The 60267-nt window shown below is 46.3% G+C and overlaps 1 protein-coding gene across 1 annotated transcript; it reads left to right on the top strand.

The window, feature by feature from the left end:
* Positions 1-27601: 27601 nt before the first annotated feature.
* Positions 27602-59122, top strand: LOC126526253 (uncharacterized). Its single transcript, XM_050174165.3, has 5 exons — positions 27602-27772; positions 29609-29695; positions 34590-34673; positions 36708-36752; positions 58948-59122. The coding sequence occupies exons 1-5, from the start codon at positions 27721-27723 to the stop codon at positions 59082-59084; spliced, it is 405 nt and encodes a 134-aa protein (XP_050030122.2). The 5' UTR covers positions 27602-27720; the 3' UTR covers positions 59085-59122.
* Positions 59123-60267: the final 1145 nt, after the last annotated feature.

The raw sequence follows: 60267 nt of genomic DNA, 5'->3' as shown, positions 1-60267 counted from the left end.
ACCGTTTTCAGCATGCTTAAAGTCAACGACTACATCTTCACTGCACATCGAAAAATTCTGATAAAAAAATGTGACGCGGTATTTTCCGCGTCAGCGCTTCACGATTAGACACTCTGACCGGTAAGTTTTCGATTGCATGAAAAAAAAAAATTGGTACCAAGAAAATTTATTGTCATTCACTCTATGATTAGCGCTGCACACCGAAGATGGCGTAGCCAACACTAGCGCATGTCGGGTAAGAACGGTACAGTCGGGTGTCGGCAATCTGACTGCGATTCCTTTTGTTTTTCTCACAAATAGCCACCTTAATGCTTAATTATGCATAAGCATTGAGGAAAGTATGTGTTAACTCACTACCAAGCGGAAACATTAGGCGAGTGCAGGCTTACGGGAGTCACGGCTTGCTAGATTCCGCACGTGTGCGCCAATTTTCTCCAATATGGTTGGGGTTTAGGGCTGTGTGAAATGATTGGTATGAGTATAATAACTTACCGCAAGCACGTTTGTCCTGGAGCATCCTTACTTTCAGTCGCTACTTTGGCGCAGTGTTCCTGTGTGCATATTGGGCTTGGTTTGGGTACGACCGTACCAGTGAATTTGCTTCTCAAGTTCCAGCACGTTCTGCGCAGTTGAAAGAACTCGGATAACGTGTGGTCACTTTGATGTAAGCGTCAATGCAGAACACAATTGAAAAAAGTGGGGCCTTCCGCAGCTCAAGTGACGATCCAGGGAGTGTATATTCACGGCAGCACAATGATTTTATACGTGTTACTTCAGCTAATGAGATCGCGCACAAAGCTGTAATGCGAGAGCATAAGCACATTTAGTTTGTTAATAAAGAGAAAATCAGACATCCACCCGTTCGTAGCAATTGCTACAAAGGCTACAATTGCTACATATTGCTACAATTGCTACAATTGCTACTACTACGTCATTTAATTTGTTATTACTCGTGTTTGATAGCAGTTGCAGCATTTGGCGTGCGTGTGAGCCGTGCAGTCGTTTGCGACCAAATGATGTCGTTCTCGCTGCTCTGTGGGCAAGAAATTTCTTTGGTAGGTTCAATTACGCATCATTCCTCGTAAAGCTCGTGGTGCTGTTTCACTGTGCGGTGGTTTGTGTGAATACAAAACAGCTTCGCACCGGCAATGCTGATTTTAGAAAACCCGTCGGCCTGACAGGACGGGGTTCTCATTCTTTATTACACTGGTGCTCTAGGTCTCAAAGCGCAAGGCTGAATCTCTTCGCAAACTGCATGCGTAGTAACTGTTCGAAATAGCGGATGCCTCATTTTTTTCTGGGTTCGAATTCAATTCATTGTCCAGTGTAGTTTGTTTCTTGAAATTAAATGAGCTTTTGTAGTGGTTAGTGCTCTTAGAATATCCAGGTTGTTTTATCTGCGCTTTTTTCTCCTCTGTTTGCGTTGTTTATGCTAATCTGCTACTTTTTCCCTCCTGCTATACCGTACAACAAGGCTGCAGTATAAATAAATAACTAAATAGAAATAAACAATCTTAAAAATTCACCTTGCCTAATATTTTAACTAAAAAATGCATCGTTACTATTAACAGCGCAGCCACTCGTTTGTATAAAATAAGTGTGAAATTAGTAATGTACTGGATATATCCGCTCCAATACTGTGAGCGCGCACTTTTACTCAAAGACAAACAAAATACAACCCCACACCGTCCAAACTAACGCAAAGTGATGTGACATCGGCGGGACAACCATGCGGTCGAAAAGCTTCTAGTATGCTCTGAGATTTTGGAGCTTCCTTCTTGCCCCTCAAGACACACACATGTCCGTTTGTAAAACATCATGCGGTCAGTCGGGCTCACCCGAATCTTTTTTTCGCTAAGCGCATCCTTGTCCGGAGTGCAAAACAGACGTTTGCTTTTGTTGAACCATTTCCTACTAGCGTGTGTACGGTAGCTCTTCACGGACAGCAGGAGCCCACCGGAGGCGTTTCGTTATGGGCGGAACGTTCACGATAGGGACGCCCCGTATGGCGCGCGCCGACGCGTACGCACGCTGTTGCAACGAAAATGGCGCCGGCGAGCCTTTTAATCGCGGAGTTTTGTAGAACTGCCCAAAGCGCGTGCTTTTATTCCGAGCGAATAACGAATAAACGAAAAGCGCTCGGTCTCCCGTGACTCCGCTAGACCAATGGAAAGGAGGACGCACGCAACTGGCGACGCAGGGAATGGACAACGGCGCAGAGCCGGCGAGTTGGCGGAAACGTTCTAAGGATGGCGCTACTTTTGATTCATTGCGAGACTTCACACCGAGCAGGTTAAAACAATCTGTAGTAAAGGATAGGAGGCTGAAGCTCGGCGCAGTTGTTCGCAACGTTTCGGACATTTCGCTCTTGCTGCATCGCGATCCGCCATTGTTTGCAGCCACATCTACACCGTGACTGATGCGTCGCCTTCTAGTTCGTGATAAACGCAACATGCCGTTATTGTTCGCAGTGTTTCTGGCAGTGTATCGGAAAGGCTTTTGTTCGTCTAGGTTCGACGCTGAATTCCGATGCACAGACGCACGAAATGTCTCGATGACGGTGCACCAGCGGAAATAATCGCTTTAGAATCTCGCCCCTGACTACAAGTTAACTTTGTTTTTCCTTGCGCTATCATGGTTCATCTTAAAACTCTAGCGACTTGGCGTCACCAGAATTCGTCACTTTTGCTGGCAATGTACACATAAAGATGCCTACTATATCCAGGTTCACGGCGGTTCTATTGCTTGGGCCTATCTCATTTGTGGCGTGGAATGAAAGTGTTTCGCCGAAGCCGAAAGCGCTCTGCCTACCTATTACCTTGATTGGATTGGTCTCAAGGATTTCAGCGAAAATACCGCGGAAATCGTTTCGCTGAGCGTCCAAACGTCCTGCCTGCCTAGCGAGCCTGATCAGTTTTTTTAAACACAAAAGAGGCTTTCAAACAAGCCGGTAGTTAAAAAGCGGAAGTGTTCATACGTAGCGGGCCTCTTCAATGTCCAAGCACTTGTTCACAGCGTTGCTACACCGCTACAGGTACAATACTTCCTTGTTTTCGACCTTCTTAGGCAACTCCGCAGTGTTTCTCGTGTTGCAGTACTGTATATCGCGTAGCATCCCACAACATACGGGCAATAACGTCTGTCGTGCTCTCAGAAGCTAAATTCGGATACTGTGAACTGATATAACGAGGATCAATGCTTTCAATTTAGCTGGTCAGTGTGTCTTGAAATAAAAACTAATCAGGGTTCCGTTTGTCAGTCCGCGTGCACTTTCTAGTTAGGCGATCCTTGTAATCATGTAGTCTAGGTCTGATAATTGCCGTCGGTTCATGCTCAGAGTACACGGTGTTCGATGTGGGGTCCAGGCTTGGAAAGACAGCATACACCAGCCGCCCGTAGGAATTCTGAATCCCCGGTGAAATGTGAGAAGTAAATAACCAATCGGACAAAGTAGCATTTCCTCCAATAGGTTTCCAAAATCTAGCACAGGTTTTATTTTGAGGAATAACACTTGTATTAGTTTAAATGCATGATTTCGAAACAAGTCGAATCAGTTGTAATATAATTATGGTATGTGCACAGTGTCCGAAAGCAAACATAGCGGTGATCTGGCCAGGCACAATGCTACAGACCTGAAATGAGCGCTGTTTGCAGTTGCGACTAAATTTTTTGCGGACAAACAAACTGACAACTCACCGCGCTGAATGAGAAAGCTGTCTCTTCGGCTTATAACGGGAAATTAAAGCTTGTTATCACAACGGTATATCGCCTCGCATCATAATATGCCCTGATCCACTTCAGACCTTCCGAGCTAGTTACCAATGCCTGAGGACATTAGTGCAAATTTTTCTGCGGCCTAACGCATTAGTAACACTAATGCTGGGGTAGAAAACTAAGATAACCAAACCTAATGAAGCTTAATGATACATCAGCAATTTATTAAAGCAATTGCCTAAATAAAGTACACCCCGCCATTTGAAGCGCCAGAAACATATTTAAAATATATGAAAAGAAAGCACTGGTCTACTGACGGGACATTAAGTAGCCTTCCTGAGTGAAGTGTTTCGGACCAACCAGCATAGTTTGAGTGATGTTTTTCGCAGTCAGCAAATTTCTTATCCATGTCCACCCCGTTGCGCATCATCTGCTAGTTTCGGGAAACGATGAAGTGATGAATTGCTACTTTCCACCTCGATAACACAACATAGTGATACATACCAAAATTCTTTCGACATCCGTTCTTCTTTTTTTCGTGCTTGTGCGTGGCGGCATCAGCACGATTTGAGAACTACGAGGCAACGTTGCAGAGCACGCTATAATGTGAGAACCGGCGGCTGCACCTAGGTCGGCTGGTTCTTGGCGCGGTCGCTAAAGAGAAACATTTAGTTGGAGTTGCGAATAGCAAAACCACAAAGCACGTCTCGAGACGTTCGGACCCCAGCAGCTCGGCGCGCGTTAGCATCTATTGCTCCATAGATTCGCGTAGATGTCAAGTAAAGTTTCATTGCCGTAGCAATGAATATTTATTTAGGAAGGAAAGTTTATTTCATCGCGTTAGCATTAGGAATGTGCGAGCGAAACCAGCGTATGTGCGTGAAGTGTGGGAAGGCGGGCTCATATATATATATATATATATATATATATATATATATATATATATATATATATATATATATATATATATATATATATATATATATATATATGTGTACTGCAACAAATGTGTTCGTCTCAGTAACGTGGGCTGGAAAAGGGCCGCTAACACAAGGCTGCCACAGCCAGAAAAACTGACAGAGCAAGACACACACGAACGTCAACTTCTTTATCGTGCAGCACGCAAGCGAAGCAGCGCGGCTCAGTGGAGCCCTGGACTAGGGGCCCAACCCTGCTAAGAAGGTCAAGCGTCTGCAGCGATGAAGACGAAGACCGAACGCTAAACCCTTAATGGACCAATTAAAGTTTTCTCTCTCTCTCTCTGTGCTGGCACAGAACTGGCGCCGAAGTGCTCTGGTACTCCCCGGGTATAGAGGAGCCAACCTGGCGACCTAGGCAGAAGACAGCACAGGCGGGTCGTAGCACGGTTTAAGCCGTGCGACATGAACTGTTTCGCGCCCTCGAAAACGATTGTCGGGACCTGGCTCGACCGGCTCAGTGACATAGTTCACGGGCGATGTTTGATCTAGGACTCTGTAAGGACCATGTTATTTGGACAAGAGCTTGGCAGAAAGGCCGAGAGTGGCGGATGGAACCCATAGCAAAACCCGCGTTACGGAGGAACAGTGGGTGCATCTCGCTATGACGCAGAGGCGTCATGGCGAGCTTTTTGACGACACTGGTTTTGCCTGGTAAACGAACGCGCCTGTTGGCGGCATTCTTCTGCATAAGCAGCCGCTTCAGAAATAGGTTTCGCTGCAGTAACGCCAGGTCGGTATGGCAGAATTGCGCTGTCAGGATTGGGGGCTCAATCCGATCGCTCGAGATCCGTTGCCAAGATTGGAGTCCGGCATGAATTCGAAGGTAGCTGGCCCATGCCGTCGTCCAACTTAAACACGCTGAGGACGTTGATGAAGGGAAGAACTGCTTCTCATCGAGAACGAGGAAAATGGGTTTATTTACAGAAATTAAATCAGTCTAACACGACTGCTTAAGAAAAAGAGTGTCAGTCCAACATGACTGCTCCAGAGAAAGTGTGTCAGTCCAACCTGACTGCACGAGAGAAGTGTGTCGAGCCTCCGCCCAACAGCCGTTTTTTAAACACTCGGTCCTCCGGCGATACAAAGCAGCGAATGTTCGTTTCGTCATCGCAAAACTAGCCGCCTCCCGCGACAAGGTGACGCACACACACACGCAAACACACAGGTGCGAAGGACTGGAGCCGACGACAGAGGGGAGTCGTTCCGCAGTATCGTTTACGCCCACACACACGCAAACACACAGGTGCGGAGGACTGGAGCCGCCGACAGAGGGGAGTCGTTCCGGGAAGCTCGCAGACATTCTGGGTAGCTCGTTGTCCCGCCGCGGCTTGCTCATGCGTAGCGAAATCAGGTTCGCGCTGGGGACCTCGGGCACAATAGTTCGTCCGTCGAACCCGTTTCGTCCCAATGGAGATGGGGCTCGTGGATGGAGGCGGTTTTCAGCACAAAGCCCGCTTCTTCGAACGCAGTCTAGCTGCAGTGACGGAGAGTGCGGGATGCGCGCCTTGTCCCCCAGTCGTAATTGGGTGGCAATTTTTCCTTGCAGCTCGCCATTCTTAACAGCGCCTCCATGGCCCGAAATATCTCGACTGTCTAGCGCTGACAACCGCTAGGCAGGAAGAGAACGGCAGGTGGTCAGGGGGGGATGGATGTCTTGGCTCGCAGCGACCACTTGTGTATTGATGTCACCGCCCCAAAATATCCAACAAGGACAGGCAACTGCAAAATGAACCCGACAACACGGCTCTGCGCCGAGATGACGTGCATTGGCTCTCACTTTAGACTCGCTAGGCTTCAAAAAAAAAAACAACAGAAGTGCAGAAACAAAAAATGCTGCATTTCGCTATGCCAATTTCTGAAGCAAATTCCTGCTGACGAATTCAGCAATCATGGAGGGAATGCTGCTAAATGAGAGGGGATCTTCTTCGCTTAATAAAATTAGCACTAGTAACCCTAAAATTTAGGCGGGACCCTCAAACGCAGAATTCAAATTAGCCTGCTCAAACCATCCGCATTGCTATGCAACTTTCCCTTCTTATATCTAACGGAGAAGTTGTACTCTTGGAGAGTGAGGCTCCATCGGAGTAAGCGGCCATTTTTGTGTGACATTTGATTGAGCCACGTCAGAGGACAGTGGTCGGTCTCGAAGATGAACTTCGCTCCGTACAAGTAACACGACAACTTCTGTGCGGCCCAAACTAAACAAGCACATTCCTTCTCTGAAGCGCTGTAGGCTTCCTCTCTTACATTTAGTTTACGGCTGGCATAGAGGATAGGATGCTCCTCGTTATCGTCGCCGACCTGACTAAGTACCACGCCCATACCTCTGTCGCTTGCGTCGCATTGAACTATGAATTCCTTTGTGTAGTCTGGCGCGCGAAGCACAGGGCGAGAAACCAATAGCGTTTTCAAACTTTGGAAAGCGTTCTCCTTGTCCTTATCTCAGTGTACGTTACTCGGTGCTCCCTTTCGGAGGGCGTCTGTTAATGGACTTGCCATTTGCGAGTAATTCGGAATGTACCGTTGATAGTACCCCACAAGTCCCAAAAATGAACGAATGTCCGTTTTCGTGCGCGGCTGAGAAAATCCTCCAATCGTAGCTATTTTCAGCTCCGCCGGCCGTCTCATGCCCTGACCGACAACATGGCCCAGATAAGTAACCTGCGAACAACCAAACCTACACTTTCCCGCTTTCATCGTCAAGCCGGCTTCCCTCAACCGTGAGAACACCTGTTTGAGGTGCGATACGTGTTGTTCCCAGCTGTCCGAAAAAATTGCCACATCATCAAGATAGGGCCAGGCGAACTCCTGCAAGTCTTTTAGGACAATACCCATTAACTTAGAGAAGCTAAACGGCGCGTTCTTCAGCCCGAAGCTGAGTGCGAGAGGGCGAAAAGTGCCTACAGGCGAGATGAATGCTTCATAGCGGCTGGCACTTTCTGAAAGGGGAACTTGCCAGTACCCCCGCACGAGATCTATAGTTGAAATGTATTTAGCAGCGCTAACTCTTTCAATTCGTTCCTCAATGTTGGGTATCGGGTACAGCTGATCTCTAGTGATGGCATTTAACTTCCTGTAGTCTACACACGGACGAGGGTCCTTGTTAGGGGTTTCTACCAGTATTAGCGGTGATGTGTAGTCACTCTCAGCGGGCTCAATAACTCCCAACTCTAGCATGCGCTGTATCTCTGCCTCCATAATCTCTCTCTGTCTTGGAGACACCCTGTAAGGCTTTGATCTTACTGGTTCGGTTGATGTCAGCTCAATTTCATGCGTTATCAGTTCGGTTCTACCCGGCCGATCGCTGAATCTGTCGAGATATTCCCCTAACACCTCTTTTAGCTCATCTAGCTGCTCGGGTCTTAGAGCGTGCGAGCTTACCGAGTGCTCGACTACTTCTTCTAGGCCGATTTCAGAGTTGGAGGTCGCCCTATACTCCTTAAACTTGGTACTAATGCCATCCGGCTCTTTGATGGTATAGTTAACGACTCCGCTCCGCTCTACATACGGCTTCATCAAATTACAGTGATATATCCTCACTTCCTTCCTGTGACCGGGCATTCTCAAAGCATAGTTAGTGTCTGAAAGTTTGTGCAACACTTTAACGGGCCCGTCCCAGTGAACTTCAAGCTTGTTCTTTCTTGAAGGTTTGAGGATCATTACCTGGTCTCCGGCGTTAAACGTACGAAGCCTCGCATTCTTGTCGTAATAGAATTTGGCGTTCTTTTGAGCTACTCCCATGTTATTTCCGACTAGTTCTTGGGTTGCGCTTAGCCGTTCCAGTAAATTTAGCACGTATTCAACCACTGTTGGACTCTCACCTCTTTCCTCCCACATCTCTCTTAACATTCTCAGTGGAGAACGGAGTGTCCTCCCACACACTAGTTCTGCTGTTGAGAACCCTGTCGCTTCATGTGGAACCGTTCGCAAAGCAAACAAAGTTGCCGGCAGACAGTTCTCCCAGTCCTCCTTATGCTCGTAACAGAGCGCACGCAAAACTCGCTTAAGCACCGAATGCCACCTCTCTACTCTGTTTCACTGAGGGTGATAGACAGAACTGTGTATTAACTTTAACCCGCACTTTTGCAAGAATGTGGAAGTCAGTGCGCTCGTGAATACTGACCCTTGATCTGCCTGAATTTCGGCTGGAAACCCAACTCGTGCAAACACTTTTAAAAGCGCGTCTACTACTTCGGTGGAACTGAGCTCTTTCAAAGGGATTGCTTCTGGAAACTTGGTAGCCGGACACAGCATGGTAAACAAGTACCTGTAGCCCGATTTTGTTTTAGGAAGGGGCCCTACCGTGTCTATTACAAGTCGTCTGAAAGGCTCTGTTATTAAGGGCACTACCTTCAGTGGAGCTTTCCATGTCTCTCCTGGTTTACCAGAACGCTGGCAGGCGTCGCATGATCTTACAAAGTTTTCTACGTCTTTGAAACAGCCAGGCCAGTAGTATTCCATAAGCAATCTTTCCTTTGATTTGTTTTTGCCTAGGTGGCCGGACCACCCATTTCCATGACAGAGACTCAAAAGGTCCTCCCTATACTTAGTAGGTACGACTAACTGATCTAAAATCCTACCCTTTCGATCTCTGTAGTGCCGATACAACAAACCTCCTCTCTCATGTATCGTCACATTGCGCCTAGCAATGCCTTCTTTAGCTGTGTCATGTAATTTAGCTAAGCTCTCATCATTCTTTTGCTCAGCTGCCAGTGACTCTTTATCCACACGTAAGAGCTGATCAAAGTTCTTTGAGGCCGGTGATAATAACGACCCTGTCTCGCTTGTGAGTGCGTCAGCTTGCTCTTCCTGCAGGCTAGAACTTTGACACTCAAGTGCTACGCTCTCCTTGAGCTGGTCAGCTGGCAGGCTCTCCTCAACTGTTCTTTTGTCCCTCGGGCCTAGCTCGGATTCGGGTATTGAAGTTATCTCCTTTTCTGCTTCCGCTGGAGGAGCTTGAGCATTTTCAGCCGAAAGCGCCGCGATCTTACGAGCTTGGCCTCGGGTCAATGCTTGTACTATGCCCTCTCCCAGTTTGAGCCCTTTGTCACACAGTAACTGATTCGAACGATTCGAAAAGATGTAGGGATACTGCAGTGACAAAAATTTGGAAACTGCAGCCTCAGTCTCTAGCTCCCCGAATGGTCCATTGATTTTGACTTTGGCCATGGGCAGACACACGCTGTGTTCTTGTACAACCTGTTTTATCCATGCTACTTCTCCGGTGAAGTCATCTACCGTCACGTAAGACGGATGGACAATGTCCATCGTGGCGGCACTGTCTCTTAGCACTCGGCATGGTTTTCCATTAACTTGCAGGTCGTGAAGATATGGACTTAAAAGTTCCATATTCTCATCCTTTTCCTCCACGTAGGAGAAAACTACGCTAGACTTCTCGCAGTTTACAGCTATATGTCCCAGTTTGTGGCATTTGTAACAGCGCATTGGTCTAAAAGATTCAAATTTTCTTTTCTGTTCTTTTTGTGCGGTTTCTCCGTTAAGTTTCTCCTCGCTCTTTTCTGCGGGCTTTTCCGCCATGTCTATAGGCTCCGATCGTCTAGTCTGCGCACCCTTTTTGAACGGAAATGGTTTCCGCGGTCCATTTCGACCGTCCCAGTTTCCCTCCTCGGCGTTCAACTTTCTACGGGTTGCGTACTCTTCGGCTAATTCAGCCGCCCTTTCCACAGTGTTTACATTACCTCTGTCTTGCACCCACAGTTTCACAGCTTGGGGGATGGTTTTGTAAAACTGTTCTAGACACATGCATTCAATGATCATGTCTCTGCTGTCGTACGCTTCCGCGCTTTTAAGCCACTCGACTAGGTTGGCCTTTAAGCTATATGCAAACTCCGGATATCCCTCGCTATCTTTCTTGCCTGTGCTCCTAAACCTTTGCCGAAAAGCTTAGGCTGAAAGGCGGTATTTCTTCAGGAGACTAGCCTTAACTTTTGCATAATCATATGCATCCTGTGCACTCAGTCTGGCGATTACTTCCGCCGCCTCACACGGCAACATAGACAGCATCCGCTGTGGCCATGTATTCGGTCCGAAGTTCATCTTTTCGCAAGTCCTTTCAAAATTGCTTAGGAACAAGCCTATGTCGGTCCCGACCTCAAATGGCTTTAATAGCCGGTCCATGCGGTACGATTCTGCATCACTTGATCGTCCCAGAGCGCCTTCACTTCCTTGAGAGAACTCCAAACGTTTGCTTTCAAGTTCAAGTTGCATTTTTCTTAACTCGCGATCTTTATCGCATTCTTCTCTTTCCCGTTCTTCTCTTTCTCTTTCCCGTTCTGCTCTTTCTCTTTCCCGTTTCTCTCTCTTTTTGAGAAGTTCCAATCCGATTTGAATATCTTCCTCACTGGCCTGTTCGGAAATGATATGCAATAATTCTGATCTTAGCATTTCCTCGCGTACATCTAGGCCCAGTTCCTCACCAACAATCAACAACTCGTCTCTCAGCAGTGTCCTTAACCCCATGACTGCTGCTTTACTGCCTTGATTCTGCTCTCTAAATCTAGCTAGGAAAACACAACCTAGCTAACGCACAACAATCTAGCTTCCCTACAGTTCTAAATAGAACAACCACAAAATGAAGCCTAGAGAGTCAAAGCAAGAATCAAGCACTCACCGCAGATACAGCACCACGTCGCAAAGTTCATCTCACCGCTGTCAGCCAGTTGTCAGGATTGGGGGCTCAATCCCATCGCTCGAGATCCGTTGCCAAGATTGGAGTCCGGCATGAATTCGAAGGTAGCTGGCCCATGCCGTCGTCCAACCTAAACACGCTGAGGACGTTGATGAAGGGAAGAACTGCTTCTCATCGAGAACGAGGAAAATGGGTTTATTTACAGAAATTAAATCAGTCTAACATGACTGCTTAAGAAAAAGAGTGTCAGTCCAACATGACTGCCCCAGAGAAAGTGTGTCAGTCCAACCTTACTGCACGAGAGAAGTGTGTCGAGCCTCCGCCCAACAGCCGTTTTTTAAACACTCGGTCCTCCGGCGATACAAAGCAGCGAATGTTCGTTTCGTCATCGCAAAACTAGCCGCCTCCCGCGACAAGGTGACGCACACACACACGCAAACACACAGGTGCGAAGGACTGGAGCCGACGACAGAGGGGAGTCGTTCCGCAGTATCGTTTACGCCCACACACACGCAAACACACAGATGCGAAGGACTGGAGCCGCCGACAGAGGGGAGTCGTTTCGGGAAGCTCGGAGACATTCTGGGTAGCTCGTTGTCCCGCCGCGGCTTGCTCATGCGTAGCGAAATCAGGTTCGCGCTGGGGACCTCGGGCACAATAGTTCGTCCGTCGAACCCGTTTCGTCCCAACGGAGATGGGGCTCGTGGATGGAGGCGGTTTTCAGCACAAAGCCCGCTTCTTGGAACGCAGTCTAGCTGCAGCGACGGAGAGTGGGGGATGCGCGCCTTGTCCCCCAGTCGTAATTGGGTGGCAATTTTTCCTTGCAGCTCGCCATTCTTAACAGTGCCTATGGAGTGTAATGGCTCACGCCCATAGAGAAGAAAGAAAGGTGAGAAACCAGTGGTCGCTTGGGCCAAAGAGTTATACGCGTAGGTTAAAAATGGAAGTCTTCATCATCATCAGCCAATATTATGTCCACTGCAAGACGAAGACCTCTGCCTGCGCTCTCCAGTTACCCCTGCTCTGCGCCAACCGATTCCAACTAGCACCCGCAAATCTCTTCATTTCGTCGCACCACTTAGTTTTCTGCCGTCCACTACTGTGCTTCTCTTCTCTTGGTACCCATGCTGCCACCCTACTGGTCCAACGGTTATCGAATCTGCACATTACATGACCTGCCCAGCGCTATTTCTTTCTCTTAATGTCAATTAGAATATCGTCTATACCTGTTCGCTCTCTGATCCAAACCCCTCTCTTTCTCTCTCTTAAATTTATGCCTAGCATTCTTCATTTCATCGCTCTTTGCGTGGTCCTTAACTTGTTCTGAAGATTCTTTGTCAGTCTCCAAGTCTCTGCGTTATATGTCAGCACAGGTAAAATGCACTGACTGTATACCTTCCTTTTCAATGATAATGGTAAGCTCCCAATCAGGAGCTCACGATGTCTGCCGTATGTGATCGAACGCATTTTTATTCTGTGAATTTCCTTCTAATGGTCAGGGCTCCCTGTGATTAGTTGACGTAGGTAAACGTACTCCTTTACCGACTCTAGAGGCTGACTTGCAATCCTGAACTCTTGTTCCCTTGCCCGGTTGTTCATCATTATCTTTGTTTTATGCATACTACTCTACAGCCCGACTCTTACACTCTCTCTGTTAAGGTCCTCAATCATTTGTTGTAACTCGTCTGCAGTGTTGCTGAATAGAACAATGTCATCGGCAAACCGAAGGTTGCTGAGGTATTCGCCGGCGATCCTTACTCTGAAACCTTCCCAGTTTAATAGCTTGACTATTTCTTCCAAGCACGCAGTGAACAGCATTGGAGAGATTGTGTCTCCTTGTCTGACCCCTTTCTTTATAGGCATCTTCCTACTTTTCTTCTGTAGTATTAAGGTGGCTGTGGAATCTCTGTAGACATTTTCCAGGGTATTTACGTAAGCGGTCTGCACTCCTTGGTGACCCAATGCCTCTATGATTGCTGGTATCTCTACTGAATCAAATACTTTTTCGTAATCTATGAAAGCCATATATAGAGGCTTATTGCACTCTGTGGATTTCTCGATAACCTGGTTAATGATATGCATGTGAACCATCGAAGTACCCGGTCCCAATTGTGTGATCGTCGGCACGTACACCGGCAGCACGTCGGCAAAGGTTAGATTGAAAGATTCCGTCATGCCGTTAGTTTGAGGATGGTAGGCTTAGACGGTGTGATGTACAGGTGCTCCCAGAATAATTCGGAACGCCGGACACGCAGCTGCTCGTCGGCGGAGCGCGCCGGCGGATAAATACAGAAAAGATTTGCGCATGCGCGGTCTCCCTAGCGAGCAAGTTTCGCTCCCTAGTGCATCTAGATTGGCGTTGCCTTGCTCCAAGAAGGTAGCGCTAGGTGCCCTTTAGCATTGTGCAATGGGGGCTGGGTGAATGAATGTCTGTAGCACAGCATGAATGCACCGTAATCTATAAATAACGGCTTGTGGATTCCTTGCAGCGTATTCTCGCCATTGTCTCCAACCCGTCTGGGATATAGCAATGCTTTGCATTATTACGTGCTAGTGAGGCGGCTTGGCTACAACGGCGTCACTGCCTTATTTTTCCACCATGTGAGCCTGTCCTGCGCAGCATTAGCTCTTAGTAAAATATCTCCCTACCCGTGTTACTACTAGCTTCGTAATACGAGGACAATTTCCACTATTACATGATCCCTCTTAACGGGTGTGTCTGTGATAGCGGCAATAAAAGAGTTTACAAAATAAATAACGCGGCACGTTCATCAAGGCCAATTTCACGCACAGGAAGTCATTTCATGCAAAGGGCACTCTAATGAACTCTTCACGACTCTAGTCATTTATTGGCGCACCCCGTTACGTGGTTCGCATAAATTGTGCGCCTATCAATCACGGAATCAGGACCATTGGTAGGTAACGTATTGATCGCGTGGCGGCGTTTGTTGGCGAAGATACTCACTTTCATACTCATTTTCCTTTGCTCAGAGGAAATATACAATGATACGGGTGGCACGGCGGCCTAGTCAGGCAAATGTTTGCCTTTAGCCGTGTCCTTTAAGGCAATCTGTTCATTGTCTTAAATAAATCAATAAAGAAAGAAAAATAATAAAGGGTAGGCTGTGTGAGCTGAATGCAAAAAAAAAAGAATAGTAAGGAGAACAGAGTAAATCTAAACAACAGGAAGAACACTGGGTTTATTTTTTCCACAGGAAACAAAAAGAATCGAAACGTAACTATGTTTCGTCTCAAGCGGTTGGCATGTTCCGCTATCAACATCTCGCGAATGCGCCACGCGAAGCGCAACTTGTATGCGGCGTGGAATTGACTCGTAGAGCGCATCTACGAAGTCCCTCCTCTCACCAAGGCGCTTCCACTCGCGCGTTATGGCGAGCCAGAGCTCGTCGGCACTGGCCCCTCCCAGATTCAGCTTGGATAAACTTTCCTTCATCATGCCCCACACGTTCTCCATAACAATGAAGTCTGCACCTTTCGGAGGCCAGTCAAGAACGCGAACACCACGTTCTTGAAGTTTTTCCACAGCTCTGGCGGTGTGCACCGGGCTCAGGTCTTGTTGGAACAAGTAGCAGCCATCTTTAAATGGCCCGTCCACAGCGTATGGCAGTAGGTGGTAGTCCAGAATTTCGCAGTAAGCTTCAGCTGTGAACGATGGGGACAGTCGGATTAGCGGACCGATGCCCTCTTTGCTAATTGCTCCCCAAACGTTGACAGTACAGCGGCCACTACTGTAGATCTCGGAAACATACCCAGGCTCGTATCTACACGAAAAGAAGGGAATAGATAATGGTCTTTTCAGATGAAATACCGTTTGCGCGTCCGAAGAAGTTATGCGTAAAAGATCAGAAAGAAAATGAAAATACCTCCAGTTATATGGTCTCCATACGCGGCGCTCTTGATCCCATCTAGATGAAAATGTCCATTCATCTGAGAATATGACTTCCTTCCATTCTTCAGTCGTCCAGCGCTCATATACCCTGCCAAACTCAAGGCGCCGGCGTTTTTGGCACTCCGTAAGGTGTGGCTTTTGTGCCGCGACAAATCCACGAAGACCAGCCTCTCGCATGCGCCTTCTAATTGTTTCCTCACTGGCTTGCAGGTTGAGGGCTGTCTTGATCTGGTGGGCGCTCTGAAAAGGATCAGCAACGGCTGCAGCAACAATGAGAAGGTCGGACTCTTCCGACGTGCATCGGTGTCGTCCCGATCGTGCTGCATCTTTGAATCGGCCATCTTCATCCCTGTATCCTTGGATTATTCGGTTGACCGCACTTATAGACTTTCCTGTGAGGCGGCATATCTCACGTTGAGGTATACCTTGCCAAGTGAGCTTAATTATATGTCTCCGCACATTCACCGGCACTTCTTTCGGCATGTTGCCTCGATTGGAATAAGGCGGAATTCGCGTAACTGTCATTGTTTAAATATGTTCGTATCCCTTTGTCAATCGAGCAGCCGATATCATGACTGTTGCTTCAGACGAAAACGCCGCGCTTTGCCAGCGCTAGTCACGGTCACCTACCATAAATATTTTGAGCAAATGATAAATACGGCGCACACGAAAAATGAAAAAGAAAAAAGGCGCCTAAGCCCCCGAACATGCAGACACGAGCGCTTATAATCCAACGCGAGTGCATGCGCAGACACAACTTGTCACAGACACCACCGGCCCAGCACCCCTTGACGAAACGTTAAGGGGCACCTAGGGCTACTGTTTTGGAGCAACGCAACACAAACTAGATGCACTAGGGAGCCGACCTTGCTTGCTAGGGAGACCGCGCACGCGCAGACCATGGTACTACTTTTTCCGCGGGCGCGCTCCGCCGGCGAGCGGCCGCGTGTGTTGCGTTCCGAATTATTCTGGGAGCGCCTGTACAATATGATATTCCTTTAAGAGGGCTTTGATGACGTTTGAGAGACGCACGCAGCCACGGTGGCTTACCGACCGACCAACCGACCGACCGACCAACCGACCAACTTTGTTGGTTGGTTGGTTGGTTTACTTATAAATTGATATCTTTATACTTTTAAGGCCCGTGCGCTCTGCTGGAAGGAGTGGTAGAACCCAACCAATAATGACCACCCCTTCCCCTACGGGAAAATGGGGGTAAGCTAAGCTTGTCCTGCGTGCACCTCACCTTTGCCATGGTTGAGTAACCCACAGGCAACGGTACCGGATTTCTTCGGGCTCCCGCTCCCTCAGCTCGGGATCTTTTCGTTGCTGTTGGATAGTCAAAGCCAGGGCGTCTCTAAAGGCGCGTTTATGGTCCGACGTCCTCGGTGCGTGGGCGAGCGTCGTTAGACACCGGGCGCGTCGGAGCGCGTTGGCCGCGTCCGGTTACATTAGTGGTGCCAGTGCGTGGAACCATCGGCCAAACTATTCTCGCTGTTAAGCCGAGACCACACGTACGCTTGCGGACGCGCGCTAGCTCGCGGCCGCGCGCCTAGCGCCTGTCGCGCCTCGCGAGTAATGGTGGTTTGCATCAACAAAGACGCGCGACAGCGCGCGCTCACGCGTGCGTCTATTTGTCGTACAAAAATCCCTCACGTGACCTGACCCTAGGTGCCTAGGGACAGCATCATTTAGGGATTTTTGAGAAGGCGCGATGCTGGCGCCGTGGCGTGTTCGTCCTCGGCGTGATCGTTCTCTGGACCGCGCGTTGTTCAACATTGCTCATGTAATCGTGCGTGCGTTGCTTATGTGTTGGTTGTAGGTTCTGTGTTACTTGGCGGAAATCCGTGAGTAGTGGCGGTGCGGCAATGCGGCTTTGGCCTCGATGAGCTCTGGCACTACAGAATCTGCGTTGTGTGACCCGTGCTTTCTTGAGAACCCGGCGGTGGTCACAATTGAAATATCGAAGTGGCCTAGCGCCTCGGCAGCGAAGTTCTGCGAACCGCGATGTGGCGTCGCCGTGTCCGACTTTGCTTAACGGACATCGAGGGATGTGATGCTCGCTGCAAGTCATGTAAATGCAACTGCGTCGACCGCCCACTGTTCAGCGCTGAATGTGTGTTTGGTGTGCTGTGCTTGAAACGAGTGGTGCAGCCGTGCAGCGGGGGTGGCGTTAGAGCAGAATGGCTTAGGGTTTGCGCGTTCACAGACATGTGCTCCCGTCTTGGTCTCATTAGCGGCTGTCGCGGGATTGTGGTCTGCTAGCTCCTTGCCTAGTTTGAAGTTTACGACGCTAACACACAGCATGTTCACGTTTTTCCGCGCTATATGTCATTTGCATGACGGCCGAGTTGAAAACGAGACCTATAGTGTTCTTTGCGTGTGTGTGTTGTAAATTACTTTCTATTGTGGAAGTTCTGGGAGTCTTATTACGCAAGGAGTGCGAACGTAAACATAAACACATATGTGTGTCTGAAATTGTGAATTACCCATAATACCCTTTACGACTGATAAGTGGGCTACACGGCCTGTGTGAATCAGGTACCGTATGTTGCGACGCTCTTTCGTGTGGTAGAATGATGCATCGTGCGCGTTTATTTCTTTACTGTTGTAAAAACCATTTGTTTATTCACTCAATACAAATGTATGGCTTCTTCGCCGCAGCACAGCTTAGTTACGCGGTGAAGCATACTAGAAGTGAGAGGGGGCCGCTATCAGCCAGCATAGTATGTCCACTTAAGTGACCCGAGAGGCGGCGGGTGCGCGAGTGTTTAATTTAAGAACTCTTATTATGTCCAGTGACAGTGGAGATCATTAACTGTTGCACCAAAGTAGTGGACCACTACCAGAACAAAGGCATGTAGTATGCCCATCTCAATTCCTGTGTGTTACCCGCCGTGGTTGCTCAGTGACTATGGTGTTAGGCTGCTGAGCACGAGGTCGCGGGATCGAATCCCGGCCATGGCGGCCGCATTTCGATGGAGGCGAAATGCGAAAACACCCGTGTACTTAGATTTAGGTGCACGTTAAAGATCCCCAGGTGGTCGAAATTTCCGGAGTCCTCCACTACGGCGTGCCTCATAATCAGAAAGTGGTTTTGGCACGTTAAACCCCATAATTAAAAAAAATTATTATTATTCAATTCTTGTGCTTATGCCAGTCTTATATTTTACAGCAATAGCTGCTATGGGCTAACTCCCCTGGTTGTTCTGATGTCTACTGATGTTGTCGCTGGCATTCCCGAATTTCTTGCTAGAATATTGCAAATAAAGTTCTCATTGTGCTGCGAGGATTCAAACATACGATCAAAAGAGTGGCAGTCCACAATTCTACATTTCAGCCACTCTGCTGAAGGTAGAGTCGTGGTGAATACTGATCCCGGAGAGCGTGATCTAGCCAACAGGTGCCTAGATTGGCTAACACCTGCTCAATGTCTGCATACTGTATATAGAGCTGGCATCCACACCTTCAAGTTCTTACACATCACCTTCCCACTTGTGAAGGCAGTCCTATGTTAAGTTTTCTTCTTGCATGTGATGACAATGATTGGGTGCATCTGCTTCATTAATCTTCTTCTAGTGCTTGGCTTCTCGATTTACTGGATGGAGCTGTTGGTGTCTTGTTTTCCTCAAGCAAAGCGCGAGACATAGCAATGCGTAGCCCAAATATAGATTTGAGAAAACCAAAACGAATTCAGCAGTAAGAAGCTAAAGGGTTGTTTTGGTGTAGATCAATGGCTAAGTCCGGATAAGAAAGAGGAGGAAGAAAAGCCGAGTCTTTCCACTTCAACACTGAGGCACAACTCCCACAAATAAATAGGACTCTTACTTATTTTACTTTTTTAAGGAGACTACCGACTTGCATTGGCAAGTGTTCACTTCAGCAAACACTGCATGAAGTAAGCTTCCTGTGCATATTTCACCAGCTACTGCATCATTGTTTCACATTATGAGTGAAACTGCAATTTTCTTTATGCCACAACTTGCCCAATTTTGTGTTTTGCAGTGGGATGTTAGCGGTGCTAATAAGGCACCTAAATACTCATGAATAGTAATACAGAGAAAAAAAAACTAAGAAAGCAGTGGCTTTTTGTGCGTAGACTGTGCATACACCTGGTGCTCTTATGGTCATTTTTTCCCTATTCGCTCAGCCATTCTAAACAAGAAATGTTTATACACAATTAGTTTATACACAGAGCACAACTAAACCACAGGTATCGTTGGTAAGCAAAGTATACTTATTCGGTGACATTTTCTGCAGCCCCGCTATTGCGCTTTCCTTCCTTCCTTTTCAGCTGTGCAGGTTCATTAAGAAGTAATGATACAGTTTGACAATTTCAATCATTGAAAGACTTAGCAAAACCTTTTTAGGGTTGTTTTTTCTTGGTTTCAGACTCTGCACATTGCATTTTAAGGCGTGTTTTCTGTGTTTGTTGCTTTTTCTTTATGGGTAGGGCATGTCAACATTTTTTACACCATTTCAAGTATGTGGTGCCATAGACTGTTCTTAGATGAAGTCTTGCCCTTTCATTCTGTACAATATGATGTCGGTTTTTTGTGTCCAAGGCCGTTTTACAGCGTGATTGTAGCATTTTGCTAAGTTTTGCCTCTGTCACCCAAGCTTGAAAGATTGCTACCCACTGGTGGTGGCATGACACATGTCACGTTTCTTTTTCAATAAAAGGAAGTCTGTCACTTATCCTGTGCACTGGTTGCCTTTTGTCTCTTTGAATTGCAATTTGTTGCCTATATTTGCTCTTTTGTGTCATTTCAGATTAGGAATGGCTATCATAATTGACATTTAACCATATTGCACACAATGTGGATGATATGTAATTGCAATATATGGCCACCATAATTATAATAGAAGGTAATAATTCAAGAATAGTGCCTTTGCATGGTAGTGCAGCCATGAATTGTGGCTATAAGGTACTAGCGCTGCAGATAGCACTGCTTGTGCAGAATATAGTGCAGCTCTACTACTTTCAAACATCATTGTCTTTATCTGCATTTGTATAGCTCCAGTTTCTGTGAACAACACACATCTGGTGGAAGGGTGGCTTGCACCTGCAGTTGGGCCCAATGAATAGCCAAATTTCTGCCCGTTTTCATGTTATTAGCATATTAGTAAAGGCAGTCATTTTTATAGTAGCCTGTTTGCCCAGTGTAGAAGCCGCCGCAGGGTGTCAGGATCTCATACACATCTTCAGCTTTGCAGGGGACACAGCATCTGGCACATAGTTTGTCACAGGCCATGTATTTGGGGCAAGTTGAGTTCACTCACTAGCAAAGGGAGACCCAAGCTTGTCGGATATGAAGTAAACCGCCTGTATACTCAATGGCCTTCATTTCGTGTGACATATGTGGTTATAGCGACCCTTGTTTTAAGTACTTCTTGTCTAGCAGCGGTCGAAACACTCAGCATAGCTTTCAGCAAGCTGGACAGGAATAACACTGAAAAACCAGCAGATGTTAATTGTTGCACTTATCATGCGAAGCTTCATACAGTATGATGAGGGCATAAATAAATGAGGGTGTTCCTCAAGGCCTTGTAGCACATGTTACGAGTTTGGAGCAACATGATGTATAGCACTTTTTTGATCGCATGCTATAGGTTTAGCAGGTGTGGCCATGGTTGAAGTGCAGTGCAAGGTCAAGAAAACAGATATCTATGAGCAGCACCCTGGTAAGGAGACTCTGGGAAAACTAGTGGGAAGCCTGTTGAACATCTGGTTGACCCACTTGCTGGCTCCACCAGGCAAAGTATGATAAAGAGAAGGAAGTCATCAACACATCAGAAGGTTTTTTACATATAAACACTGTGCTAAGGTCATAACATGCCAACAAGTCTTAGCACGACCAACTACATATGCCTTCTGTTCGGACATCGCTCATTGTAACTAACAAGGATGGAGTGGACAAAAAAAGAACAGCAGCTCCATTAATTTAGTTTCACTGGTATCGACAGTGTTTTGTAAGCGTACATAGCCATACTCCCCAATGCCTTCTTGGGTGACATCAGCAAAGACCAGCTTGAGGCAAGGGGTAATAGACGTCTTTACAAGCTAAAAATGCATGAACAGCACATTGTGTCCAAAAAGTAGGCACTTCACAGGGGCACTGGAGAAGGCACAGGTTATTAACAGTGGGCAAAGACACGCTACTAAACACCCAACACTGTTACCATGTAACGACCTCTGACACAATCCCTCTTAAAGAGGAAATCATCTTTGTGTATCCATAAAGAGGGCAGATGGGCAAAGCCCCTTCAGTAATGCTGCCAGCTTCAAAAGCCTATTTTGCAGATCCTGAATTCTTCCTTCTTAAGACTTTGCTGGGTGCAAGCATTCTACTGTCCAAAAGCTGTCATTGAGAGCACTGTTGGTTTGGTGGCAATAAAGTTCAGAAGCAATTGCAACAAACCTCCCTTCCTAGTTGGCCTGGATGCTCACGGTGCTTATGAAGCAGCACCATGAGGCAAGCAAGGTGAACCGATGCCTCCAAGCCCTTGTTCGTTTATCACACTGTTCTGTTAGTAACAACCATGAGACTTGAAACCAACAAGCTCAAGCTCAGCACTCGCATGGTTACTGCGGAGGATTCATAAAAAGCACAAAAACAGAAAACTCAAGGGAAAGGATAAAGCACAATTTAACACTTAGTATTGCTACAGCCCACCCCTTTCTTTTATTTTGTCTGGTCGTGCTACATCTTTTTACTGTATATGGGCATGAACTTAGGTGATGTTCCCAATCAGTGTCCAATATTTATATACACTATGTGCTGGTTCAATGATGTTCGAAACACTGCAATGGAAGCTTCAAGTAGAAAAGGTGCCTGGTAGAAAAAAAAAGCTGTGCTGCAACCATCTTGGCAACATCTTGTCCCCTTAATAAAAATTGTGCTTTCATATCAACTTGAGCCCTCCAGTTTAGAGTAAAGTACCAGTGCGCTTATGAACAATGAATCAATTCTCAAAGAGCATGTGCAGTCCAGCCAAAAGCAGGGGCAAGAATCCGCATTGTGCTCCTGCATTGAACGTGAATAACACGTACCATAATGGCGAATGTGCTTTAGTAAGCTTCATTGCAATATTAATTTGTAATGTACAAAGAATTGTCAATGAAGCTTACCACGAGCACAGATGCACTTGCAAATTATGTCACAATTGAAAGTAATGAGCACAGTGTAAACCTATGTGCCCTTACCGCTCTTAGTATGCTTTACTTCACGATACTTATTTACAACCCTGTATTGCGGTGTAGCAAGCTACAAAAGAAACGTTGCATAATTAGGCTTTTTACGATTATCTTTCTCGCAATACACTATTACGTCGCGGTGAAGCCTAAGGAATGTACTACGGTGAAGCATACTAAAAGTGAAAAGGGGCCACTGTCACTGGACACAATAAGACTTCTTTAATTATACACTCGCGCACCCGCCGCATGTAAGTGGACATACTATGCTGGCTGATAGCGGCCCCCTCCCACATTTAGTATGCTTCACCGCGTAACTAAGCTGTGCTGCGGCGAAGAAGCCGTACATTTGTATTGAGTGAATAAACAAATGGTTTTTACAACAGTACAGAAATAAACGCGCACGATGCATCATTCTACCACACGGAAGAGCGTCGCAATATACGGTAGCTGATTCACACAGGCAGTGCAGCCCACTTATCAGTTGTAAAGGGTATTATGGGTAATTCAAAATTTCAGACACACATATGTGTTTATGTTTACGTTCGCACTCCTTGCGTACTAAGACTCGCAGAACTTCCACAATAGAAAGTAATTTACAACACACAAAGGCAAAGAACACTATATGTCTCGTTTTCAACTCGGCCGTCATGCAAATGACATATAGCGCGGAAAAACGTGAACATGCTGTGTGTTAGCGTCGTAAACTTCATACTAGGCAAGGAGCTAGCACACCACAATCCCGCGACAGCCGCTAATAAGACCAAGACGGGAGCACATGTCTGTGAACGCGCAAACCCTAAGCCATTCTGCTCTACCGCCACCCCCGCTGCACGGCTGCACCACTCGTTTCAAGCACAGCACACCAAACACACATTCAGCGCTGAACAGTGGGCGGTCGACGCAGTTGCATTTACATGACTTGCAGCGAGCAGCACATGCCTCGATGTCCGTTAAGGAAAGTCGGACACGGCGACGCCACATCGCGGTTCACAGAACTTCGCTGCCGAGGCGCTAGGCCACTTCGATATGGTGGCTGGATAACTTCGATATTTCAATTGTGACCACCGCCGGGTTCTCAAGAAAGCACGGGTCACACAACGCAGATTCTGTAGTGCCAGAGCTCATCGAGGCCAAAGCCGCATTGCCGCACCGCCACTACTCACGGCTTTCCGCCAAGTAACACAGAACCTACAACCAACACATAAGCAACGCACGCACGATTACATGAGCAATGTTGAACAACGCGCGGTCCAGAAAACGATCACGCCGAGGACGAACACGCCACCGCGTCGCTCGGCGCCAGCATCGCGCCTTCTCAAAAATCCCTAAATGATGCTGTCCCTAGGCACCTAGGATCAGGTCACGTGAGGGATTTTTGTACGACAAATAGACGCACGCCGCGCTCACTGGGCTCACTCACAGACGCCTCGGCAGGCGCCGCTTCGTACTTTGTTACTGACAGCGTTTCAAGATGCTTCGATATTTATAAACGTAATTGTTATATTTTTATAGCTGTTAGATCAGTGCAAAAAGGAAGGAAAAACCACATTCTCGCACGATATAAATCTGCTTCACTGAGAGTTGAACGCTTCGCCGTAGCTGCGCAGCCAGGCGCGCCGACGCGAGGCAACCCAAGCGCGCCATGAGCGCGCGATAACAGAGACGAGCTGTTCCCCGAGATCACGCCGCGTTTCGACGCGTACGAGCCATGCCGCACCGTGTGCGCTTGCGTGGGCGCGTGAACGCGAGCTTGCGCGCGTCCGCAAGCGCACGTGTGTGCGTGTGGTCTGGGCTTTATCGCGCGCTCATGGCGCGCTTGGGTTGCCTCGCGTCGGCGCGCCTGGCTACACAGCTACGGCGAAGCGTTCAACTCTCAGTGAAGCAGATTTATATCATGCGAGAATGTGGTTTTTCCTTCCTTTTTGCACTGATCTAACAGCTATAAAAATATAACAATTACGTTTATAAATATCGAAGCATCTTGAAACGCTGTCAGTAACAAAGTACGAAGCGGCGCCTGCCGAGGCGTCTGTGAGTGAGCCCAGTGAGCGCGCGCTGTCGCGCGTCTTTGTGGATGCAAACCACCATTACTCGCGAGGCGCGGCAGACGCTAGGCGCGCGGATGCGAGCTAGCGCGCGTCCGCAAGCGTACGTGTGGTCGGCTTTATTCTCGCCAACGTGACGTAATGTGTGCGCGCTTTCACACTACGTCGGACTATATTTAGGCCTTGACGCCTGGATCGTCGTGCCGACGGTGAGCCGTTTCACGGGCGAGTGCTCGCCGCCGCTCGTGGAACGCTGCCAGTTCCTCAGGGGAACGCGCAATGCGTGAACCTTCCATTCGTTTTCCTGGAATGAACTTAACGGAAACGAAGACGGCGCAGCGCGCGAAATCCTTTCCTGCCCTTTCCCTCCCCCGGCGGAAGCCAAACGGCTCTGATTTGTTGCGGAATCCTTCCTAATGACTCACGCACCAGCTCCAGCGCAGCTACAAAGCACCTTTTCACGCTGCTGCTCTGCTCTGGGAGCAACTGGGTTTTTACGTGACCACTACAACGCCACTTGTGAGGAAATATAAGCGTCGCTTGAAAAACAGAACCGTATTATGCAGAATTGAACTCCTCACGTAACGAAGAGCGGTCTTGGAACTTCACCTGTCCGGAATGGCAGCGAAGGATGTTGGAATGTAGTTTTAGTCGATGGACATGGGGCGCAAAAAAATATGAAAGAAAATCTGCCAGAGAGCATCTCACGATGAAAGTCGGCGTTGGTGCAATTAGGATTGAAGTAATGCAGCGACACAGTGTAGCCACTACCGAAGCGAGTCATGTACGATGCGTGTATGAAAACAGGATCCTCTTTCACGCTTCTCACTGAACGAGCTTCCCAAGCAGTTGCGCCACTGCGAAGTGCTCGTGCGACGCCCGGGTGAATATATATTGAGGTCCGATTGTCTGTATATATCTGCGTCAATTTAAACGTTTTGTTTTCATCAAAGAGCGGCACAAAGCGAGCGGCACAAACCCAGGGGCAAAATACGCAGCCACCTGAGTTAGTGTGAAAGAGTTTCATTGAAGAGCGGAGCATACCCATCGACCCAAGATGGCGCCGAAGAGATTTATTGAAAAGTTGCACTGGTGACACATACTCAGTGACCTAAGCTGGTTCTACAGTCGGTTTCGAATCCTGTACGACCAGCACAGCAATGCCATGCTGTACGCATTAGACCAAGGACTGCCCAGTGACTGAAGTTGGTGCAAAATGGTTAGAGTCACAGACGGCGTAGGTAGTCACCTGAAAACGCGCCGAGGCTCCCGAAGAAAGCTATCAGAAGCAATACAAGCTCCTAGGAGTAGCACGCAGGGCAAATTTGCGTACGTGATCAGTCCGGCACCAAATGTAGGAAGGACGCGCAGGTAGCTGCCTTAGTACCGGTTTGCAGGAGAAGGCGAAGACGACTGCAGTTTCGACGTCCCGAAACAGTTGGAAAGTAAAGTATTTGCCTCGTCAATGTACTGCTGGCATGATGGGAATTATTAGGTATAATAAAGCCAGCTCGTGCTCGGTTTTGAGTGACTGCGAGGGCCCATTGCAAATGAGCCCATTTACTTATTTTGTATGCAGGCGTTATCAGAGATGGTAGTTTCCTTATCGCTGCCTCGCTGCGCAGCCTAGTTTGCGGATAGCTTGTTAGAAAAGTGAGGCATATTATAGTTTTAAAAATGCGAGTTTTAAAAACAAGTAATTTCCCCTATGTTGTCCTTGCTGTCAGTGTTTTTTGGCTTCTTATGTTATGACTAATAAAAATCAGGCCCCTCGCGGTTAACTCCTTTTCTCCTCGTTTCTTCCATTAGAGTAGCACTGAGCGGAACACAATCATGATCATGCAACTAGTTTTATTTCATACAAAGGCCATCAACTTAAGCACGTCACAACACATCCACAAGGCGGCAGCACTAATAATATACGACAAAGAAGAAACGAAACAACAACAACAACAACAACAACAACAACGGTGAAACAAGTAAAATGTTATTGTGTCACAGCTGCAAAGTGCTTATCTATCAATACTAAGTGTAACACATGCTTGAGCGATATGTCAATGTCTTTGTTTGACAGCCAGGAGGGGTTCTTTCGAGGCATGGAGAATTTGTTCAGTCATTGCACATGTATGGTCGCCGACGTAGATTGACGACCATCTGTGGCTAAAAATGGTTCAAGTTGGCATGTGACTTTGTCTGTGATGCACAGTATCTTGATTTAACTATTGTAGAGAGGGGAAGTTGTAGGCTCGCTTGCGTTTCAGCCCTGTTGGGACTATATGCGCACGGAGAGTACACATGCACAAATAACTTGTACACACTAGAAAGACAAAAAAAAAAAAAGAAGAACACCTAAGCCCAGAGCCTCTCATGCCATTTTCTTGCATTGATCATTTAAGGCAGTTAAGCTTTCATACTATCTGCTAGAATGCACTGCTGTAGGGATTGGCCCAAGCTTTTACGCCAGGCGATGATACCTGCAAAGTGTGTGAAGTACGCCTATAATGATATCGCATCAAAACTCTATAAAATATAGCAACCAGGTTACTGCTGCAATGAATTTTAAGTGTGTTACCATTACGGTAGGAAACGCTAACGGTGAAAGTAAAGATGATGTCGCAAATGCAGTGACTAGAAGAACTCGACTACAGGTGTAGCCATTGCGACAGGTTTGCAGTAATAGCTCTTATTGCTTCTCATTGAACATTCGCCAGCACGCGAGCTACGTAGTGTTCGGACAGTACGTTGTTTTGTCTCAGTATTGACATCCGAAGAACAATAACTAAAATTATGCGCTGGCACATCTCTCTGGAGCAAAGTTACCGTGACATTCACGACATAAGTAACTTTTTTGTTTGGAAGTAATGGGGATTTTTTTTTCCGGAGTGGCATATGATTGGTGCAGCATCTACAAAGCGAGATAAACGTCCCGAACAACCCATCTTGTTTCGTCGTTTTGTCCAAGAGCACCCGATTCGTGCTCGCAGTGTGCGGGCAGCGCGGGTTCATTGATCGACGAGACGGCCGGCTGCGCTTCGCAAGCCTGCGTGACGCGCGCCGCCCTGACTGATGGCAGCCACACGAGAAGCTTCGCCACAGACACATGTGGGCGCAGCTTGCGCAACCGCTGCCCGCTCCACGTGGGCTCGCAAGAATCGCGCGAGCGCGCGTACTTAAACAACGTCCACCAGCAGCCCGAACGTAGCTCGCAAAATTTTTCAGCTAAGATGACGTCGATGTGTCTTGTGGCAGTGGTCTTCTCCTTCTCGGCGCTTCACGGTAAGCACGTTTCTCCGGTGAACATCCAGCCTATCTTCACCACCACGGGGACATTTGAAAGCCTATTGTCATCTACCGTTTGTGTACTGCGCTTTAGGATAAAGTAATATTTAGTACTAAGCCTATGTTTGAACGAAGGACATGGAATGAAGGCGTAAAAAAAGTAGGCTTTACGGATTTATGGTTTATATTAAAATTCAATCTATAAAGACGCCGTGCCACAGGCTTAAACAGGAGAGATACATTTTTTGCTGTAAATATTTTGATAAATTTTTTGCTGACAAAATGCCGTGAGCTTTTCTTTCTCATGCTACACTGCAGATAATTATTATAATTTGTCCTTGTGCTACTAAAGTGCTTAATTTTCGCAAGCAACTGACGGAACGTTGCAGCCCATATATATTTTTCTACCGTGTTTCTTCATTCGTCCCTCAATATCTGAGGCTCAACTATAGCGGCCTGTCAAAAGGCTTTATATTTGATTTCTATGTACATTTAGGCAGCCCTAGACAACTAAAGAATGTGAATATTCAAAGAACTAGCCCACGCCACCTCTCAAAAAAGGTTGCAGGAAACCATCGCATTTTCACGCGTGGTGCAGTTATTTTGTAGACGTGCTGTCCCAAACATTTATCATGGGCATACGGAACATCGCCAAAAGTAATCTTTAGAAAAGCATAAGCAATGCTAAGACAATGTTAGACAACGTTGACAAAGGATCCATTGTTTTGTTGCCCTTAGTGAATGTTTTTTTTTATTTCTTCATATAGTACTCCATAGCAGGACGTTGACATGTACATGATTGTATGGCAGCTCAAGTATAGCCCTCTGAAATCTCATCGTCCTCGGAAAAATCGTATGATGCTCTTGAATGAACAAGGTTGTTATTTCGACATTGAGCCATGCAAGCTGCGCCACTACCTCACAGCTAGTAGTGATAAGCTAAGCCGTGTGCAGTTACTTAAAGAAAGAGTACAGGACATCGTCACCTAGGAATAGTAGCAGTGGGATAGGGAACTTGCTCTCTGTAGATCAAAATGTTTTACTTCTACGTTTACCATAAGCAGGTTCGATAGCGTGTCATCGAACAGAGTGCAGCAGAATTCTTAAAAAGAAAGGAAGGCAAATGGCAAATCACCTAATTAGTGCACTCATTCGATCCATCCCCATTACTATTCGGTCAGTTTCGGAACACTAGTCAAGATAAGGCTATTCCTCAGTGAGTTACCCCTGTGTACGACGCTAACCATCAACTTCGTGTGCGCACATTTAGGCTAGGAACAAATTGTATACGTGGGGACTAGATCCATTTCTCGACCGGCTTTCAGTTTCGCATTATCGGACCACTTTACTCTGAACACGAGAAGTAAGAGGCATCGTTTCGTTAAAAGCGCAGCGTGCGCAAATTTTGATATAATAAACTATGTGAGTAAGAAAGAATTAGGCTTTCGAAGGGCTGCCTATTCGACAAAGATAAAAGTGCGATATGCTGCAGCTAAGGCAGGAAAGAAGCGACAATATAGCAACATGTCTTCAAGAAATTGAATACAAGTCCTGCATAACAGAAAAAAAAGAATAGTGGACGCTCCAGGCATAGCGAGAACACACCATATACGTGAACGTCCAGAATATTGAGTGTCAATTCCGAGAATACATTTACAATCAGTAGGTGGTAGGACATGTCAATAGTAGCAAAAGAGAAAGAAAAAAGGTACCTTTCAGGCAGCGAAGAGTAAAATCACATTACTGGTGTTACTGCAGGTAACATAACAAGTTCGCGCTTAAAAAAGAGCTGGTTTAGCGCAATTTAAATGACTTCATTTTTCTTTGGCACAGCCGTCAGCTCACTGAGGATAGTGGGCCATGCAATCGGTGGATCCGAGATGCTCGAACGGGAGAAATTTGATATCTCATCGAAAGCAGGTGAGTGGTTCACACGACACGTAGAAACAGCTTGTGAATGCAGGTCCACGATCTCATTTCAGGCAATCGGCTCTGTTTAAGATGTAGAGGGATATCCGCCCCTTTTGCTGAAACGGTTTCTGTCAGCCACTGATGCTGCCTATGAGACCACTGTTACGTACAATACAGCTACTAATTGATGCTTGCACTATCGAGGCTGTCGACGGCGATGCTTTAAATCCTGGACACGAATGGCGTCAAGCATACCTGCCGTTGTGACTGCTGGCTGCTCCATAGCCGCTGCAGGTTGCTCCCGCAGGGGAGCATTTTTACCGCAGTACACATTTTTCATCTTTCTCACGCATCTTGTACCCGAATAAGGAGCGTTTCGCAGTCGTAGCCCTCCCTTGCATGTCCCTCGGTCAGGGGGCTTTCTCTGCTTCACTACGAATGCTGCCTTAATGTTTTAGCCAGTGTTCAGGAAAGGTGAGATCAATGAATAGAACTGCAATCGTGAAATATTGCAGTCACATACAGAGGACAAAAAATTACTGCTATAAATTTGATGTCATCAGAGGCAGCTACAACCTTGTCTCCTAGCACCCAGCTGTCGTTGATAGCACTCGCCTTGGTGACTCAGTGGCAGGGGCGTTGCGCGGTCAAACCCGAAGTCGCGGGAACGATCGCGGCCACGGCAGCTGCATCGTGAAACGGGGCCGATTACAAGAACGCTCGCGTTTCGTGCAGTCGGCGCACGTTGAGGAACGCCATGTGGTCTGTGTCGAAGGAAGAAAAAAGTGGAGAAGGAAGGCAGGGAGGTTAACCAGTTTAGCTTAACCGGTTTGCTACCCTACACGTGGGAGCGGGATGGGGGGATGAAAGATGGGAAGAAGAGATAGAGAGCGCATAACAGGGCACACACATCGTTAGTTAGTCTGTCACTCTTGCGCTGTACGTGACATCACTGTCACAGCCGCTTGTCCAAGCCCATCTCCTTCATAAACCGAAGTAGTCCCTTCGTCGCCTTCAGCTGCGATGTCTTCTGTCGGCGATATGTGAAAATAGTTGCAACTGACAATGGTCTATTGTCAAGGTGCGCTAGAACGGATGCCATGGACTGTCTCTGAACATTATATTCAGGACAGTCGCACAGAATGTGTTCCAGCGTCTCCTCGCAAAGACAGGCATTGCAGAGAGCGTTGTCGGCCATTCCAATGCGAAACGAGTAAGATTTCGTGAAGGCCACGCCTAGCCATAAGCGATAAAGCAGGGTGTCCTCACTTCGGCGGAGTCCAGTTGGCATACAGAGATACCACAGTGCCCCACTACTACCCGTCGCATAATCGCGTCGTTAGTTAGCACATAAAGTTAGTTTTATTTTTCCTTCAAACTAAGCATAAAAATTGTAATGGGAAGAGCGAGAGTGCATAAGCTGATATGCACTGCGAGCATTGCATTTTCTCCTATTGTAAAGGCGGATCGAAACTTCGGGAAATAATAATTATTGGGTCAACCACACCCCGCTGAGTTTGAAACGATGACAAGCTTACACTATAAGAAAAAGACAAGGAAGATATAATGCTCTTCACTTGCGCGTTGTGTAAACGCTGTCAGAAAAGTATTGCCCATGGCGAACGGAAAGTACAGATACATTACCAAGTAGCGCTCATAGTTCGAGATGCCGTGATACTATTTCTTATTTCTTTTGTAGTGATTTCTTGATCCAGATGACTACGATGCTTTAGCTACGAGAGTATGTCAATTCTAAATATTTAAGAGAAAAAAAGATATTTCACGACGAGTTTTTCAAAGTGTTCGCGTAGTATTCACGGATTAGTATAGAACTCTTGACTAGGCATTTTTAATGTGGCCTCTGGTGAATTATATTGTGTAAACTTGAAGTGCTCAGGTATTTGCGGTTGTCTATCGTAAAAACGTACGCTGTTATTCTAAGTATAGATGGTAGGTCAGGAGCCGTCGAAAATAAGGGTGGCCGAGCAGTTTCGATTGCCCGAAGTGTAAACGTTCAACGAAGGCTTCTTCGTTCCCTTGTGACAGCAGTGTATTATTTTCTTTTCTTTGCCGCCGATGTAAATCATCGGAAAGTTTAACAAGGTCACCTGTCTCACAGTTTTGTTGCACGATCTTAGGAATTTTAATTGGTGATGATTACGACAAAACAACTTTGTGGCGCAGCAGGTACATGACGAAATGCAAATTTGTCATTGTGCCTTATATACGTAAATAATTGAACTCATCAGGTGTATTATATTTCTCCCAGTTTAGTTTTATTCAGGTTTGGCTTTACGTTGCAAGAAATTATAAGCTCAGTGTACTTTTATTAAATGTTTTATCGAAAGTGCAAGTGTCCCTATGAGTATTTTAAGAAATTCGTAATGGGATGTTACACATTGCTGCCGTAGAGATCGCCAACGTTGTGCATGACTATAGTCTCGAAAGTTACCAAAATTTTTCTTCATCCGCAAACAAAAATGATAAAGAAGCTTATAATTTTCGGAAGGCGGACCTTGGTATGTTCAACTGCATTTTCTTTCTATGAAATGGTAAATGCAATATTATGCGATTTACACTATTCCTCATAGTGTAAATCATTGCCATGCAAGCAAGGCTCCGAGCTTCGGATCCGCGCTCGGGGCTGCGTCCTAAAACGTAGTGGCGGTTCCGTCGCGGTGCAGCCCTTGGTCCATTGGTTCAAATTGATGCTTGTATTTTCGTTTGATTTGTATCATGTCTCTTCGACAGCAATGTGTTTCTTAACAATTGGCGCTGTTTTCGAGATGTGTACCCTGATTTATCGGTGCTGAGGCTAAACGAGAGAGGCTGCAGTTAATGCACACAACTTCGAAGATTTGGAGGCGCGCGCAGTGGTGCTCGGGCGCTGTTAGATTTTAGAAGCCATAAATTACGAAGAATAGTTCATACTCTTTTTTTTCTATAAATGGCGCGAATAAGGTAATTTGCCATAATTATTTTTAATACTAGGCAAGGTGAAGTTACATAGCCGGCGAAGTTAGTAGATAACCCTGCTCTTTTGGCGATGATCGGGTTTTAATGAAATAGCGACCGCGGAACAAAAAAGGAAATCCTGTAGTATGTGAGACTCACTCGAACGTAGAGGAAAGGGTCTTAGATAAAAGCAGTGACCATGCCGCTATCCTAGTCTAGCGCACTTAGGACGGCACATGCTCCAAAATGTGCGCTACTTTTAATAAATCGGTCATCTCCCTACGGAAGTCCTCATGCAAGAGGTTAAACAATGTGTTGCCAAGACAGGAAAAAAAAAAACCGTGAAGATGTAAAAGCATGCGTTCTGTCATTCTTGACATGTACACGTATCCCAATGACTGAAATAAATGGACAAAAAGTTGAATCCGAGGTGATGCTTTTAGTACCTGGAAAGCTCGCTCCAGTGCGCTGAAGAGTTGACCGCCGCAACAGCCACAAACCTGTGCAAGGAAGACGATGCAAGGAGTTTGTACAATGCACAACAGGCGCTGTACGACGACTTCCACTGCCCTGTGGCATGATCGATGTTGGATAAACTTGGCGATGGCTGAGCAATTGGCGCTGCTGTGAAAACAAAATGAAAAGCGAATGGGGTCCCCCTTGACAGGTCTGCTGGAGATGCGGGTAGGCTGTGAAATACTCCGGGGTACAAGTTCTCCAGAGCTTAAAAAAATTGAGATTTTAAAGGCACACAGTATGTTTATGGTACGTTACAACTGCAATAGCTCCCTGTCCATTCCCTTACGTTAAAAATCAACACATAAATATTTACATTCCATCTATGTAGGGAAGCCTAGATTAGGCGATTCTTATTGAAACCGAAGAAAAATATTTCCTATTTAAATACCGCTCCTTCGTACGCATGGTCTTCTCAAAAGCATTCCTACCCCTCTTCACCATCTCCAATGTTTCAATACAGAGTGAGCGCCTTAACAAAAGGCGAGTGTCAGACGGTGTCCTGGCCACCAATAAAGCAGTTGATAGGGTGCAGAAGCACTTTACAACCATTTTAGAAGCCTATATACAAGCGTGTAGACAGAACGATGCAGTAAATCAACTTGAGTCACATTTATTCAAGAAATGTAAGCCATTATTCGCATATGGACCTTATTATGTGTAAGATACCGTCTAAAGATACGCGATTTTTTACATAGATATAACAAATATCAGACGGAAAACAAATAATAATGTTCTAAAACTGACACCTTCGTGCAAAAAAAAGGTTATATTTCAGAGGTAGCAAAACAAATGTGAACTATGTCTACTGAATAAACATCTCATTCTGTTTCTTCAATGAGATGTTTTTAATGGTAGACTGAAAACATATTTGAGAAACGTAATATTCGCCTGTTATATTCATCTGGATTGTCAGCGCCCCCTATACAATCATGTCACTTCAGATGGTGCTGGCATTGACTGCTTTCATTTTGTGCTTGTCGTTACCGTCATCAAACGTGAGCTAATCATTTACGGCTCTTGTACTATCGCTAGGCATTGCTAAGGATGACAAGCAAGCTGCTGCCATTCAATCGTCGGGTAGCTCGGTTCACTTGGGATTATCTGCGCACATGTTCGCTTTTTTTTGACCCAAGGTGTGATTGCTACTTTAAATAATAAACTGGCAGTGGAAAGACTATAATGTAACGTGTCGTTCTTTTTAGGTACAATCGTTTAGCACAATAGAAATATTTAGTTTGTGCATATGTTTCTTCGGCAAAATGGAAGAAAAAAGATAACACCTTTATGGCGCATTCTTTTAAACGCGCCTTTCTCTAGAAAAAACGGTTATTGGATTGGCTTCCTAGACTGCTTTAGGTATCCCTGTTTGTGTGTCTCTGTTTTTCTGTTTTGCAAATGCTTTCTTATAACATCAAACCGTGTTTTGCAGACCCCAAGGATGGAGCTCAAGGCGATCTCAGAAAACTCACAGAAAAACAGGCCGTCGTTATGTTTCAAGTAAAACCTGTAAATGGTATGAGTGCTATTTTTTCTGTGTGCGGTACAGAATAACGTTTAGCAACGCGAATACAAGCTTTCGCGCTGATGTAACATTTGTTCAAAAGGGAATATTGCCTTTCTATTCAAGGATGAAAAGTTGTAAGGCGATTTTCAACAGCGGGGCATGAAATGTTCTTTCCTTGACGTTAAATAACGCTGATGTAGTCGGAGATAACACACAGCGTGCTTCAGTAAAAATACCAAATAAATATAGTTGTAGTGAAGTTGTGCTTAAGTGGGGAACCGATATGGGAAAATTTCCCGCGTGATGTTTGCTTTACTTTCGTAGAATAGTTGCAAGATCGATTTATGATTAGCAACTTCCCACCTATTGAAGAAAGTAATAACGGACGCGTTAAAGTGAAAGATTTTTAGCATTCACTCTAATCTTTAGTTATTAGACAATAGTGCAGAAGACATTGTGGACCAAGCAGGAAGGCCCTGAGAAAATACGCCTTACCAAGACAACCCAAATATAAGAGAAAGAGGGTAAAGTGAATATAATCAACAATCACGAAAGTAACACTTCAATTCACAAAGAGGTATTTCCTTCTCATAAAAGAGTAGATAATATATGCCACTCTGGAACAACTCTAAAGAAACCAAATTTATACGTTTTAGTCTGGCTGAGTATTGCCAAGGTGTAGTGACAGTCAAGAACACAGTCGCAAAACTGTGAATGCCGAAACTAAGTCCTTACTGCGCGAACTTGTGCTCCTAAGAGCAAGTCACATTCAAAGTATAATGACAGTGGCGAACACAGTCGGTGGTCGTCACTATGCGAATCTGCCGTACAAGCACGTCGGCTTTTATACGTGCATTATCGAACGTTCCAGAGTAATCGCTAGTGCCCGCGTGTCTTCCAGAAGTACGGCGCAATTCGCAGGGCTTATAAGATCAAATCGTTCAACGTTCGGTGACAACAGATAGAACCATCGATAACATTCGAGAAACTTCGATACATGCCATGCGCGTCCTGCTCATAGCCAAACGTTTAACATTTGTTAGCCGCGAGAAGCGGTCTCCCGAAGGATACGCAAGTCCACGCGTCAATGTTGCGGTCAGTAAATGCTCACGAGCGCGGCCAGATTTTTTATGGTATCGCGAGTTATAACGCAATTTGGCAAGTCTAATGCATTATTCCATGCAAGGTAGTTCTACGAAAACGATGACCGGCTAAACTTTGCTAGCATTTCTAACGACTGAACATTATGATGCCGAATCAGCAACGACAGGGATATTTCCAGCTTATTATAAATGCTGTGATTCTTAGAGGAGCTGTGATTTCAAGAACAACCTTCAGAAAAAAGGGGGAATCTTGGACGCACGCATACGTACGAGAAAAGTAGACGAATACCTAGGGTATATTGAGCGGAAGTGTCAAGCGGGGGTCTTTGATTCGTGGCACGCCCCCCAATGTCATGTTTTCGTCAACGGTTCACGAAAGTCAGGCTAGGCAAAAGCGATGTCAGATACAGAAGGCGATGATATTGAGAAACACCTAATCGAATCCGCCAAGCTTTCTACTGAAAACATCGGTAAAGATGAGCTGAGTTTTAGAATTGGCTCGTGTATGCTGTCTGATAAAGAGCCGAGGCTTTACTTTTCCCCCATAAAATATTTGCTTGCCTACTGTAGTCTGGTAGTAGACAGGATGAAAACCTGTCATCAGTAGAAGTTCTCCCGCGCAGGCTATGCAGTGGATGCGTATTGTGTAAAAAAGATCTTTTTATTTTCAAACCAAATTCGCCCCGGCGGATTGTACGATAAGTGAGGACGATAGTGTGGAGAATACGGTGCTAAAAATAAACAGTACTGTTGCCCTTTGAGCGAGCACTATTTCTCGGATATACTTATTATTGTCGGGGCCTAGAAAAAAGCACCTTATTTGAGCTTTGCCCTAATACAAGAGTTAGAAGCTACTTGTTTAAGACTAGCTGAAATGTTAAATGTTTCCTCTACTGCGTAGCCTAATGTCAGTCTTAAGCATGTGTGTTCTCTCTTTCAGACGACGAAAGCGAAGGAATGGGCGCAGACATGAAAGAAATGCCAAGTGAGTAGCCTAGTCATGGCTAAACCGGACAATGAAATCATTGAAATGGACGCTGTTAGAAAGAAATCCTAAACAAATGGGAAAGCGGGAGCTTTGCAATGGAAACCTAATCATTTTAGCAATAGCTCCACGTTTTGTGAGCGAGCAAATAACAAAAAGTTACCAAGTCTCAGCGACACCTTCGTCAAGTCTTTGAGGTAGCTTGACACAATGGCGGATGCAGCCTCCTATTTCGAGGGGCTTGCTGGAATAAGAGACTGGTGGGGACGGGGATGGGGGGGGGGGGGGGGGGCGTTAACATCTTACTTTATAGATTTACTGTTATCACAAGGCTCTGTCCATAATATAAATACTGTTATTTTTGTTCACGGTCATCTCACTCATTCGTTCTAATCAGTTGCCCCGCTCGTACGGAGTTCAGGGAATTCACATTTTACACGCAACCATTCTTGCAGTACCTTCAAAATAAGCTGCGCAATGCCTCTATGTCACGAAAATTGGTTCTGAAGTATTACGGGGAAAACAAACATAATGCCATTGTTGGAATGAGTGAGTACTCATTTTGTTGCCGTAATTGATGCGATTTAATATGATGCTTGCGCTGGGTGGAGTGCGAAGTTATTAAATAACACACATAGGTAGCTGCAGTTATGAAAACTATTTTATTTTTGCACACTAAAGGTAGTTCATGTAATTTCGTTGAAATAATCATTGCACATTTATTCTGGGATATAATAATGACGCGAAATATTTTTGCTACATAGTCGACTATGTGTCTAAAACCTCATGACGAAAGAAAGCAAAGAAACATCGATACGGCTTGTACCACTATACAGTGCCAAAATAACGTTAATCAATTAATGCCCGTTGAACGAAGCTTGCTGTACTCAACAAAACCATGGTGATATCGTTAGCAAAAAATGTTGGAGACACAAGATCAGTTCAAGCTCTTATTGCAAAAGGTTCACCCAGGAACGTGGAGGTAGGGTGAACCTGGTGGTCTGGAACTTGACTAGACGGATCGCGCCGCCGGCACCAGTGGTTACATATTCTGCACCCAGGTGCTCAGGAACGTGCCGCTGACTGCACTTTGCAGCGGCTCACGAGTCCTGAAGGGGCCAGGCAGAAGATGCCGCAGACTTCACGAATACGGACTAACGTTTAACTACAATATTATGAAGGGGTCAGCTCTACAAACTTTCTCACGGAGAGCGACACATAGTCAGGCTTGCTCAAATGCTGAAGGCTGAAGTCCGTTGGCAGGGGGGGTCCTGGATGGATGGATGTTATGAGCATCCCCTTTGGAACGGGGCGGTGGGTTGCGCCACCAAGCTCTTGCTACTGCTGGGAATTGCACCGCTGGCACGAGTTGTTGCAAACTCAGCGCTGACGCCCGTTGTTGCAAATGGGTCGCAAGCCCCAAGGGTAGCGTTGGCCTGGCGGCCTGGGGCACTGGAAGCATCCGAAGGTCTCGGCAAAGCATGAGTCGACTGGTAACAGAACAACTGGTTTATTCTAACATCGCAAAAGAGCGGGCGGTCAGGTCGACCGAAGTGAGAGACGGGAGAGCACGTAACTCGACAGAAGAAATCGGAGCCTCTCTCTTGGCGTCCGGGGGCAGCTGCTCTTATACTCTCGGAGTTGAGGGCAAGAGGAAGGCCTCGTGACGAGACCACGTGACGGCGGGTACGGACAGACTGAGAGACACGTTGAGACGAGTGTAGTGACGCATCGCCAAGCTGGCGCCTGTCAGACCTCCTCGCTTCACACTTGGGGAGCTCCTCTCCCCGGCTGCCGCGCTTTGACAAGCGTGGGCACACACACACACACGCACACACGAAGACACGTGGCACTGAAACACGCCTGGACGCGCTTGGCGGGGAGGCTTTGCGGGAGCTCCGAACGGGCCAAAATGTCCGCCGCTTTGAACGAAGCCCCGGCGTCCGTTGCATCCGCGCCGGCTATACCGCGCGTCGTAGGCGAAACGTAACACTACTATGCTGCCTAATATCCTACCTAGGTTAACCAATGAAAAAAAAAACACTATGAACTACCGCGTCCAAACTTTTTCTGATCCCCTATTGCGAATTGTGCTTTTGTACGTCTCCGCCTTTTGTCGTTTCCCTACTTTTCTTCCACCAATCCTCCAATCGCCTCTTACTAATGTCTATTGCGGACCTGTTTGCTTTACCACTGCTCCCGGTGAACCCAAGGGCTTCAAGGAGGCCAGTGGTGCCTAAATCGACCGCTGGGTAGACGTCTTCACATTCTAATAAAATATGCTCCGTCGTTTCCCTAGCTTTACCGCAGCAAGCACATGCTTCTTCTTCCTTCTTATATCTCGCTTTATAGGTGTGTGTTCTAAGGCATCCCGATCTCGCTTCCAAAAGTAATGAGCTTCCCTTTGAGTTACTATAAATGGTTTCTTTCCTGATTTCTTTTTTTCCTCTTAAGTAGTTACTCATGGCAGGTTTCTTTTCCATTGCCGCCACCTCTGAGATTAATTCAGCCTCTCTGACTTTCCGCTTGACCTTCCTTGTTGCTGTGTTGCCCACCCCACAGGCCGCATACTTGCTGGTAAGCTTCCTAGTTCTTTTCCTCCACTGTGAATCAATGTTTTGCCTGTACAGATACTTAAACACTCTGCCAGCCCATTAACTTTCTTCCATATTCCTCAGCCGTTCTTCATACTCAATTTTAGTGCGAGCTTCCCTCACTTCAAAACTAGTCCAGCCCATATCCCCCTGCACAGCTTCATTTGTAGTCTTCCCGTGAGCGCCCGATGCGAGGCGACCCACTGACCTTTGGTTCCCGTCGAGTCCTGATTGTACCCCTGATTTAAAGCAAACAACCGCATTTCCAAAAGTAAGTCCTGGAACCATTACCCCTTTCCACATACCTCGGAGGACCTCGTATCTATTGTATCCCCATAGCGCTCTGTGCTTCATTATGGCTGCATTTCTCTTCCCCTTGACTGTTATGGTTTTTTCCTGTGTTTCCATATATCCATTGCCTTCGTTTATCCATATACCAAGGTATTTATATTCTGTTACCCGAGGTATTTCTTGGCCCTGTATCTCCACTGTCTGTTCACTGTTTTCATTGAATACCATAACACCTGATTTTCTAACACTAAATTTCAAACCTAAATTGTTGCCTTCCTGTCCACAGATGTTAGCCAGACGTTGCAAATCGCTTTGCTTGTTAGCGAGCAACACAATGTCGTCCGCATAAAATAAACCTGGGAGTTGCTGCTCTATTACTGTACCTGCCTGTTTGTATGAGAGATTAAACCCGATATTACTTCCTTCCAGCGCCTTCTCTATCCTCACCATGTACATCATAAACAGCAGCGGGGATAAAGGGCACCCTTGCCTCAGTCCCTTGTTGATATGAACTTTCTCCGCGCTCCTCATCCCTTCCGATTCAACGCAAACGGTATTTTCTAGGTAAATCTCTCTCAAAAGCTGTATACAATCGTTACCTAAGCCTTCCCCTTCCAGAATATCCCACAAAATGGTGCGGTCTACGTTGTCGTAGGCTCCTGTAATGTCTAAAAAGGCCACATACAACGGTCTGCTTTCTGCTTTTGATATTTCAATACACTGAGTAAGAACAAACAAGTTATCGTCCAAACGCCTACCTATTCTGAAGCCATTCTGAAGCTCTCCCAAAATGCCATTATTCTCTGTCTATGCTTGAAGCTTTAATTCGATTGCCTGCACTGCTAGCCTGTATATTAGCGATGTAATGGTCAACGGTCTATACGAGTGATTTCTGTCTTTCTCCTCCTTACCTTTATAAATTAAATTCATTCTACTTTGTCGCCAACTGTCTGGTATCCGTCTATCTTTTAAAGTTTTTTCCACTGCTTTCACCAGAGCTTCCTTACTTATTGGTCCTAGTTCATTTATCAGCTTAACGGGAATCTCTTCTAGCCCTGTGGCTGTGCGCTTAGGAATTTTCTCTTCCGCTTTCTTCCAGTTTAAATTTGTTAGAACCAGCTCCTTTTCCTGGGTCTCTTTCATGCTCTTTTTTTCCTCAAGTACAACCTCGTCATTGCCTTGGAAAGATTCGGCTGTTATTTTTCGGATGTAATTTATTGCCGCTTCTCCTTCCAGTCTGCTTTCATCTTCGTCTAGGATATGTTGTTGTATTGTTGTTGACTTCCTGCCTAATAACTTTATGTGGTTCCAAAATATTGTAGGTGCGGCCTTCTTTTTCTCACGTATTTCTGACAACCAACGTTCACTTTCACCTTTTAATTTTGCTTGCACCAGTATTTGAACCATGGACTTTTTCTCCCGGTATATTTCCGATTTACTAGTTACTTCATCCTGTGACAACTGCGCCTTCTTTGCCTGCCTGTGCTCTCGAGATGCTTTCTGTCGTTCGGCGATCGCTTCTCGTATCTCCTTGTTCCACCAGCTTTTTGGTTTCTTTTTTCCTTTCCAACGAACATGTTGTTTCTCTTTCCGTATTTCTGTCGTTATTACACTTAGAAGCTCACCATATTCCCACTCTTTACTTGGCCATTTGCCAAGTTCTTCCTTAGCTCTAGTGATTGTATTTGCTATTTGTTCAGCGTTCAAATTTGGACTGGCCATTTTGCTCTCCTTGCTCTCTTTCCCAACTACATATCCCATTTTCAATATGATGCGTTTATGGTCACTCCCTATGCTGTTAAACCCTTCCTCATCGATGACCATTTCTCTCAACTTATCATGAATTCCTTCTGTCATCAGACAGTAATCAATGGTTGATTGCCGGTTTCCCACTGCCCACGTGACCTGTCCTTCACACTTAGGCCCTGTATTCACGATCACGAGGTTATGTTGCTCACAAAGGTCCAGCATTGACTTCCCGTTATTGTCGGTATAGCCATCTAAATCCTGTATGTGGGCATTCATGTCACCTGATAGGACAATTTCAGCACCACTCCCGAAACCCTTAATATCAGCGCTTATACATTCCACTAACTCTTTATTCTTCTCTGTGCAATTTTTTCCGGTCCACAAATATGTAACACCCAGCCAAGTTTCTTTCCCACTCATTGTACCTGATAACCAAAGATGCTCTTGACATTGTGAATTTACTCTTTTCCATTTGGCTCCCTGATGGATGAGCGTTCCGACTCCCCCTCCCTTTCTTTCCGACTTAGTTCTGTTGCACCCTTCCCAAACATAATTCTCAATAACTGGAGGCTCTTCTGAGCCTCTAAGGTGCGTTTCTGTAACCGCATACACCCCTATTTGTTCTCTGTGTAACTGCTCCTCAATCTCTGCCCACTTTTCCTTTCTTCTGCCGCCCTGCAAGTTTATGTAGCCTATTGCATGGCGAGCTCTTTTTCTTGTTTTCCTCCTTTTTCTATTATCGACGACGATGCTCTTCTGATGTTCCCCTAGGGGACCTTTTTCATTACTATCTACTCTGACCTCCTGAGCGCCTGCGGGCCCCCTAAAAAAGCAACAGCGCGACCACCAAGTCGCCAGCCCACTTCTTGTGCTAACCTGTAATTGAAGTGGATCCCGTCTCGTTTAAAACCACCACAACTTCTGTTTACTTCGACAACCTTGAAGCCTTTCTCTCGGCTCATTTTCCAGATTGCCTCATTAGCAGCCACTACGGCTCTTTGTACGTGACTGTCACGCACAGGCACCTCCGGTACCGTGCACACCACGATCTGCACCTGAGGGGATAGCTCACGCAAGTCGTCCACCCCCTTCGCCAAGCGCTGGGCTAGTCCTGGCCCTTTCCTGTTTAGGACGTCAGTTAGCCCACCTGCTACTATGACGACGTTGCGCACGTGGGCATTTTCCGCTAGCTTTTCTTTTCCTCGCTCCATGATAGAACCAAGTGTGCGCCCTGGTAATGTCCCTACCGCCACTCTTCTGTCGCCTTTCACCCTCTCCACAATTGCTTTTGAGCACCCAGCCAGGTTTGAATCGCCAGCGATAATGGCCATTTCACTTTCTCCTACCTCTCCCTGCTTCCCTTTGTCATGTTTCGCGTGATTCGGACTTGACAAGGGGGATTGTCCCCTGGGCTCCTGCTTTTTCCGCGTAGCGGCCTCAAGGTAGGTGCTGCTCTTTCCAGCTAACCCTTCATCACCCTGCCTGCGTTCGACGTATTTCTCTGACCCTCCCTTGCGTGTCGCGTCGGGGGTCTGCGTTCCATTGTCACGCACATTGTCGTTCACAATGGCGGCCCTGTTCAGCTTTTCCTCGGCTGCTTCAAGCCTTTTTTCAACTACCTTCCGTGCCTCACGCTCACTGTTTAGCTCATTTTTGAGCTCTTGCACCTGTTTGAGAAGCTCTTCCTGGAAAGCCTCCATTTTCTGCATCCTAGTATCGACATCACATTGCGTGCCGGTTGTTTCGACGCCCTCTCCATTCTCACCCGTCTCCTGATCTGCCTTGAGGGACCCCCCCCCCCCCCCCCCCCGTACTGCCTGCTTTACCGGCTTTCTCGCCATGTATTGCACGGCTTTTTGCAAATACTATAATACTATATCAATGCAGAGCACGTGCCTTTTAGAAAAAAAAACGATACGCACAGGATCCAAATCCTCAAAATGCCGCAAAGCAACTGTCACCACTGTTTCAAAAATAAACAATGTCGCGGGGACCGAAGGTATGACACGCTCTCGCACGCGCTCAACCACGCGGCCACGCTCTCACTTCTCTACCAAACACGCACAGTAAAACCACTAATAGCTATTTGTCTTGCCACTTCCAAGCTACTAGTTAAAGACTACAAACACTCAATGTCCCACCCGGCTGCACGTGTTGGAACACGTGGCACGAAAGGACGCTCTAATCATCCTGCAAAACAAATTTACACGAAGCACACCCGCGCACCCGGAATACGAGAGACAAAAAAAGGAAAGAAAAGGAAAACCCCCCAATTACTATTTAAATGGAAAAAACCAGCAAATAAAAAACAGAAGCAAGCTCAAAGCATGCACAAAAACTATGATTTCGTCGTCGCCACGGAGCCCCGAAAAGCACGTCCATCCGCCACAAAATCCGCCACAGCAAGGCTCTAAAGAGCCTGGAGCGCCGTTGCTCAAGAGGAGGAGAGAGCGAATGCTCTCCACGCTTGCGGCCGCCGCTCTGTACATGGAAGCCAGCTCAACGGAATCTCTTACCGCCACTGGCCCAGCAGGGGTAAATGCACATACACTGCCGGCGCCATCTTTGGGGCAACAGAGGAGAAGAAGGCGCGAATGCCCACGCGAAGCTTAACCGTCCCGCTTGCTGAACAGAGACAGCACTGTCTGTGGCTGCTAAGCAGAAATCAGGGTGTCGTACGAGTCGTGCGGAAGGGGCGAGAATGCGCGCACAGAGGCAAAGTCTCGTTTCACCGTAGCAGTGTTTTTTCTGCAGCTGCGAGCGGCAGGGTACATTTGGAACGTCTGGTCTTTCGCCGTGGCTTTGGCGACCCGACATAAGTGGTTCCGCACACAGGCCAGTCGTAACAGTCTCAAATTAAAAGTATAATATATAGCAGCGACACAGTTACAGAACATTAATCCGAATTTAGTACTCACTAGTAATTCTACATAATCAACATGATGTCAGGGAGAAGAGAACATTGCCGCTGCGAACTCGACAACAATATCAAAATAGTGATTATATATGTCGGAAGCTGCAGCAGCATGGGGTACGCAACGCAAGTATAATTACAGCTACTCGATGACAAGCTTGATGACGACGCAACGAGCACACGCCAAGATGATTGGAGTACGGCTCACTGGGAGAGTAGTCACAGACGAAGAGGAGTGACGCAGCACTCGGGCGCTTTGAGTCTTCAGTATATTTTCCGGGTCAAGTCCGAACACTACTGTAGGAAAACGCAGCTAGTCGCCACAATACGTTGTCTAATCGGACGCTCCGCCGGTGCGGCATGCCTCGACGTTACCGAATCTTTCGTGCCTAGGGGCGATGTGCTCAATACGGTGCCTCATGACGGATTTTTTGTGCGGCCTTGCACGTACTATGATCGTGTAATAGACACTGAATCGTAACACCGGACGGAGAAGCTCAGGTGGGCTCGCAGGCAACACGAGCGTGGCGCGATAGGGCGTCTCTCGGACAGCCAAGCTGACTAAAGAAAGAAATCGACGGCTCGGATGAACGAGAGTCACTGCTTCACCCACCCTCCTCACCTGATGAATTTATGCGGTGTTAGGTAATGTGAAAATGACCCGTCCAAGCTCGATAAGGACAAGGGTAACAAAAAAAAAACACCGACGATTAAGATATCTTTTAATGCGAAACTTGAGTGTAGCTCTATTCGTGTTTTCATTTTGCGATATACTGGCTGGCGCTGACATTCTTGCGGCACATTACAAACGGAGCACAGAGTGTGGCGAATGCTTCGCTATCGGGAGATCGCGAAAGTCAGCCCGTGGTTGACGCCTGGGCGTGATTCACAGCAGCAGCCATAGACAGACCACAGAACACCTATACAAACTTAGAGAAGGGAAACTGTACCTTGCACAGTGCTACGGAAATAAGCGTAGCGGTGGCGTCGTGAACTAAAGTATGCGACCACAGGTGGCGCTGTAGAACAGGAAACGGAAACGGGGTTTTGCACACGCTTTACCAGGTGTTCTGTGGCTTTACTGGGTTTCTGGCTGCAGCACCTCGATCGTGCTCCCGCCAGTATAGTTGCTGTGTAGCAAACGTAGCGCCTACATATTTATATAGGCGCTACGTTTGCCACACAGCAACCAAACTGGCCGGAGCACGATCGAGGCGCAGCAGAATACATGTAGCGCTGAGTCATATCGAGTTAAGGCACACTCTGAACTGACTTTTAAGGGCATCCCGAGCGGTTTTTCGTTTATTACGCCGCCGTTACCCTGAGTTAAATTGTGCCGCCGCGCTCCAGCTGTTGCATTTCGTGTAGGGCTACTGACAGAATGCGGTTTCCAGGTGGCACGATGGCCTCGACTGGAATAAACGCACACGACACCAAAGATTGAGTAAGCCTGAAAATATTTTATTTGCATTTTACAAGTACAACAAAAAGCACACATCTACGCATCCACACAAACGCGGTTACATAGTCAAGAACATAGTGAAGAAATGGCTCATTAATAAGGGTAGCACAAACGCACAAGAAAGAAGACCTAAGCTACAAAACGTACGGTCGGCTCCTAAGTATATTAATTTCCCTGTCACCGCGTGTGACTTTTATACAGCATCTTTACAGCACTACCAGGCCGGGTAGTTTGGCGGAAAGAACGCAACAGCTTATACGGCCGTCAGCTGCCTCTTCCTTACGGGTGTCATAATTATCCTAATCTCCGCATCAACGTCGTGCAAGTTCGCATACAGGTATCTGTATCTGAACCATATGTGCCAGCTTAATACACGTGTAGTGAAATTATGATAACCACTGCGTCTTATCAAACGTATTGGTTTTGCAAATGCGCATTACAGCTGACGGAACGACATACTGTAAGTGAAGCACAAGAGAACAAGGACAAAAGGAGGATACAACACTTGAAGAAATGAAGAATTAGTAGGCATACAGCAAACAAGCAATGACGGAAAACACACAATGATGCATCGGGTGTTCTGTGACATCGGTTTGCGTACTTACGGTGTTATGGAGATCAACGGCATAAAAACGTACCTTCAAGCGTACTCCCTCAACCTCCGCCGCATTCATTATGATAATCAACGCCTAAACAAAATGAGGCACTATTCTTTGCCAAGAGTAGACCTTTTTACAGCAAGCCTATGTAATGACTCGCAGATGAAACCAGCATGCTTTCAAAAATGTTTTACCGCCATAGTATTCGAACGCCAACGGCCAGGAAACACATCGATACCAATAGGCTTGTTGGTGGTTAATCGAGCACAAAAACCTTGACGCTATGACTAAAAAGCAGCTTCAACAATCAAATTAAAAAAAATCAACTGCCTATTTGCCTGAGGTAAAAAAGCATCCTTAGACACCTCGATTGTTCATGTCAATTGTTTGTGTAAATTAAAAAATTAAGCATGTTCAGCGCCCCTAGCAGAGAAAGCACAAATTAATGTATTCGACCAAATTACAGTAGCTCCACTTGCACGCTTACGCTGAAACGCGCCTCGATTGATTTTTCGCCCTCTGTGGCCATTTGTTGAACTTGAGAGTGTGCGGGGCCTGGACAGACCTCCTTTCCAGCAGCGCTTCGTTTTCATATACAGTATCGGTGGACGCTCTCGCCGCTTGCCTTCGGTGAACAGACGACGGCGCGCTACTCCAGCGCCATCTCGTAGCGGTGGTCACCACAGAGCCCGTCTTGCGTAGCACTGCTCTTCGCATGCTTTTGCCATACTTTCTTCCTTCACATTGCTCTTCGCACTCACTTCGCTACCGCCGTCTTTCATTTCCCGTTGTCCTCCACGTTCGCTCTTTCATCCTTCGCTGTGCTCGTTCGCTCGCTTACGCCGATGGCTGAGGCCAGCACGAAAGGCAGGAACGGGTGCCTAAGAGCTGCACTCTAAAACAACCGAGGGTACTGACAAAATCTTTTTCGAATGTTTATTTTTTACATCAAATGAAAGGCCTGGGCCTCTAAACCCAACAAAAAATAGTGACAGAAAATAAGCCTCACAACGCCAGTAATAATTTAGTATGACAGCATTTCTACTGCTAGTTTCGATATTGCTACTGCTAGTTTCGGATATTGTGTCATGTCGTCAGAACACAGTATGTCGTCACGTGGGAACAAGAGAGTGCGACGTTTAGACATTCGATCGGGCTCGCTTGCTTGTCCGCTCTTGTGGTACATCCGCGCTCACGATAAGCAGAACTTTACGAGGTGACCGACAGACCCAGAGGAAAAGTCAAAACGTCGCTAGCCGCGTTTAATGAATCTGACAGAAGTGTATTGTGTTAACTATCAAGCGCATCGCTTCCCATTTAAACAAGGTAACTCGCTAGGAAAGCTTATCAGATCAAATGCCACAAACAACGCTAGGGGGAACGGCGCTAACCTGTCCACCAATCGGCGGCGGCAGCTGCCGCACTGCGGGACCTGCAATCAAAAATGGCGGCTTACGGAACAGGCCGCACGTTTTTTTTTTTTAAGAAAGACGCTGTGCACCTCTGCCCCTCAATGCATTAGTCGTGTCGTTGGGCGAAGACTCAACAAATCACAGCGGGAGGTGCGCGTCTGGGTTCCTTGCAGCAGCACCAGATGGCACTCGCCTCCGCGCGTTCGGATAAATATGGAATAAAATCGGGTTTATTTTCGCGGTTGGAAGTTAACAAAAGATCAGTGGGCCGGTTAGCTTTCGGAGCCCATGGTAAAACGACAAATGACACATTGCAAGGGGACATCAGTTGGGACTCGTTTGAAGTGAGAGAAACGCAGATGAATATATGTTTGGAGAAAGAATCAGCAACATGGATCAAGATAAACGGGCGGATAAAGTGCCCAAGTATGTGTACCTAAAGAGCTTGGACACGGAATGGAGGAAGAGGTGAGAGAAAGAAGGTGAGAGAAAGAGAAAGAAAGTGAGAGAAACGGAGAAAGCGAATGGGATCCAAAGAACGGAACCGAAAAAATGGAGATTTAGAAGATTGAGGAAAAGGAAATTAGAAGGGTAAATATGTACGACAGCCTGAAGATAAGTCCCTTGCTATTTGAGGCCCGAGCTAGTTGCCTAAGGAGAAAAACATTCCGGAGAAAACATTCGCAATTGGATTAGGCATGTGTAAGCTGCAGCAAAAATCCCGACACCACTCAGCACATCCTAATGAAATGCGAAGGAATTAACCCAGCAATACCAGTACGCAACTTGAAACTTCCTGAAGTGATTCGATTTAAAGGAGTATCAACCAGTCAGCCATCGAGATAAGCATTAGACATTTAGAGTATTGGTGTGAAAGAAAGCAAGGAAGAGACTGATACGACCGAACCCATTACAAACATAGGCAGCGGCACAACGTACGTAGGGAAGATTAAAGAGATGTATGCAAGAATGCTAGAAGGAAAATGATTGATAGCTTACCTGAGTAAATCAAGCAGGCTAGGGGACGATTTGTCGGTGCTTCGTTTCAAAGGGGATACCAATAAATCATCATCATCATCATCACTACTCCGCTGATTACCGAACTACGTCCAAAAAATTAGGAAGCTCTTCTGAAAGCAGAGGAGAAAAGCTTACAAGATGGGGGAATACCAGACACTTGGTCACAAGAATGAAATTAATTTATAAAGCGGGGCGGGAAATGCAGTATTCACTCATATAGAGCGGTATCCATAGTCGGTACTATACAGGTGAACTATGAAGGCGAACAAATTGAGCCTGCAAGCATGGGCAGAGAATAACGGCATATTGGAAGAAGTTCAGCATGGCTTCAGAATAGGTAGGCGTCTTGTTATTAATTGAATTGTTCTTATACATTGTATCGAAATGTCTATAGAAAGAAGGAGACCGTTAATGTGGCTTTCTTCGACATTATCGGAGCGTATGACGACGTAGAAATGTGGCCGTTAGCTTTAAGTCAAGGATACAATCGGGACTAGATGAGAACCAAAGGGCAGTTGGACGCCTCTCATTGGTGGCTCACGGGAAGACTACAAACAAAGCTGTGGAAAGTGATATGGGCTGGACAAGTTTTGAATGGAGGAATCTCAGAGTAAAATTGATTTCGGAGAACTATTGAGAAATATGGAAGAACGTAAAGAAAAGAACGTCAAACGCCAAGTTAGAGAGGCTGAGCCAATCTCACGGATGGCGACAGTGGGAAAGAAACTTGCTATGAGTAAGTACCTGAGAGGAAAAACACGAAATCGGGAAAGAAACCTTGTGTGATAACTCAAAGGGAAGCTCTTTACTTCCGAAGCGAAATCGGGATGCATGAAGCGGTAAGGGATGCCTCAAAATCAGGACGCCTGCTGCCGTATGCTTGCTAAAGGAAACAAGTAGAATGAGAAGACATATGCCCAGCAGTTCGTTGCCTCCTTGAAGCCCTCGGTTTCAGTGAAAGCAGGGGGAAATTAAACTTGTCCCCAATAGAGTCATGTAAAAGGCGACTGGAGGAAAAGTAGGTAGATCACAAACAACGGAGACGCACAAAAACAAAGTACCCAATAGTGCTTCAAAAAACTTTATGCCGTGAATTATGTCGTTTCTTAAAGAGATAGGTAACACAATATGCAAAATAATAAATATAGCTAGCTCTGCCGGCATTGAAAGTAGATGTAATCATGAAATGGCAACCGGCAAAGCAGATTGGTTGGAGACGATATTAGACACAATCTTAAAATGGGACTAGTGCATGTTCGCAACGGTACACCCCACCAAACCACACCGCACCACGCCATACTGTGTGCTGGTTCATGTGGACGCTGTGAAGCTACAAGAAAACCGGCTGAAGGCCGCACGACAGGCACCGAAAGACGCCAGGGAGGCAGAGCGCACTACACAGCTAGTAGCAGAATGAATTGAATTTTGGGGTTCTATGTGCCGAGACTACGATTTGGTTAGGAGGCACGCCATAGCGGGGGACTCCGGAATAATTTAGACCATGAAGGGATGTTTACCGTACGAGTAATGCGCGGGACCACAGGCGTTTTTGCATTTCGCCTCCATTGAAATGCGGCCGCCACGGCGGGGATTTGATCACGCGACCCCGTGCTTAGCAACCACAATACCATAAGCGCTAAGCAACCGCGGCGGGTAGAAGCGTCTGAAGGAGGCGCCATGCAACGTGGCACCATCTCTAGAGGAGACGGAAAACCCGAGCCGCAGAACTTGCGGACCGATGGCATTCAGCGCTCGGCGTCAAAAGATGACAAGGAAGTGTATAGTGCCCTGCATTTGCCTTTTGAATGTCGCTATTGGAAATGACAAATAAAGCTTCAGCGTACTAGAAGTTACAACTTGAGTGATATTGTGAACAAACATTAGGAAGAACTCGGAAGCTATATCTTTTGTAACTTCTTTGGCAAGTAGCTAGCATATGTGGCGGGGTCCTCTACAAAAGGTTGGGTGCCAGAGGCCACATTTTTTAAAACTTTTGACGGTTTGCCCGGATTATCTCGTTTTGTTCTTTAAAACTGCCTGTTTTCGTTTGAGTGCCCGGATAACGGCTCTGGATTCTGGTTCAAGGTCACTTGAAGGTGGTTAACAGCGAGATCTAAAATCATTTCATGCTTAACAGAGCTTTGTAGCCCAACCCACCGGCCCGCCCCAAAGCGGACGCTCATAGTCGCGGCGGCGCCCGCCATGCGAAAAGAAGAGAAGGACCAAAAAGCTCGCCTTCACTCATAGTGTTCGCCGCACACGCTTCCCGGTTAAGACTACGGTTGCATAAGCAGCATTTGTCGGAAAGCGGCAACTGTAGTTTGCGAAGCAGGGAGAGACGTAAGTAGACTTTCATACGTAAAGCAACGCGCCTAGCAATTGATTTCATCTGTGTTCTGATATCGCTATCAAAAGGCCACGCGTAGTAAGAACTCTCACCGAGCAGCGTAAATACGATGGGCAATGAAAGGTAGAGCAACGTCAGTATCCACAGAGCTTCGTACTCAGGCTCGGCAAGACGCACTTCCAGGCTACGCCTCATTCGTCAGTCGGATCGGGCGACAGGACTGCTTCGCTGGCCAACCATCTTCAGAGCATGGATTGGAGCCAATTTTTTTTTTACTCATGAGTACATCATGCGCGTTTTTACAGTGTCTTCTTTGTCAGTACTAAATGGGTATAGCATCTGTGAGTTACTTTATTAGCGGCGTCAACCGAATCCAGTCCACTTTGAAGATATAGAAGCCGCAGCGGCCGCGCTCGGCTACTAAGGGGCACGGCACCGTGCCCGAAATTTTATTATCCTGATATAATACGGTACGTCTCTGCAAACAAATTGTCGCTAGATTTGTTCACATATGAAAATTAACGAGAAGCTGAAGGCACGCACTCGACACCTTCAGGGTGTCGGGTGCCATTTGGTGCATTTCGGTACTTTCGCTACTTTAGGTGCACTTCACGCCAATGAAAAATCATGCTTATGGAGTGTAAGGACGTTAACTTTCAAATATCACACTAAAAAGCCCTAGCTGGCTGGACAGGAAAATGCGCATTCATGTAAATGGTAACGTATGGGCTTATGTGGTACGATAAATTATTACGATGCACTTCTATGTATGCACGTAAACGCGGCTACTATCCTGCTCCCACGTGACCGCATACTGTGTCTTGACATCAGGACACAGTATGTTACTGGGGAAAGAAGCCGCAGCTGGCTTTAGAAAAGCTAACACATAAAACTAGTGGGGCCTCTCTGAGGCTCGCCCCCTTCTTTTTCTACGGTATTGGCGGCGAGGAGTTACGGAGTCGCCATCTGTCGGAAGCGCCCCCCTTGCGCAGTATGGGGGATCACGCGGCGCGCTCCCCGTAGGTTTCGCTTACGGCGCTCAATAAAAACACCACGCGGCAGCCCTCCTGGACCTTTATGTAGGTACTTTCAAAACGAGGGAAGTTTTTGACTGTCGATATAATAATCTTGGGCAAACTGAAAGCACAGAAACGTTTACAGACGCTATTTCTTTACCGAATATGTACAGTGAACGCCACCACGCGCGGTCGCCGCGATGGAATCTCCCGAACCGGCTTCTTGCGTGAAAGGTGGGCACTCGCTGAGCGCAAACTATGTGAAATATGTTCTTATAGTGGGTGGTCTGTATAACCAAATGGCGCATAACAGAACGAAGCCTCAATGCGTGAAGCCATCGCATGGTTTCACGGCGACCGACTTCGCATCTGCATGCATGTCCACGCACAATGTTTTGCTTTCGCTGTGAGCGCATTTTCGCACCGTGCCGTGAGCTTTAGGCCGCAGCATATTTCCAGTACACTAGCAACCATTGTTGCGTGGACGCTATCAGAACTGTTCAAAAATAATTTCGTTATAGAGACTTCAACGCCTACGGCGACTGTGATGTGCCGTCGCGACGATTCAATCTTTCTTTTTTTGTCTTCTAAATTCTTGGGCATTTCAATTCTATTTCTAAAGTTGCGTCGCACTGTATGTTTATCGGTCTTCTCAGCGCGCGATTTCCCTCTGCTTCATTTTCGGAATCCAGTGCATTAATCCATAACACAAACATAACCATATATATGCAGTGCCTTTTTATAATGTGCGTCTTACCGCTCTCTTTCCGTTCCAGTGAACTTGTCAGTATCTAGCATCAAGAAGTTCACTGACCAAACCGTCATGACATTAGCCGGGCAGCGGGCGCGGGCGAGCGTCTCGGTGCGCGTTTTCTGCTACTCACCGAACATCGCGCAATCCCGCCGCCGTAGCAAAAATGTTCCTCGCGTCTGTACTTGCTGCATACACGAGTCGTAGCCTATGGCTGTCTGCCGGTTTTAAGTTCTGCCAGCCAAGCTTCACGCAGCTCCTTGACCCGTGGCTACGTGTGAATAAGGCTGACACCGGGCTCCGTTGCGTGCGTCCGGCACTGCGGCACCGAGCAGTAGCCTACCATGCTCCACGCCTCCAAAGGCAGCCACTACCTATTATAGTAGTTTCAGATGTTGTCAAGCAGACACCAAATGCGGTAAAGCCGCACCACTTAATCAGAACCGCGGCGCAGGTGCGACTTGAAACTTTCGTTTTCAGCTCGCTTCGGCGCTTCCGAAGCAGCCGACGCGGCCGCTGTGTCCACGTGATCCCTCATGCCACGTCACGCCGACGGTGGCGCCAGCTTTTCCAGTGGTGGAGCTCGAGGCCAATAGACCTCTAGGGACTTCAGTGAAAGCAAACAAATGAACAGTCGAAAACATCACGTCAGTACCCCGTCAAGAAGAAGTTTCAGTTTTTGTCAACTCCCATGCCGCATATTAAAATATATGTCAAATGTAGAAATATTTTTACAAAGAAACGCCTGGACTTATTTCAATTAAATTTCTAGCTTTCAAGGACAAATTTTAAAATCTGGAAACAGTTATAAATGGAATCTTCATTTAAAGCCTGGCATTTATTTAGAAAAGCTTTTAATTATTGATAAGTTAACAAATATAGGGGCACGAGCTTTCCAAATTCGTAACTCGGAAGCGAAATTATATACGACCCTTCTGAAAGCTGCATCCGTTAGAACATTAACGTTGACGAATAAGCTACAAGAATTAACAGCTTACAGAAATTTCTTAAATGTTTGGTTTTGAAAAAGTTCCATTCGCAAGTTAGTGGCATATTTCATAGGAGTATCTAACAATTCAATTTTTCGGTGTCCACAGTTGTCTACTTCACATATGATATGAAGTAAAGTTTACCGAATAGGGATATAGTCATTTTTTTTTGCTGCGTTATAGGGCTGTAAACTCGATAGATTCTGCTTTTTTAAATTTCGTAATTTTCAACAAGTACAAGACTTGATTGCCATATAAATTATTTCCTTCTTACAGTCAATAGCTTATAACTTTTTTATGTAACAAACCTAATAGAATGCGGTGCAGTGGTTGCATGGAAAAAGTTCTCCGTTTTCCTATATTTGGATAGGAGCCCCGGAGCTAAAGCTAACTCATAAAGGGGCCCTGAACCCCTTTTTATCGAAGTGTAGAAAGTCGTTTGAAGTGTAAATAGGCTATTTCAGAAATAATTGGCCGCAAGAAGTACTCTAATGCGTCCAGCAGGAGCTATTGACAATTGACCACGGCCTCCGCTGTGCCCGTTCCTTCTACGATGCCTAGCGCTGCGAAGGCTACGACGCAGTGGGGCGTGCCCACAACGCTCCGCCTTCTAATTCTCACCGTAGCGCGCAGTTCAAACTTCATTTTGGTGCCAACGACGGGACGGACGGACGGAAAAACTTTAATAGGAAAAGGACCTGCGAGGTTGCCAGTACGAGCTCAGGCCACCCGGGCATTATGTGCGGTGCGGCATACCCTTTCCACCGCTGCCCGGACCCGCTGCATAGCCCATAGCCGGTCGTCTAGCTGCACTAAACATAAGCGAAACGTTGTTGCCCTCAGCGACAGGCAGTGCGCTTAGCCAGTGGACTCGTCGCGGCACCCCGCGGCGGCCGCGGTATCTATGCCATGTAGCCGACCGCAGTTTGATGTCGGCTGTAGGGCAATAGCAGTTGTCAAAGGGAACGACAAAATAGTGCGTCTGCCGGCGAGATAGAACCTCTAGAAGAGAGTAAGGACAGGGCCTTCTGTTGAAGAGAGAGTGTTTGAGAGAAAAGTTACTTCGCGATCCTGTTGAGGCTCCGCGCACCGCGTACGACGACAAAACTTGGCTGACATGTTCACAGCACCATGCTACCCGCGGACTAGGTTATTTCACATAGTCCAAGGGGTGGTTCAGGGCCCTCTACGATGATATACAAGAAGTATTACAGCTATTATACAGTCTTAGAATAGCAGTCGTCGCCTTACGTACGTGAAGCGGAAGCACCGTTGCGGGACGTTTCGGTGCACGTTTTCTGAAGAATTTCAGTTTAACGTACGGTAAGAACAAGCTTAAGGAAGACGTTCGAATAGAGGGAGGGATCTTGGAGCCTCGTGCCATGCATATTCAAGCCAATCCGATCCAGTAGCAACCGTTCTGTCGTTTCTGCACGTCTCGTAAGGTTTACGGACGATGGAATCGCCTAACGATTCCAAGTTTGAGGTGAAATCACAAGAAGCGAAATGTAATGTCAGCAGTTGCGAGCAATGAACGATAGCTAAAACGTAGCCATCTTAAGAATTCAAGCTGAAGTGGGAAACACGGGTACTGCCATGTTGGACAACGCACTTTCCTAGCATAAGTTAACACTGGGTTTATGTTAACCGCACCAAAACCCCTGTCAAGTAAGAGTAATACCCCTGTCAAGCGGGCAAGTTAAGTGCACTTACGGCGAGTGCACTCGGTTTTTAAGTGCACTTTCCCAAATCTTAACGTCGCAGCGGAGTGTACTCTCAGATGAGTGCACTCAAGTCGGAGTACGTTCACGGAACGCACTTTGCTGGCCGAGTGCGTAGCCTCGCCGCCAACGGTTTGAAGGAGTGCCTAGCCTCGCCACCAACGCTTTCAACGACGCAAAATGTAATGCATAGAAAAAGGACACAAAAGTTCATTTCAGTTATTGAACAGCTTTTAACAATATAATTTGTGTTTAGCGGGAAGCGAAACAGCACAATAAAGAAACGAATTTATCATGTACGCAACTAACGGCGCCAGAATGATGCGGCACTGCGGCACCGCCGTGTTCATTCAGTTCGTGTTTATTTTGGTGTGAAAGCGTGCTGACCACGCTAGTCGTGCTTTGAGCCGTGTGCGTGGCATTTTGCAGTGTAGCTAAATATCGAACTCGCCGTCTTTGCTCATATATACTCGCTCATATTCTGTTCTAGCAGGATCATGAGCAGGATCAACTGCCGCACGCCGCCGTGTTGTTTTGTATTGGCTAGGCATTCGTCTTGGCCAGCATTGACTTGCAACACACTTATAATAAAACATCTTCGTTTTTTGTTGAGACAAATAGATGAAGACTGTTTTTATATATAATTGTACTTAAAACAATCGCTTTTTAGCAGCTTTCCCTTGTTAATTTACCCCTTTAAGAACGCGCTCTTAGTCTGTCGCCATTTTTTTTTTTTACTGCGAGTGCACTCTGTTTTCCCGTTAAGAAGCGCGTTGCCTAAAGTGTGACTCAAGGTCCCGAAGTGCACTCCCCGTAAGTGCACTTAACTTGCCCGCTTGACAGTGGTATAACGTAGCGCACGTAAACCGAAGAAATCCAATACGATACGGAGCATGCGCAGTGAGGACAACGCGATTTCATTACTCACGTAATGCGTTTACGTTTGCTCGCAGATTCTATTTTCAAGATATCTATTACCTCCAGAGTACCGCCACATCTCAGAAAACGTATTACGATACCTGTGGCATCCCACAATGATGAATTTAATAGACAGTTTTAATATAGCCATTGTCGCCTTACGTACGCTAAACGTAACCACCTTTGTGGAACGTTACGGTGAGCGTCCGTTCAAGACTTTTAGTTCAGCGTACGGGAACGCAAACGTAAGGAAGACGTTATAAAACAGGGTGCCATCTGGTGTCTCATGCCAAACGTATTTAAGTTCAGACAATCCATTAGAAACCATCCTGTTGTTGCTATGCCGAGGCGTCTCGTTAATCTACAGGCTCCAGAATCCCCGAACGATCTCAGAAATTGTAGGCGCTATGCGCTCATAACTAACGTTTCAAGTGAGCGAAAGCTAATTTCAATACTTACTGGCAATCAACGCGAGTCAGAGCGCAGCCATCACGAGAACTAACGCTTAAGCGGGATCCATGGGTGCCGCCATGTTCGACAACGATATATCTCAGCGTACGTAAACATCCGAAAGTTAAACTCGCCAAATAAGGTACGTTATCATAGCACGCGCAAATCGCAGAAACCCAGTAATGTTCAGAGCATGCGCAGCGATGACAACGCTATTTCTTTACCTACGTAACGCGTTTACGTTTGGTTGCAAACGTTAAACTAAAACTGTCTAATGATTTAGTTGTTTCAATTTTCGTTTTGTGGCTGAAATAAGTCGACGGTTATTGCTCGACCGAAATTATTAGCTAGATGAAGGCAAAATTCAATTTCTATTTAGGTGCACGGCAAAAAAGCTTCATGTGGTAAATAGTAACCTGGACTATGGGGTGCCACATAATCAAATCATCGTTCCGGCGCCAACATGCCGAGAATCTTTGTTTAATGCGCCATCTTTGGGCACCAGCTTTGTGCAAGCGATCCTAACTGCGGCTCGAAATGCACCAGCTTTGTGCATGTCGAGCCGCAGTTAGGATCGCTTGATTAGACAGGCTTCTTGTAAGGCATTAGGATTGATCGTAGAGTACGCATTTTCTAAACTACAATATACAAAATATGGCCTGTAAAATACGTAACCAATAAAAAGAGCACTATACAAAATCAAATCAAAAACAAGAAACAAAATTACGCATTTTCCAACGCACTTATTGGAATCAACGTAAAGTGGAGCAGGAAACAGTGATTGAATTGTTTCATGTACGTACTTTACGGGGCGGTCATTTTAAGTTGTATTGAAATAATTGAAAAATCGTCTGTTGCAGATAAGACAACTCTAGTCCTTGAGCTACATTAATCTGAGAGGTGGAAATTACTTGAATGAGAAATAGAAACGCACGTTCAACTACTTAACAAAATATTCACTGCTTAACACACTAATAACTTACCTTACGGCAAATATTGCAATAACGAATTGTAGCCGGTGAGTTTGCGAGGCGTATCCACTCTGAATTAATTTCCAGAATGACACCAGTTTGGAGATATGTGCCATCAAACTAACAACGAAAATGCACTGTTGTTCCACTGACTTTCTTAACAAAATGCTCTTTTATATAAATAAGCTCAAAGACAAAAGTTGCGCTAATAGCCACAGGCGATTAAAAAAAACATGAAACCTAAAATTCTTACCCCGTACAAAGGGACGCATGATACGTGTAATTTCATTTCAAAGTAAGCACTCTCTCGCAATTGTTCACGTTCTTTCTCCATCAGAAAAATTTCGCGTAATTTCGCTTCGCACTGGCGCGCATGTATGTATCTCTTAGTGTCCTGCAGATACTCCCACTACGCGATCCACATGATCACGGTTCGCACTGCTTCCACGCTCAGCACATTTTGCTAATACACTGTCATTGGAATTGTTCTGTTTTTCTTAACAACAAACAAATGATCATACGTGGACTACAACTCCCCTTCCCCCGTTCCAAAAAAGCAAGCTTTGTTTTATTAAAGGAATTACGGACTTGATGGCATGTATTTCTTTATGTGAGGTCGTTCAGCTGCCATTTGAAGCTTAAATGTGCTAGTTCAAACAGAACAGATCGGGCCACCGCCAGGACTGAAACTGTAGCAAATATGGCTATGCCACTTAAATCGTTTTATATGTGCTATACTGTGTTGAAGAATTTGGCAAGGTGGCCGTGGTCAACTACGCTTAGACTGATTCGCAAGGAAAACTTCGAGTTGAAAACAGAACGGGGATAAATGCAGAAATTCTACAAATGACCATGATTCCCGAGTGACGCAATACAACCTAATCCAGAATGAGTCGCACGTATAGCTTCACGCATATTATTTCCCACTTACATACCCTAGTTTCTTTACCACATTGAGTTGAACTCAAGGTTTTCACTCACCTCTTCGCAGTGGCCACAGAGAAGGGCGATGGGGGTGAGGGCGGAAGGAGTGACCCCGTCAGTGACACCTCCAAGGCCGTGCAGCAGGCATTGGGAAATGCCGTGGCCGAGTTCCTTCCAGCCGCCATGAGCGACACCCATCGGTGATCTCTGCTGTTTGATGAGTAATAAAGAAGTGCTATGGATGAATGACTCTGGCCAGATGCTCTCACGTTAGCCAGGCGAGTCTTTAGTAGTGCTCTGACATTGTGAAATGCGACTGCGATGTGTTGCAGTTCGTAGAACACGTTAAACGTTCTAGACCATTGACGATGGCACAAGCGAAACAAAAGAATGCACGTACACCCGTATTTATAAGCGAATCGTGTTTGAGAAGAATCGATGTCGTGCAGCGTTCGAATAAATATATATGCAGTTTGTTTCTTCAAAACAAAGCAGTTAGCTGCGCGTATACCTGAGCTCCCCTGCTGATATACCAGGGCCAGTATTTAGGAAAGCTCTTATGATAGGATCGTTCGTAAGGAAAATTTAAGAAAATCTGTATGCTGGACACGCTAGTGCAGAAAGCAGCTGGCCAATTGCAGAACCTTTATGAAGAAAGAGGTGTGCGAATTCAACTCCCGTTTTGTGATTGTGAACGTGCTCAACAGAACTTTACTTGCAGACTTCTTTTCGAGCACAGCGTGTATTTTCCCGAGTGAAACTCTGTTTTCTTTAAAGTATTTGAACAATTCATCCGGATAAACCTGTACACCACCTCTTTTTTTAGTGGTCAAGATACCAAACTGCAAGGCTATCGTTGGAAGCAGAGTTAATGCTATTAGATCGACGATGATTGAAAAGATACTTGGCCCCCAGCCAACAGCGCGGCGTCAGATAAATTGCGCTTGTCGCTATAGAAATTTCCTTAAAAGACACAACAACCTTAAGTTTATGTTACACTTTTGTGTCCTTTCAGACACATATTAAACAATCAGAATTATTAGCCCAAATATATACATTGGTGACAAGAGGAGCAAACAAAAAAGCTTCAAATACTGCAGCTTCCGCCCAAACGGAGAAATCACAGCGTGAAAACAAGGATAAAACAAGTGAGTAAAATAAAGTAATGTACACTGATACATAAGTGGGATAAATGAGAACTTTTTATTTTGTCGAGTATTTATGTCCTACATGATGTGTACGTACTTATGCTTCGCGCACTCGTCTGCAAAACTGTGTCTTGTTATGTGCTCGCCGAGAATTCGAAGCTTTTGTGTTTGCGTATGCATCTGTATAGATGTTTCTCTTCTGTAGGCTCGTGTAGGCGATTTTGTGTTCACGCTGACTC

The sequence above is a fragment of the Dermacentor andersoni genome, chromosome 8, assembly GCF_023375885.2.
Source record: "Dermacentor andersoni chromosome 8, qqDerAnde1_hic_scaffold, whole genome shotgun sequence".
Lineage (NCBI taxonomy): Eukaryota > Metazoa > Arthropoda > Arachnida > Ixodida > Ixodidae > Dermacentor > Dermacentor andersoni.
This window is presented reverse-complemented; position numbering and strand designations above follow the sequence as displayed.

What these genes read in the sequence shown, in the direction of transcription:
- LOC126526253 (XM_050174165.3), top strand. Translation starts at nt 27,721, where the DNA reads ATGACGTCGATGTGTCTTGTGGCAGTGGTCTTCTCCTTCTCGGCGCTT. An exon ending in CTCCTTCTCGGCGCTTCACG is followed by an intron (nt 27,773 to 29,608) that starts GTAAGCACGTTT and finishes TCTTTGGCACAG; the next exon opens with CCGTCAGCTCACTGAGGATA. An exon ending in TGATATCTCATCGAAAGCAG is followed by an intron (nt 29,696 to 34,589) that starts GTGAGTGGTTCA and finishes CGTGTTTTGCAG; the next exon opens with ACCCCAAGGATGGAGCTCAA.